Source organism: Cucumis sativus, chromosome 3 (assembly GCF_000004075.3).
Source record: "Cucumis sativus cultivar 9930 chromosome 3, Cucumber_9930_V3, whole genome shotgun sequence".
In the NCBI taxonomy this organism is placed as follows: Eukaryota; Viridiplantae; Streptophyta; class Magnoliopsida; order Cucurbitales; family Cucurbitaceae; genus Cucumis; species Cucumis sativus.
Window position 1 is genome coordinate 6,014,032 of NC_026657.2, and position 71,520 is coordinate 6,085,551.

General features: G+C 32.9%; 6 protein-coding genes and 1 long non-coding RNA gene across 22 annotated transcripts in view; 5 read left to right on the forward strand and 2 right to left on the reverse strand.

The window, feature by feature from the left end:
- The first annotated feature begins 3,019 nt into the window (after positions 1 to 3,019).
- Positions 3,020 to 5,271, forward strand: LOC101216775 (NAC domain-containing protein 35). Its single transcript, XM_011652286.2, has 3 exons — positions 3,020 to 3,426; positions 3,507 to 3,775; positions 4,113 to 5,271. Exons 1-3 carry the CDS (start codon positions 3,147 to 3,149, stop codon positions 4,860 to 4,862), a joined length of 1,299 nt encoding a protein of 432 aa, XP_011650588.1. The 5' UTR covers positions 3,020 to 3,146; the 3' UTR covers positions 4,863 to 5,271.
- An 8,087-nt stretch (positions 5,272 to 13,358) lies between these two features.
- Positions 13,359 to 16,353, forward strand: LOC101213078 (cinnamoyl-CoA reductase 1). The gene is made up of 3 exons (XM_004133695.3): positions 13,359 to 14,542; positions 15,073 to 15,419; positions 15,938 to 16,353. The coding sequence occupies exons 1-3, from the start codon at positions 14,057 to 14,059 to the stop codon at positions 16,083 to 16,085; spliced, it is 981 nt and encodes a 326-aa protein (XP_004133743.1). The 5' UTR covers positions 13,359 to 14,056; the 3' UTR covers positions 16,086 to 16,353.
- An 8,566-nt stretch (positions 16,354 to 24,919) lies between these two features.
- On the forward strand, positions 24,920 to 31,571 carry LOC101213325 (ferric reduction oxidase 7, chloroplastic). 2 transcript variants are annotated; one of them, XM_031883326.1, is made up of 9 exons: positions 24,920 to 25,195; positions 26,129 to 26,222; positions 26,332 to 26,532; positions 27,545 to 27,779; positions 27,926 to 28,253; positions 28,331 to 28,598; positions 29,435 to 29,690; positions 30,478 to 30,916; positions 31,204 to 31,571. In XM_031883326.1, the coding sequence occupies exons 1-9, from the start codon at positions 24,961 to 24,963 to the stop codon at positions 31,371 to 31,373; spliced, it is 2,226 nt and encodes a 741-aa protein (XP_031739186.1). In that variant the 5' UTR covers positions 24,920 to 24,960; the 3' UTR covers positions 31,374 to 31,571. The 2 variants fall into 2 exon arrangements, with proteins under 2 accessions (XP_031739186.1, XP_004133744.1); XM_004133696.3 differs by having other exon boundaries at positions 26,335 to 26,532.
- A 6,581-nt stretch (positions 31,572 to 38,152) lies between these two features.
- LOC101217008 lies at positions 38,153 to 53,890 on the reverse strand. Of its 14 annotated transcripts, none has more exons than XM_031882506.1 (17): positions 53,722 to 53,887; positions 53,514 to 53,617; positions 49,146 to 49,778; positions 48,848 to 49,054; positions 48,663 to 48,749; positions 44,457 to 45,089; positions 44,160 to 44,366; positions 43,983 to 44,072; positions 43,801 to 43,908; positions 40,743 to 41,351; positions 40,445 to 40,651; positions 40,260 to 40,349; positions 40,074 to 40,181; positions 39,391 to 39,418; positions 39,014 to 39,246; positions 38,836 to 38,922; positions 38,153 to 38,708 (listed from the first exon to the last, which is right to left on the reverse strand). In XM_031882506.1, exons 3-17 carry the CDS (start codon positions 49,773 to 49,775, stop codon positions 38,427 to 38,429), a joined length of 3,606 nt encoding a protein of 1,201 aa, XP_031738366.1. In that variant the 5' UTR covers positions 49,776 to 49,778; positions 53,514 to 53,617; positions 53,722 to 53,887; the 3' UTR covers positions 38,153 to 38,426. The 14 variants fall into 14 exon arrangements, with proteins under 14 accessions (XP_031738366.1, XP_031738365.1, XP_011650589.2 ...); XM_031882505.1 differs by having other exon boundaries at positions 39,014 to 39,261; XM_011652287.2 differs by having other exon boundaries at positions 38,153 to 38,346; positions 38,444 to 38,708; positions 39,014 to 39,418; positions 53,722 to 53,885.
- Positions 53,891 to 58,089: 4,199 nt separating this feature from the next.
- On the forward strand, positions 58,090 to 60,088 carry LOC116402631. The gene is made up of 4 exons (XR_004215082.1): positions 58,090 to 58,564; positions 58,663 to 58,740; positions 58,817 to 58,871; positions 59,891 to 60,088. It is a non-coding gene; the product is annotated as an uncharacterized LOC116402631 (long non-coding RNA).
- A 5,035-nt stretch (positions 60,089 to 65,123) lies between these two features.
- On the forward strand, positions 65,124 to 68,870 carry LOC101213564 (endoglucanase 25). Its single transcript, XM_004133697.3, has 6 exons — positions 65,124 to 65,711; positions 66,282 to 66,589; positions 66,831 to 67,292; positions 67,512 to 67,647; positions 67,780 to 67,952; positions 68,112 to 68,870. The coding sequence occupies exons 1-6, from the start codon at positions 65,333 to 65,335 to the stop codon at positions 68,520 to 68,522; spliced, it is 1,869 nt and encodes a 622-aa protein (XP_004133745.1). The 5' UTR covers positions 65,124 to 65,332; the 3' UTR covers positions 68,523 to 68,870.
- Positions 68,871 to 68,964: 94 nt separating this feature from the next.
- The window catches only part of LOC101213801, a 5,286-nt gene continuing 2,730 nt past the window's right edge, over positions 68,965 to 71,520 (reverse strand). For both annotated transcript variants that reach the window (XM_011652296.2, XM_004133698.3), the window contains exons 3-6: positions 71,503 to 71,520; positions 71,137 to 71,354; positions 70,347 to 70,574; positions 68,965 to 69,494 (exon numbers count right to left, since the gene is read on the reverse strand). The exon at positions 71,503 to 71,520 is cut by the window's right edge and continues 219 nt beyond it. In XM_011652296.2, coding sequence (XP_011650598.1) covers positions 69,359 to 69,494; positions 70,347 to 70,574; positions 71,137 to 71,354; positions 71,503 to 71,520 — 600 coding nt within the window. In that variant the 3' untranslated portion in view covers positions 68,965 to 69,358. The remainder of the gene's footprint in view (positions 69,495 to 70,346; positions 70,575 to 71,136; positions 71,355 to 71,502) is intronic.

Here is a 71,520-nt window from a genome sequence, read left to right on the forward strand (position 1 = left end):
TAGTAAAATGTTACTGATAAATCTTGATATAGACACTCATAGACTACTATCATCTATCATTGATAAATTATGAATTTTCGTTATATTTGTAAATAGTTTTAGCATTCTTTTCATTTAAAACAATTTTTCATAAACTTAATTGATATAATAAACTGTAATCAATCGACCAAAAGATCAGAAGTTCATATATTAAACTTATAACAATTTTCTTTAACCATGGTAGTAAAATCATAATTAAGTTTAAGGTTCAACTTGTAAAACCATAATTAAGTTTAAGGTTGAATTTGATATTTAATTTGGTTAAAATAAGAATGAAAAAAGTTAAAATGTATGATTGTATATTTTGGGCATCTTAATGTTATTTATGATTATGGCCATCGAGTTTAGAGAAATGCGTTATAAGTTTCTTAAACTCAGATGCTCTTTTATTATTAGTTATGTACTATTCTCTCAAATAAAATCATGAGAGAGTGTTTTCCTACTATCCCATGTGAATCTAACACATTACTAGTGAATTACATGAAAATTTGCATTGTAAATTTTCTATTTTTACAATTTTTTTCGTGTTCTTCGATTCTATAATCAAAATGTCAATTGATTATAGTTTAAATTAAAATCTTGCATTTTTTTTATCATCGTTTGGTCAAAATTTTGTGGGAAACTTATTAAGTTGATCTTAAATGTTCATAAGTTAGTCCATTATTAATATATTCTCAATTTTTCTTTTTAGATTTTGCAAATGTTAGGTTTAAGCAAATGGGTATGCACATTTTTCTAATAAAATTTGGCATAAAAAGAGTCTAGAAAATAGATTCAATCATAAAAGCTTACAACAATTATATGTTCATTGTGAGATATATATATTTTTTGAAAAGAAACATAATGAATAATGAATGGTATAAATTGATAGTTTAGAATTTAATTAGTCCCTAAAATTCAGGAATATAAATGGATATTTTTCTTAAAGAAGAATTTAATTAAGTTGAAATAAAAAGTTTTATAATTAACAATTTAAATTAGAAGTTTATAAATAATGAATTTTTAGAGAGAGAGAGAGAGAAAGAAAAAGAAAAAGAAAAATAGGGAAAGAAAAATGAATATATGTAGAGAGGGCGTGGAAGAAAGATCCAAGAGGGGCACCGCTAATGGGCTATGGCCACCCTGTCCTCACCTTGAAATGTCACTTTCTCATCTTAAACCCACACCCCCTCACCTCTATTCACTTTCACTCTTCTTTTCTTTTCTTTCTATTTCTATTTTCCCCACTTTTCTCCCCCATTCAAACAAACTCCATTTTATTTTTCCTCATTCAAATCTAATTCACAAAATGGTTCATTTCAAATTACTAACTAACTAACAAAACTAAAATCTCTTCTAAAATAAACTCCTCACTATAATCCACTCTAGATTTGAACTACAATATAATAATGGAATAGTGAATCTTTCCCTAGCTCTCCAAACAATTCTAAAGTTAGTTCATAATATGTTTAAATTCTTAGGAAAAAAAAAGAGAAAGAACAATAAGACTAATGTATTCTCAAAAAGGGCTACTTTGAATTGGATTGGAATGACTTTTAAAGTGTTTAATTGCATGTGTGTATGATTTAATTTCAAGTTCATACAATAGTTAAATTTCAAGCACTCACACCACATTCCTATCCTAAATTTATCTTTCACAATCTTATTACTCACACATTTGTTCAAAAAGGATAAACACTTTGCCTTCATGACCAAATTTGTTTAAAAACATATATGTAATTTTTTAATTTTTGTGTTGTGTGATTTGGAGGAAGATGGATGCATATGATCCAAATGCATTTACATGTTTCATATACAAAGAGCGCAACACCTGGATGCATCCAAAAATTCCCCTATCCAATATGTATACCACTCTAATTATATACAAAGAACTTCCAACAAAAACCAAGTTGATTAGAAGAAAATTTGTCACTAAACAAAGTATATAATTGGACCATTAAAGTGAGATAAACCTGTTTAGTTTGAAATGCATCTAACTATTTTTCTAAATTCACTCCTGTGTGTACATATATATACATTTAATAAGGATTCAAATAGCATTGTGATATTAAAGTTTGAAGTGGTTTAATATCAGTCTACGTTCTTTTAATTATTAAATTTTAGTTCATATACTTAAAATAAATTTTAAATTTAATCTCCACAACTAGTTTCCGGTTATTTTTTTAATTATGTATTATTTGAAAACGTATTCATATTATTTAATAATATTATATTTCATTTCAAAATCAATTAACTTAATTTATTATTCTATTATTTAACATTTTTTAAGGGCTTCAAATAAAATTTATTGAAAATATACAAACTAAAATTAAACAACAAGGAAAAGTATATATATAAACTAAAATTAAACACTTTTAAAGTACAAACACTAAAATAATATTTTTTTCTTTTTTTTTTAATAAATTAAAAAATAGACTCTAGATGATTCCATTTGTTGGTGTTTCGTAGTATTGTGTAATTCTAATAAAATGTGGAATCAAGAGTTAAATTCGTAATCAATGGAGTTGAATGAGATCAATCTAATTTCATTTGAAAATTAAGTGGAGCAAGCTAGTTTTTTTTCAAACAATTGTCCAACAATTTTTTTCTCGTTATTATTACAACACTATAATTACTGTTATAGTAAAATAATTACAAATCTCTTACAATTATTATCATTATGGACATGGTTACGGATGAACTCTAAATGTTAGTAGTAACTAACAATATCGATAAAAATTATTGGGTATTATGATTACAATAAATCTAATTACATATTAATTAAGCATGGCCTAAAATTTTGAATTTGGGTAGAAAACCACTAAAAATGAGAAGCCAATTGTTAGAGTTTTAGAGAGAGTTTTGAAATAGTACGAAATATGAAGACATATATACATTATACATCATATAAAATTTAACCATCTTCTTATCTTTTGTATTCACCCCCACTTGCTCCCATTCACCTTCACAAAAAAATTTATATATATAATAATTTACACCCACATAAAGCCATACCCAGAGAGAGAAAAAAAGAGATACAAAAGAGAGAGAGAGAGAGGAGAGAGAGAGAGAGAGGGAGAGAAAAGGAAAGAAAGAAAGAGAAAGTGATTTTTAAAATCAGGAATTTTATGGCAATTGCAGCTGCAGCAAGAAGCAGTTCAGCAAGGATGAGGCAAGAAGAAATTAGCAGCAACAAAACCAACAACAACAACAACAACTGCGAAGATCACGACGATATCGATCATGATCAACATGAACACGACGTCGTTATGCCTGGCTTCCGCTTCCACCCTACTGAAGAAGAACTCGTTGAATTCTACCTTCGCCGTAAGGTCGAGGGCAAACGCTTTAATGTCGAGCTCATCACTTTTCTTGATCTTTATCGCTACGACCCTTGGGAGCTTCCTGGTATTACTTTCTCCCCTTTTTTTTTCCTTTTCTCCTTATAACCCTATAATTACAATTCCTCAATTTCTTCATTTCCTTAGCTTTGGCTGCCATCGGAGAGAAGGAATGGTTCTTCTATGTCCCTCGCGATCGTAAATACCGTAACGGTGACCGTCCCAATCGTGTTACTACCTCCGGCTATTGGAAGGCCACCGGTGCCGATCGCATGATTCGTACCGAGGATTTTCGTTCTATTGGCCTTAAGAAAACCCTAGTTTTTTACTCCGGCAAGGCTCCTAAGGGTATTCGTACTAGTTGGATTATGAACGAGTATCGCTTGCCCCATCATGAGACCGAACGATATCAAAAGGTTTTTCCAGCAATGACCTTACTTTTCATTTCACTTTGAAAATTCTGGAGTTGGGTTAGTCTAATCATTAATTTCCAAGAGAGAATTTATGAATCTCGCGTTTGTTTTGTAGTCGTACACATACCCTTATAACTGATCAGTCTCTGACAGTACTTTTTTTTTTGGGTTTGTTTAAATGTTTTGTCATGAATTGCGTGATTTGCTTTAAATTCTCCCCCCAAGTTTTCAGAGGAAGAGAGAGAAGATAAAGAAAAACCTGCTCAGATTTTGCTTCTCAAGTTATGTTCGTCTGTGGTGGTTTTATTGAATAATTTTCTTTTTCAATTTTGATGTTCAGGCGGAGATTTCGTTGTGTCGGGTATACAAAAGAGCCGGAGTCGAAGATCACCCTTCACTCCCTCGCTCTCTCCCGTCAAGAGCATCGTCTTCCCGAATGACAAGCTCGAAGAATAATCTTCTTCCGGGTGGTGGCTCAGTTAATGTCGTCCAAACTTCATCCTCATCCACGGATAAATTTCCGACGAGCTTCGAGTCGCAATTCCACCCTCACCAACTTCAAATTGGCTCTGGAGTTGAAGCTACCGCAGCCGACGCCTCCGCCACCAGCTCTTGTGAAGAAGTTACAACTGTTCTTGGCCTCTCCAAACAAAACCCTTTTCCCACTTCTCCATTAATCAACATGGCTGCTACTTCTTCTCTTCAAATTCCAGCTTCAGCTTCTACTACTCCCAATTGCATGGAAGAAGATGATCACCAATCCATTATTCTTCATAAACAACAACAACAACAACAGCAACAATTATTACCTTCTTCTTCTTCACTTATTTTGCCAACTTACACCTCTTTCTTCTCTCCTTCTTCCAATAATTCCCTTGATGACCTACAGAAACTCATTCACTATCAACAACAACAACCACCGCTATCTGCTTCGCCCACCACCATCATAAACTCTTTACCTTCGCAATATTACCAACCGACACCACCACCTCCTCCGCAACAACTCGCCCTCAACACGCTACCAGTTGTATTCTCCGACAGACTTTGGGACTGGAATTCGATCCAAGACGCAGCCAATCCCTTCAAGTAAATTGTCAACAAATGAAAAACTCAAACCTTAACGTACGCAAATTTAGCTATATTCAGGTTGGCAATATCTTATGCTTAGTACTCATCATGACATATATGATTGAAGAATAACGTCCCCTTGTTACTACCTCAAAACTACTTCAATGTCCATTTTTTTCTTTTAATCTATTGAGCTGCATGATATCATGTGAACATATATATATAACTAATCTGAGAAATATTATATAATTATAGTTAGTTTATTGCATAGTATATGTAGGAGGATTTTCATTATATATTAAAATAATTAGTTTAGGGACGTTTTATATTTGCAAGAGATCCAAAGGGGATCTTGTTGGTTGTAACTTGTTGAAGTGTTATCATATCTCGATATCAATGATAATAGAATGTTTCTTCTTCCCAAGTTTTTCTAATTTGTGGTCAAAGTTCGTATATATTATATGTGTGTATCACATTCAAATTTTTTTCATAAGCTTGCCATATCAATAGCATTTAAGTTTAAATGGGTCCATAAAATAAAATAATATACCAATCAATGATATATATATAATCTAAGTGTAATTAGAAGAGATGTGGGATGTATATACTACATTATAATACTATAATTTTTTTCTCACTTGGACCAATAATTATTGGTTACAAGACTTTCTATAAGCTTCTCTTCTTTGATTTTCTTATATCTTTGCCCTCTCCTAAGATTTTGTAATTAAATGAAGTATTGAAAAAGAAAATAGATCTGTTAACTTCTTGTCTAAAAAGAATGTATATCTTTACTAGCATGAATTTAAACGAGTTATTAAAAATAATTTATATGATAAAAATTAATTAGGATAAAGTTGTAAAATACATTATAAATAATTGAATTGGTGTAGAAAGATAAGGATTTTTATTGGGATTTGAGCTCTACACATCGAGGAAGAGAGAGTGTGTGTGTGGATATATATATATATATTTGAGAGAAGGAATTTAAGTAAGTGTAATGTAGGAATTAGGATATAGGTGGTGTGAGTTGGGGGAAAACGTACGGTGATATTTAATAGGCTACCATGCAAAAATGCATTAAAAATTGTTCTCTCACATATTGAAATGTAATGAATTTTGAGAGAGCTAGAGGATTTTAGAGGCACAAAATAGCATAAATTATGAATATTGTATTTATGGTAAAGTGTAAAATATAATAATTATGAGTAGTATATATATATAATATATATATATATAGAGAGAGAGGTCCATATACTCTATCATCTATTAATTAATGCCCATTTTCTTCTTTTTTTCTTTTAAACAGGCAACCTTCTTCTTTCTGTTTTCAGTACTTTTGTTAAGCCATTTTCATTGCAACTGCAGCCTTGCAGCCCTACTTCAACACAGCCCCTATATGTATTTATAAATGTAAACATATATTTGTGCCTCCTCCTATATATTAATTATACTGCTGGTATCTTATCTTTCCAATTTTCAAATTATATATCTACAATAGTGCGATACTTTGTTTCCTTTAATTTTTAATTTGAAGGTATGTTTTCATGTCTTTGTTTTCTTTTCTTGTTTTACTCAACATATCTCATGCTATTCAAAGTAGTTGTCATTATTTATTATATTATCCATGATCGATTATTCCTCTTATCAAGTTAACGTGAGACTTTGATTTCAATTACAAATTGTGTTATTGATTTTTTTTCTAATTTATTTGTTTTCTATTAGTTGTTTTCTTAGAAAATGGATTTTCTATAATACGATTGAGTTAGAGGGATGACTCTAATACCACTAACTTAATTATCTCCACTAGACCATACATATAATCTTTTTGAAATAGTCGATCTCTTTATATTTCCTACTTTCAACCATCTTTCTAGTTCCATCTAATTCATTCATTTTGCTCACATGCCTTTCTTTTAATCTCATTCATATCTTTATATTGAATTATTTCATATACTATTTACTTCTATATTCTCCGTCCTATCGAGGTTAAAGATTCTACACTAGAAGAATCAAATAACATCAACATTATCTTTATTGAGATAGATGTGTTACTTATCTCATTATTAATTGGTTTTGAGATAAAACCATATACTATTTAATAATTTTATATACATTGTTGTGTTCTTTTAATTTTGGTAGTATTACTATCGTTTTGCAGGTAAGATCATACATTACTAATTAGTTTATAATCTCTAAGGCATACTATGGCTAGGGTTTTAAATATTTTACATCCAATCATAATAAAACTTTGTTACTATAAAGTATTATTCACAAGTGTTAGAACTTGGATATCACTTAGATGTGTGTGACTGAAGAATAATTATGTATATTTTGATACACATAAGATTTTTGTACTGACTCATCTGAAAAGTAGATTTATAGTGAATTATGCTTGAAGTAGACAATAGTATATAGTTTGCTGGACACCCATATGCTAAAAATTCTATACTAAAAAATGTGAATATAACTTAAATTAGAGGAGGCTTTAACTAGAATTAGAAACTCCATTAATTACAATTAAGAAATTGGATACTAGACTTTTATTAATGAACTTATAGGACTCTCAAAGAAAGTGGGCTAAAGCTAAAGGCCTTACTTTGAATCTATCATATATAAAGCCTTGATAAGAAAACTGAACTTGCCAAATTGTACTTTAGAAAGACTATATTATAATCTATCATCCAATTTCGAATATTTTGCTTACCCAATTTAAAAAAATTCTACTATCACTACCTTTTATTTATATACATTGTCTCTGCCTCCTGGTGATCGAATTTGCACGTGAAAAAGAGAAATTGTGGTTAAAATTCTTCAATGTCATATTTAAAATATATATTTTTTACGTGAGTATAAATTATAAATATATATTATTTTACACAAAATTTGAAAGAGATGAAAGATAATTATTGTACATATTTAAGAATTATAAATAAATCATGGAGCTAGCTAACTCATGAATAATATGTTTGATGTTTAATTTATTTGGTTTTGTTTCTTCCATGTTGAGATGGAGAAATAAAAGTGAAAATGCATCGTGATTCAAAAGGGATTATATTTACCTCCTACATAGAAAGCATAAGTGTTTTATTGAAGTTAAATTTGAGAATATAGATGCTAAATAAAAAAGTTAGATATATATCTTATATCATATAATCGATCAATTCCTTTGTTTAAGATCTTTTGGATCTCTATTAATTTTATTTCAATTAAAATGTTGCTCACAAAAAAAAGTTGTTCACCGTTGTCATTACCTTGAGGTTTTCTGAATTGATTAACTTTTTTTTTAATGATAGTATTTTGTTCCTTTTCGTTAAAGAAAATAAGTTTTTAGACTACCTTTGTTAAAGACTTGATCACATGTGTGTGCTCTGCCTTTGGACATTCCTCACCTTGCGGTTAAAGTAACGACTTCGGGCATGACCGACTTCCATAGTGTGATGGACGATGTGTACGTACAAGGCTCGAGAAAGAATTCACCGTCTTATGGCTAACCAACAATTACTAGCGATTCCAATTTTGTTCAGGCAAGCAGCTGTAGCCTACAATTTGAACCGATGATGAGTTTTTTGGAGCTAGCTCACCCTCACGAGGTCACGATCCTTTGTCCCAGCCGTTATAGCATGGTGTCGCCTAGGGCATAAGAGGCGCAATGACTTGATGTCATCCTCACCTTCCTTCAACCTTTCACCGACAGTCTACTAAAAGAAATATATAGTTCAAATCCTACTCTACTCTTTCATCCAAATTAAGATTAATACAATAATTATACCCACGTTGATTCACACCCCTTCAGATATGATTATGGAAAAATATTTAGATTTATTTCTCTATTTTTACTAAATATAATGATTTTGCCTAAACCAATATATGATTTTCTTATAGTGTTGGTATCATGTGTTATATATTAGGAAGTATATGGGAGTACTATTATTTAAAAACTCCATTTATTATGCTTTTTCATTACTTTATGGAACCTTATTGCTTGTTTATTTATTTGATTAGATGCCACTAGATCTCTCAATTAAATTAAAAGAAAAGAATGAGAAAACATTACACAAATCTTATAAGTTAACTGAAATTTTGATAAATGCAATTTAAAAACCATAGAAAATTAAATCTAATCGAAGATCTAAAAAAAACTAGTAAAACACTTTTTAGTTACAAGGACAAGAAAAAAAGTATATTGAACAAAAAAAAAAACTAGTAAAAAGTACTTCTCAAATTCTTTTTAAATATACAAATCTGATTTGTAGATGCGATGTAAACGTTCCTAGAGTGGAAGTATTAAAAATATTTTTATCTTTGAAGACTTTAAGAGAGTTAAAAAGTCATTTCGATTATCTCGAGAATTGATTGTTGAAATTTAAAAATGAATGAACCGTTTGAATGAAGTAAGTAAAGTAAGAAAGGCCCTTCCATCTGTATAGTTCTTAGGTAGAGTTGAAGAAAATGGGGTTAGGGAGACGAGCAGTGAGAAAGGAGGGGATAAGAAATGGGCTTACCAGTAGAGTACGTAGTGGACACAAAGCAAAGCAATTCATTATAGGTTCTGGGTTTGTGAGGGAAAGATATGAGAATCTATTTATATAAGTAAGTGGAATTTTGTTTTTCTGTTTAGACGAAGATATGGAGTTTTAAAAGATCTTTAGATTGAATTAAATGGAATGTTGGAGGTGCAAATGAAAGTTAGTCATGAGGTGCAAATGAGGTTGAAATTCTTCTAAAACTCACGAATGAACGTAAAATGATGTACTTCAATTTCCATTTTTGATATAACAGCTGCTAGACCTTTCTTAAAAACTACTATATTATTACACTTTGATTCATCATGATGGTTTGAAAATTGTCTAATGTTCAAATATTAGCTAATTACATGTGTTTGTGAAGAAAAATGGGTGAACAACCAAACAAAAAACCAAAAATAATGACCACCATCCCTATAGTTAATAAATTACTGTAAAAATAAGATATTGAAAGGAAAATTTAATTTTCTTAAATATAATGAAAACACACCAGTATTTACAGTTCAGTGTATAACAAAATAATTTTTTAAAAAAATATTTCAACTTTGTCCTTTCATTTTCATCTTATTTCTTCTCTTTTTTTTTTTTTTTTTTTTTTTTTTGTAATTTTTTTCATATTGTTATTTGGTATACGATCTTATTTGGTTTTAGATCGTGTATCAAATAGAGGTGTAAGAATAACTTGGGTACCCTAACAACTTGGACTACCCAATTCACATTGTATGGGTTGGGTTGGGTTGATTTTGTAACACCCAAAAAATTTAAGGAACTTATTATTGGTGTTACATTAATTGATATTGGAAGTTTAGGAATTTATTGGGTGTTAGATTAATGGAATTTATTTGGTGCAATGTGTTAGATTAATTAAATATATGTACATGGGTATGTATGTTTAATAAAGATTTTGAAATTTTGATGAAAAATGCTATCAATTATGTTGTAAAGCTTCAATGCAAAGGTATTGATGACAATATATTGGTGTAAGTTATAGATAACGATGACATATTATTGTAACAAGGTAAAGGTATTAATGAAACAATCTTGGTGTCATCTAAGAATATTTAACGACACATTTTTCAATGTGTCGTTAAATAGCCTTTCTTGGCAGGAGCTTCAATGACGTAAAAATTATGTCGTTGAAACTTTTTATGACGTAAATTTTGCGTCGTTAAAATCTAAATTTCTACTAGTGCAAAGAGATAACAACAATTGACCATTAGAGGCCAAGAATGAACCATATCACTAGACAACTCTATAGTCAACTGTTCAGGAGAAGGAAGAATAGGAGAATAACCACCAGGTACGAAAACACCAAGAAAATCATTATCAAGTCGAGGAGAGATAGAGAAGCAATGGCCACACACATGAACATTTTGGTAGTCATTAACACTTAAATCATTAAAATTAGCAGGCAGGTCCATAGTTAATTAATTCCTTAATCAGACAAAGATAAAAGGGACTAATATCAACAAATGTGCGCAAAAGACCATCACTTTTGATTAACACAATCGCAAGAGTTCATGAGTGATGCTTATGAGAGATGTTCAACTCATCAGCAATTGAACGTTGAACCACGTACTTCCACTTATGCACACTATCTTCTGAATGAAATGAGACTACATCAATTGACACAACAAGAATATTAAAAGAGAGCTTACGTTGTCCTGCCTTAGTAGTGATCACCTTTTGCCTTTTGACAGAAGGATGATGGAGAATTTTTGAAACAGAAGTGGGTACATATGGAGGAGCAAACGATGAGACAGGCTGAGAACTTAAGTAGTATTAGATGTTAGGGCAACATCATGGTGAAAACCTCATTGACTAGAAGCGGTGGTAGAAGTGCCAGACGTTGTACCAACAGGAGCAACATTAGAAGCAGGTGTAGGAACACCAGATGCAATGTAGGGACATCATAGGAAAAACCAAGTACAAAAATTGTAGCAAGTGGGGAGGAAGAAGAAGAACCAACAAGATCATAAACATTAGAAGTAGATGAGGCATGACAAAAATTAGTCCCAAAAAAAGACTCAGAGGCATAAAAAAATCGTCAACAGTTGCATCAACTGGATGGTCAACTGTAGGAGACTCAATATTTGAAGAACAAGAAGGAGAACTCAAAGCACCATAAGCATTAGACACATGAGCCTTGGGAGGGGCAGTAGATGCAATAGGAGTAGCAACATTTGAAGTAGGAGGAACTGCATCAGAAAATGAAACAAACAACATTGAGGATACCGTAACAACTCAAACAAAACCACACGATCATCATTGTCAGAGGAATAAAAGGCACAATCAGTAGAAACCCAATTTTGGGCAAGAACCCTAGAAAAACTCATCGTAGGCCGTTGAGACGAGATGGAAGGTTTGTGAGAAGAGACAAACGTAGAAGCAGTAGGAACATGAACAATCTTGCCAACACGAGGAACAAGTTGCTCTTTAGACCTAGAATCAGAAGGAGTCATAAAGGCACTAACAGACAAACCGACATCAGCATGCAATGAACTAGACGACTATGAATCTTGCCAGAAAATAACTTAGCTACAACGACGCTTCAATAGACTTTGAATCAGAACTAGAGTTGAAGTTGGAGGGAGTTGACATTACAAGAGGTGAGACGAAGGCAACAAAACGATAATGACCTTTTTGTGTGGAAACCATTGGGCCAGGTAACTAAGGGAATGTTAAAAAATGATAGGGTCTTTAACTAAGATAGCCTATATTGCTATATGATATTACATGATAGACCTAAATTTCTAATAAATTTCACAAATGTCCTAAATTGGCCTATATATTACATAAATAGAGCACAAATTACATATATACTCATTCCTAATATTAAATTGATTATAAATAAAAATATAAATGGCAAAAAGCATAGGTTATAGTTTAGGAAAGAAATCAACCACACTTTCCTTCTTCGAATACCGTGGTATACTCCTTCCATTATAATTGCAGAAGCCACCATTTATAATGAGAAATTTGAGAAATTTCGACGGTGAAGAAGAAAAAGTTCGATGACTGGTAAGTGCAGTATTTTTCGACAAAATTTGGATCTAAAATTCGAGGTTACTACTGTATATTTCGAAAAATATGAAGATTAGGGTATATTGAATATATTTTAGATATTCCATTAATTGGTAAACTAAATAGGCAAACAAAAGACATTGTTGCATCGTATATTTATTGTAAATAATATGTGGTATATTAAATTATATATTGTTAATTTAAAAAATATATAATGTGATAATAAGTATGTAAGAAATTTTCAATACTATTTCAATAATATTTACTATATAAACATATATTTTAAAATAAATTTTGGAAGGAATGATATAGTTTAAGGAATAAGAATGAAAATTAAAAAATAATATTTTATACAATTATACAATTGTAATTAATTAGTATATTATTCCATATTAGACACGATCTTATTTTATACTTAATTAAAAAATTATTTCTAATTTATTTCTATAATAAAGATGCACATTTATATAAGGAAGTTATCAAAATCATGATAAATTGGAGGGTAATTATAATTGATAGTCATTTAACAATAATAATTAAGGATATAGCAATCTTTTAAAAAAATTGTAACTATAGCAAAACTATCACGATAAACTTGTATCGTTGATAGACTCAATGATAGACCATTATTTGTAGCATGGTGATAGACTCTTATCATTGATAGAATTTGACAAATTTAGCTATATTTGCAAATTTTTTAAAGTATTGCTATATACTTAATTATTTTGAATTTAATTGCTAAATTTGCAACCACTCCCATAGTTTAATCGCTAAATGTGCAACTATTTTGTCCAAATATTTCAAAATGATATGTATTCCCATGGGATAGTCTAGAAAAACGAAAGCCCACAAGAAACCTTTAATTGTTATGGGCTGTATTTATAGACACCAAGCCCAGCATGTAAGTCTTCAAAGACAATGACATCCAAATGTTTAGTAAGGGTATTGGCAAGCTGAGTAGGGCTTCTAACATACTCCAAAATAATCACTTCCTTTTCAACCAATTAATATCGATATGTTCGTGCAAATGTGCTGAACAGGATTCTTGGGGATGTCAATCGCGCTCATGTTATCACAACACAGAAACATAAAATCTTGAGAAATTCCATACTCATAAACCATTTGTTTCATTCATAACAGTTGAGTACAACTACTCTCAGCTCCAATATATTTCGTCTCTACTGTAGAGAAAGACACATAATTTTGTTTATTGTTGAACCAAACTATTAAATTATTCCCCAGAAAAAAGAACATTCATTGTGTGTTCTTGGTCCAAATCCCGACTTGTATGTAATTTTTCTTTTAAATTTAGTGTAACTAAACAAATTATATACACACACATATATAACCGTGTTGTTGGTTGAAAACCTGATCAACTACTCTCTTTTATACCTTAGTTTATTTAATTTATAAATAAATACATAATCTTTTCCTTTTCTCAAATGGATTCTGCGTTCAAACTTGGAATTCAAATTAGAGATATTTCCTGTTTTCAAGTTGGAATAAAATCTGCTACAAAGAGAATCCTCAATGCATAAACCCAACGAAAATCTCTCGATTCTCTTCTATAGATCAATTAATTAAGTTTTCAATCCTTACAATCTTCTCCTTTTTGTTGGTCCCTTCCCTTCTCTGATCACTTTCCACTCAACACTTTTGGAATTGCATGGCAACTAGCAAGGAGAAAGAGCCAGTTTGTGTGACCGGAGCCAATGGATTCATCGGATCCTGGGTCGTCCGTGCGCTCTTGGAGTCTGGCTACACTACAATCCATACCTCCATCTTCCCGGGCTCCGATTCTTCCCATTTGTTAAATCTCCTGCCCTCTACCAACCCTAATGCTAACCTTAGGATTTTCGAAGCGGATTTAATGGACGGTGAGGCGGTGGCCAGAGCTGTGGAAGGCTGCAAGGGAGTATTCCATATCGCATCCCCCTGTACATTGGAGGATCCGGTTGATCCACAGAAAGAATTGGTGGAGCCGGCGGTTCAAGGCACTGTGAATGTTCTTAATGCGGCGAAGAAGTTCGGAGTGAGGCGTGTTGTTCTTACTTCTTCTATTTCGGCTCTTGTCCCTAATCCTGGTTGGCCGTCCCACATGCCTTTTGATGAATCTTCATGGACGGACCTGGAGTACTGCATATCCCGCAAGGTTCTTTTTTCCTTCCTTTTGGTTGTTTTCATGTTTGGCAACTTCCAGTTGGTTGATGGACTGTAACCACTTGTTCTTAAACATCCCATTTTGAAAATTACAAGTCATGACTTGGAAAGGGGAGGCTCACAAAATAAGCCTCGAAAAAGGCTTTGGGGCTTTTTCATTTTATTTTTTAAAATAGTTATAGTAAAAAGGGTTATTAACTAGAAGAGTCAAGTTTATTGAATCTAAATGCGAAAATTCTTATGTTTGAGATCCTTTTTTCCCATATGTAGTGCGCCTCACAAGGCGTATGTTTTTGTGCCTTTGGCATTGACAAACAACGGTTGTATTATCCGTGCTTAGGCTCCCATTAATCAATAGCTGGTTTTCTATTAGTGTAGGTTAATGTTTTACATCCATATTGGCAGAGAATTATTTATTTAGACAATCCATGTTCATGTTTTGTCCTTTTACTTCCATCAACTCCTGAAGTAAAATGCCCTTGTTTTAATATTGTTCTGTTTTTTCTTTGAATATTTTTGCAGAAATGGTATCCAGTTTCAAAAACATTGGCAGAGAAATCAGCATGGGAGTTTGCAGAGAATCATGGACTGGATGTTGTTTCCATCTTGCCAGCCACATGTCTTGGTCCTCTTTTACAACCCACTTTGAATGCAAGTTGTGCTGTATTGCAGCAGTTGCTCCATGGATCCCAGGATACTCAGGAATATCATTGGTTGGGTGCTGTACATGTCAAAGATGTTGCAAAAGCACAAATTTTATTGTTCGAGTCTCCTACTTCTGGTAGATATCTTTGCACCAATGGTATCTATCAATTTTCCGAGTTTGCAGACAAAGTTGCGAAAATCTGCCCTCAATTTCCAGTTCACAGGTTAGAACATAAGTTGAACAAAACTGAGCAACTGAATTATACAATATGCGTTTCTAATTTTGTACCATTTCATTGATAAATTGCATTCTCACACGGTAAATGCATTATTCGTTTCTGTTCTCTACATCTACACCTTCAAGCAAATTATCATTTGGCTAATGTTTGAATTTGGCTTGTTAATCACTTGGTGGTCAAATGTAATGAAAGGAACTTTTTTTTATGGGATGTTTGAGGCAAATAGTGAAGTCTAAACTCCTTGGAGTTAAGAAATATAGGAAATTGTGAACTCTTGTGGCCCACCTTGGTAGGACTAATCTGTTTTTTTAGTTGTGGCACCCATCCACAAACTCCTTGGACTTAAACAAGGCATAGAGTTCCTACTCAAACTTTTTTAGATCTAGACACCCCTTGAATGTCGAGTATTACAATGTGGAAGTTGAAGGATGAGGATTTGATTTAACCAATATTCTTTTGATATTAAAAGAAAATGATGTTTTGAATTCGGAATTGTGATGCAGATTTGTTGGAGAAACACAACCCGGGTTGGTTGCCTGCAAAGATGCAGCGAAGAAGTTAATTGATCTGGGACTTGTTTTCACTCCTCTTGAAGTTGCCATTCAAGATACGGTTGAGAGTCTTAGAAGCAAAGGCTTTTTGAATCAGTGAGTAATTAAAACTAATCAGAATAACTTTTCTTATTCCTTTTGAATGCAAATTGATGCATCTCTATCTATATTTATGAATAAGTAGTAGATCTATTGCTTGTGGAATTGCTATACTTTAAGACTTGTTTAAACGTAAACAAGAATACAGTCTCAGAGGCTCATATCTTTCCACTGGTCTTCATTTTAGAATCGTGGGAGAAATTGAGATGGAACTGATAAATAATTGACATTGATTAACTGAAGCATAGAATGAATTATTTTTAAGCTAATCTTTTCAATGAACTTTAAAATTTGCACCACTTGAAACCTCAAAAGTAATTTGGACACCAAAAGTCATAATTAATCTAGAAATTCAAATTCATTCACATATTATGAGTTGTAGTTTTCACATTTTCTACCCAAATTAAATTTGAATGAAATTTTTCATAGAGTGTTATCAGTCAAGTTTTATACTTTTCTTTGTATTTTTGTATTAGAATGCATATTTAGGAATTTCAATATAGTTCAAACAATTACATTGTGGAGAGCTTGAAATCTTAAAGTTGGAAACGAGTTCTCTTTTATTCTTGATCTTTGATCAATCTTTTCAAGTAAAAATTTGTTTAGCTTTTTTGAGGTTATTTAACTATTTTTTTAATCAGAGTTATTCTTATTTTTGGTGTGAGAGTTAATTGTATAAAGAAAGTTTTGAAATGTGATTGAGGTAGTTGTGTTTATCACAAATGGAAAAGAATGAAGGTTTTTTTTTTTTTTTGTAAGTATATGGCATATGGAGAGAGATCCCAAGTTCTCTTTCTCTTTGCTTATGCACTCACTTTTTCCCACTGTTCTTTCTTTCTCTAATTTGTATAAATGGGGAAAATTCCTTTCTATGAGATTTTAGGAATAAATATGTTAGATATTTATGTGAAATTATCAGTATCTAAAGGTTTAATGAAATCCCTTACGACTTCAAAAGATATTCTTTTAACCTTTTGCTTTTGGAATCATTTACATTTTTTTTAGTATTTGACTTCTTGCCCAAATTCCAAAAATAAAAAAAAAAAATTACAAATATAATAAAGTCTATCGGTAATAGACTTCTTGACCGATAGACTTTTATGGTTTATTAATGATATAATAATATATTTGCAACATAGTATATCTATTTTGTTATGTTTGCAATTTTTTAAAAATGTTGTAATATATTTAATTATTTTGAATTTAATTGCTATATTTGCAACTATTCCTAAACATTTTTAGATAATTTTAAAGAATGTAAATAAATATCTCAAAAGAAATGTTTCAAAGCATTTTCGATTCTTTTTTATCTATCTTTAAGATTCTTTAGAAATGTCTAAGTTATTTAGGTAGATATCTAAATTTTACAAAAGAAAAAAAAAATAGTGGTCTTATTCAAGTTATTGATAAAGATACTTAATAGAAGTTTACTAGTTAGCGTTGTTTTCTACTTTTAACGCGAGAATCATTTTCTTTTCTTTCTACAACCATCGTGAAGCTTGAGTTACTATTCATTGGCTAAGAAACCCAATTATGTTAGTTTGTCTAATGTATTCATTTCAGTTCATGTTGACAGACGTTGTTGAATGCATTGAACAAAAGTCAATATGGGTCCTATTCTTACACACATACATATATATATACACATATTTCAATTATTTATGGGTTTGAACATTTATTAGATATATACCAAGCAATTGTGAAACGTCTTAAATTTTGACACAACAAAATCATATTTCATCTCTAACCTTTTATCCCAAACCAATTCAAAGTTTGTTCAAGTTTAGATTATAATTTAAAAAATTGTAGTAGTTTTAGGTTATGTTTGATAACTATTTAGATTTTAGTTTTTGTATGTAAAGCGCTTGTTTTGATGTGTATTTTCAAAAAAAATTGTTTGTAAAGTTTTCAAAACTGGCCCCTCTGTGTAGCAACCGTTTTGGATGAGACAAATTTCTGGGTTCTACCCATGGAAATTACCCGCAACAATTAGCATACTTACTCATTAGTAGTGTCCAAGAAGAAACGAAAGGACAACAATTCAAGTGTTTTATTTCTACCCAAATCCAAATGTGTGTTTTCTAATCTATTGCTTTAAAGTTGTAATAATGAGCGTTTTGTGGTAGTTTAACCCTGGGTCCTTGTGAAGATGAATGCACACTGCACTCATGCCCCCAATCTCCATCTCTCTCAAGGCTCAAACCCCATCATTTTACATTCCTTTCAATAAATATAATTTTCTTTTCTTAAAAGTACAAGTAGTGGAGTTGGGATTTCAATAGCAGATTTCTTAGTTCTTCTTGGTTTGGTTGTTAAGTACATGCATGCATACAAATGTTGTTAGAGGTAAGCTCTTTAATTATGTAAAGCCTAGTGGCTTATTATCTTCTTTTCCTTAGATCTCTTCATTTTCTCATGGTTTCGAGAGATGTAGAAGAGAGCTTTGAAAATTGTAGTCATATATGATGACAAATCCATACCTCCCAAAACTCTTAAAATTGTTCAAGAAGAAACAAAACCAAACTTACGTACGTAACCTGAAAATGACATAAAAACTAAGGTTAAAAGGTAAAAAAATCTTGACATTTATGGTTCCATTTGAAACAAAACTCAAATCTTAAACATAAAGTTGTAACATTTGATACTAACTAGGAACTATGAAATCAAAATCGAAACTTATAAACTAAATATAATAAATGGAAAGTACATACACTAAATCATTACAAAACAAAGTTTTTCGGATTAAATTGTTACTCTTATTAACATTTAATAAATACTAAACAAATAGAGATGTTCATTTAACGGTAGAACCGTTTTGTTTCAATTGAAACGTATTAAAAAAATATGATGTTTATAAACATTTTGTACAACGATAACAATGCAAAATGTTTACAGGCAGTTTATTGTTCGATGATATGTATAAAACAAATTATATTTTTGCTTCTTTATTATTAAATGTGTAAAATATGATCTATATAATCTCATGTTTTTTAATTTAGTAGTTGGAGAGTAAAAAAATATTTATTTTTCCTTTGTGTCAAAAAGTTTTTTTAAAAGAAGTATACAGAAAATCTCTCTAATCTTGTGGGATTATCTTTATACAGTTTTTGTATAGGAAAAAGAAAAGGAATTCATTATATGGCCTTCATTGTGTTTCCTTTGTGTTCCACACAAGTCAGTTCTCTCTTTCTTTGTCAATTTATTTAAATTATTTAACTTTGTAAAGGATCATCACATCACAATCACAATCACAAATAAATGTTTGAGGTTCATAGACAAATACACCTTTCTTCAAGTTCACTACACATCATCTCCCCACCCCTACTTTTTGTGGCCCAAAAACAAATCGAAATAACCATCACCCCATCTCCTCGACAATTATCTTTTATCTTCACTCCATTTACCCTTTTCTAAAGCATCCAACTCTCTCACCTTCTTACTTTGTTGGGCTAATATTAACAAATAAGTACTTGTGGTAGAAGCGAATCCACGTGAAGGCAAGGACATCAGACGCATTATTTCCCTTTCTATTAATTGTTTCTATGCTTACCATGTCCCTTTCTCTAAAACGATTAAATGACTCGTATGACTTGTTAGATTTTGATACACAAATGTTCTTCAGGACGTTTCCATACATATATAGTATGTACAATCATGTTTTTGTTTCTTTTGTAGGTACGTATGGAAGAGAGAATTTACTAATCCTTCAATTTCAATAAATGTTTATATTAGTATAAATCAATGTCATTCTCATTTTCAAAATGACTATTAGAGGAGTGGAATGTTTTAACCTCGTTAGTTACTCTAAGATTGAAAACGTAATTTGTTTAAATTAGTTTAACCATTTAATGTTTTCAATGGTAAATATGTTGAAAAAATTTACTATTATAATAGAATTTCACTATCTACTATGATAGACGTCGACCAATGATACATGATAACAATTTATTAGTTTTTATCAATGATAGATGATAATAGTCTATGGATGTGTACCACCATTACACACTGACATTTTTTTATATTTATGAATATTTTTGTATATTTGTAAACATTTCTATTATTAACTCTAAAATGATTTTTTTTTTTACTTATGATACATGTATATATCTTATATTTATTTCAATTTTATTTAGTTTCATTTTTTAAATAATTATTCATCAAGCACTCATAAAAATAGTTTTTTAGTCGTGTGAAAATGGAGTTTTTACAAAAGTATAACAAACCGGTAAAATATTTACCCTGTATAGAATAATTTTGAAAACGAAAAAAATTGATAGGCCCTAAAACAGTACAAAAATATTGGAACATAGTTTTATTTATACAATGTTGGAAGTTATTAGATAGTTTTATTTATACAATGTCGGAAGTTATTTATTCCTAATGTCAATATTTTTGCATCAAGGTTATATTCGTACTGTGGACCCTGATCTTTATAACATTGGGGGATTGTCTCCCTACGATGATATCACGACTTCTATGTCAATAGTATCTACGACAAATTAGGAAAGCATTTCCCAACGCTCTTTTAGTGATTACCCAATGGTTTTGAGTGTTGGCAAATACCGATACTCATGTAGTGAATTTTCATTACGACAGTAAATGTGACCCTAGACTTATTGAACAGAGTTGGGTAGAAAGCTTTCACTCATTTTATTCATTGATAAAGAGTGATATTTATAGTAGTATTTACAAAGGTGGTTGTAACAGGAAAAGAAATTGATTTGTAACTAATTAAGAACATAAACTAACATACAATTTTACTTCTAATACGCCCCCTCAAGATGGAGAGAATATAACTTTAACTCTCATCTAGCACAAATGGAGACATAAAGTGGCGGCATTAAGAGGCTTGATGAGTGCATCAACAAGTTGATTTGAAGAGCATATAGGAAGCAGTTTAATAGATCCATCTATGACTCTGTCTCGAACAAAATGACATTCAAGTTCAATGTGTTTGGTTCTCTCATGGAATATGGAATTGTTAGCTATGTAGATGGTGGCTTGGTTGTCACAAAAAAAAGTAGCCAGTGTGAGTGTTGGGATTTGAAGTTCTTGAAGGAGGTTTTTAAGTCATATAACTTCACAAGAAACTGTGGCTAGTGCTCGGTATTCTGCTTCAGTTGATGAACATGAAATAATTTGATGTTTCTTTGATTTCCATGAGATTAATGACATTCCAAGGAAAAACATAGAATCCAGTAATTGAAGAACGAGTGTTCATACATGATCCCCAATTTGCATCTACAAATGCTTTTATTAATAGATTGTCTATTTTAGATAGAAAGATCATTTGCCTGGCGAGCCTTTGATGTATCTCAAGAGATGGTTTGTTGCACTCATTGTGTTTTGTCTGGTTGTGCCATTGGCTAAGCTTGTGAATTGCAAACGTATAGTCAAGTCTTGAGATAGTTAAGTACAGTAGCTTTCCAACTAGTCTTATATATGCAATTGGGTCTTCAAGGAGATTTTTCTCTGAATTTTTCAGTTTGACAGTGGGATCCATTGGGATTGTTGCTGGTTTGGCACCAAGTAATCCATCATCTTCAAGTAGGCGTAAGGCATAGTGTCTTTGTAATAAAAAGATACTAGTTGAAGATCGGGCTAGTTCAACTACCATTCCTATCTTGTATTGAGCTTTCCTCGCATAATGACATGGTTCCTCGTCGGGAGGTGTTAGTCGCTAGGTGAGTTCCCATCGTGTGACCTATGCACGAGGTGTCCTTTATGATACATGCTCCAACAACTAGATTCCTTTTGTTGATTATAAATTTGGTTGTGGGCTCCATATTTCCTTATGATTATGATTATGGAACAAATGTGAACATAGTCAAAATGAGACTCATTGTTTAGATTACCATTGATGAATTATGTTTTCTGAAAAGTAAACACGACGTTAGGGAGGCAAGGCAAGTATATCAACACTAGTGTAAATTGAATCCTTCCTTTGCATACTAACACTACAAAAAAAAAAAAAGAGATTTTTCTGATGCACAAAATCGTCGGGAGATATATAAGAAGCATCGAAAAAGCCTTTTCCGACGCATATTTATGCATCGGGACATGCGTTGGAAAAAATGTGTCGGGAATTCCTAGATATCTCCCGACATTGTATGAACGTCAAAGATGCTGTTAATATAGTGTTGGGAGTTCCTCTATGTTTTTTTTTTAAAAAAATACCTTCCACTATTCAATAGAAGGTATATACATCCCCCTTAGACTTGTATACAAATAGTACAAAACGTTTATTAAACCGCTCTCATCATTACATTTCTAAAATAAATAAATTAAATGAGATGACTATAATACCCAACAACCATCTATATATCTAAGTAAGCAAGCGTGTATCTTTCATATTGTATAAAAATTCTATATCTCTAGAGATCTTTAATCATAACAAACACAACGGTTTGCAAGTACAAGCTATATATTCACGTTTTTCTCATTTGATAAGGAAATAAAAGAGCAAATACAACTAAAAGGTCTTTCATTATTACAATCAAGTTCACATCAATTGATGACAAAAGAATTACCTTATCGGAATCTTGTAATTCCTTGATGTCGTATGGATCAATATCACTTGAATTCTCTTGACATGCAATTCAACACACAAATTACAAAATTTAAGAAGCTTTCGATCTAAACTTATAAGAAAATTTTCAAGAAAATTCAATTTATCGTAAAACTTACTTTAAAACAATCTAGTGTCCTAATAAAAATTCTAATACATCATAGTAAAATGGTACCTACTTAAATATCATAAGAAAAAGAATCAAATTAGTTTCATTAATTTAATTTTTCAATTAAAAAAACTAACGAGTGAACTATATTGAAATTTTGGATAAATTAAAAACCAAACTAAACATAACATTTTAAAATTTAAAAATCAAACTAAAAAACTAAATTCAAAACCTAATAACTAAAAATTTAACCCTAAGTTTTAAAACTATATTCTAGCTCGAAACTATTGTTCTTCTTTTTTTTTTTAGTAATTTAAACAATGGTTTGACTAAAAATATGCATGTCACTATATTAAACCACCAAATCAACCAATTTAGAAAGAGGTAGGTAAAACAAATACTCAAAATTCAATCACCACGTGCAATAGAAACACTGTATAAAACCCACCAAAGAATATCATTATTAATCAAAATCTAAAAGGAAAAATCAAAACCAAATCATATTTCACTAAATCAAAGACCTATGCTAAGCCATCATCTTGTAATTAGATGAAAATGTTGTTGGTTGATGTATAACATTTTTCATAAAATGTTTTTGCATCAACCCATATGCATTTAAACATTCAAACAATCTCAGTATATCGAATACGTTGTAGCAAAATCAATCTCATCAATATCAATTATTAATTTCAAATCAAATCAAGTATCTATGACCTAGCTACAATGGAACGTGGATGTAGCCACATATGGGTACCGCCACATGCACCTAATTATTTATGTTCTTGTATTGTTACTACATATAGAAGAAAGAAGATACAAAACTAATAACTTATCAAGTACTTCAACTAACTAGTAGTCTTAGTAGCAAGTTGAACGTCAAATATCAATACAACAACATCCCACACCAATAATAACATTCATCCATAAACTAACTCTAATTCAACCGCTCCTACAAAATCAAATATAAATCCAATTCAATCACAAACTAACTATAAATTATAAAAGCAACACTTTTCAACCAAAAACCTTAACTAAAGTGTACACACCAATATTCATCCACATGCACCAATAATATTCCAACGTCTACAATCCACAATATATATAACCCCCTCCCCCATTCAATATAACCCTACTCGAATTCATATAATTCCTAAATTCAAATTGGAATTCAAATTGAAATTTTGAAATTCAATCTCAACTTCAATTTTAAATCCTAACAATACTTCAAATTCAAATTCAATACTAAAAGCTAAAACTAATTTGAAATCTAAATACTAAAACAAAGCAATAACTAAACTAAACCACTTACGTAATGGAGAGCAATAGCGGCAAATGACGACGAACGACGGGATAGGGACAGCGGCAATCGACAAGCGGCTGAGTGGATTTCTCTTTTCTTGGTCTCTCTCGGTCTCTCTCGGCCTTCTCCTTTTAAGTTCTGTGAATTATAAAACTAAAGTGAGTTTTTATAAGAGAATTTCCAACACACATCAGGAGACACCTCTATTTCCAACGTCATAAGTAAAACATCGAAAACAGTTTTCACCTCTCTCGAAGTTTTACTTACGACATCAGGAATTATTAAACTTTCTCCGAAGTTGTGCAAAGAGACGTTGGAGAAAATGCGAGAATTAAATATTTATTTATCTTCTTCCGACGTCTTGAACCACGACGTCGTAAATACTTGTCTCGGGCAGCGTGAATTTTTATGCGTTGGGAGGCTTTTGTTCCGAAGTTGCTTTTGCCGACGCCTTTTTCTGTGTCGGAAGAGCCCCGATTTTTTTTGTAGTGTAAAACTAATAACTAAATTTGTAAATTCTTACCAAATAAGTGTATATATATATATATATAAAAGCATGTTATAGAAAGGAATTATTGAACTTTGTAGATTTAAGATTTTCATTCTTTTACCAATCGCACACTAAATAGGTCATGAGTTAGCCTCTCAAACCGACAAAACCCTAAACACCAAGTCTAAATTAATTGATTTCTTTTACAAACCAAAAAAATTGAATCTATATATCTCCAATGAATAGATGAATAGATGAATAGATGAATAGATGAATAGATGAATAGATGAATAAATGAATAATGATAATGGGTCCCACCCAAGTCCGTCCATTTGACATCCATTCATCTTTCTATAAAGTATACTAAGCATTTACCCCCTTCCCTTAACCAATAATCCTTCCAAGTTCCATGGACAACCAACACTCTCCTCACCATCCACTTCTTCCGCCCACTCACGAGCAGTATCCGGACACAGCAAAACCGTCGGCGATCGTCTCCTTAGCAAAATGGGTTTTGAAATTGGCGATGTGGGTTATATTCTTAGTATGGATGTCCGTCATATTTCTGTACCCATCTTCCTTAGCCACTCAACTCTTTGAAAATTGGGTTCAAGCCACCCAACAATCCCCTTTCGGAATCACTGGTACCTTCTCTAACACTCATCTTCTTTTTCCTTTTTATTTTTTTAAAAACTTTTTAAGCGATATTGTTGTTCTAGTTTTAGGAATTTTTGTATCCACACAATAATAATTGAGTGATTGAGTGAACGACCATAAACTAAAGGGATTCAGATGAGCTAATGTTTGCAGAAAAGTGAAATGTTCTCTTCTATTTTAAATAATTGAAGGGTTTTATTTGTTTTTTTATTATCATATTTTAGTAAAATAATGAAAATAAAATGTGGAGGAGAGGGGAAAATGAAGGTAAAAAGAAATTAGAGGTGGAAATGATGGATGAGGAAGAATAAAAAAAAGAAGAAAATTTGTGGTTTTGCAATTTTCTTAAATAAAAAGCCAAACACTTTGGTGACGGAATGGCCTTTTTCTTTCCATTTGGCTAAACTACGTAAACAAATTCTAAACTGAAGCATATTTACAATTATACCTTAAACACTTTTAATACTATAATTGAGTCCACAAGACCAAACCAGGATGCAATTAATTTTGAATAAATTTGAGAACGAAGTTGTTTTTTTAATTTTAAATGTCTAAAGATTTAATTACAATTTATTATCCTTAGTTTTCACCATTTTTTTCAAACATCCAAAATCACTTCTTAATCCTTAGCTTATTGGGGCTTTTATACTTTATTATTAAACTAAAACTATTACTTTTTTTTTCAATATTAAATCATGTGTTGAACAAAGGTCAAATCTAATTTAAAAAGAAAAGCTTTAGTTCAGCAATGAAATTGAAACATTAATATTATATATATTTTTCAACGAGGAGAATTATTTATTGTAAATGATAGAAGTATTTAAAGAATTATTTCAAATTTTGGGTTGATTTTGTTATATTTGGAATGATCTATTTTACTTATCTTTTCATTCATTTTCTTGAATTGAATCAACTTGTAGGCGCCATCTTCCTAACTTTCAGTGCTCCACTTCTCGCCATCGCCATCATCGCGGCCGTGTATCTCATCGTTTCTCATGACGAGGAGCCTTACAAGTTAGTAAACTTCAAACAAATTTTGGTGGTGTTATTAAACATTGGTATTATTATAGGCTAGAATAATAATAATGAAAAATGAGAAAATAAAAAATGTGATTATAACTAGCAGGAAGAAGATTAAGGAGAAGCCGAGATGGCGGTTGTGGACTATGCCGGTGTTGGTGGAGGGGCCGTTGGAAGTAGTTACGGCGGGGGAGTTGGTTGGGATTTTGGTGGTTTTGGGTTACGTTTTTTGGGCTCTTTACTGCTACACCTTGCGAATGCTGGCCGCCGATTACTTTACACATTCAACTTTCAAAGAACTAAGGTATTTAAACTAATAACCCCATTTTACCCTTTTGCTTTACCCTATACTTCCTTTTTAGACTCACTCCCAACAATGTTGTGTGAATCCTTCTAAGTAATCATTTTAGGTATTTATTAAAATAACGGAATTAAATTGTTGTAGATCGAGAAAAAAATGAAACTCTTATAGAATTTTTTTTTTAATGAAGTACATTAAAAGTTTGATGGACTCGTGTATTTAGTGTTTTATTTCGGTGTTATAGAACAAAATCACAATCTATTTACTATTCATAGCAACAAAATCATTCAAAGACAAAACTATTAAGAAATATTTGGCTAGACAAAACTGCTAGTAAATAGTAAATATGTGGTCAAATATTTGTATAAATTTTTTTTAAAGAAGTATTTTATTGGGACATTTTTAAAAATAATAAAATAAATTAAAATATTTACTAGTTATAACAAAATTTAAGATTTTATCAACTCTTCGATAGATAATTTGCTATATGTTGTAAATATTTTGTAAAATCTATCCTTGATAACCACTAATATGCTTCTATAGTGACATTGATATACAAGGATAGAAGTCGGCTACCATTAATAAAATCTAAAATCTTGTTATAATCTATAAATATTTTAATTAATTTTGCTATTTTAAAAAATATTAGTGAATTTGTATGAAAATAAAATAAATATAGAAATGGTACGAGGAGATTTGTTTTGTGTCATTTGTGGAATATCTTTTTTATTTTCAAGTGATCGATACTTCCGAATCATATAATGCATTGTTAAGTAAAAGAATACATAAACCTCCAATAAAAACAAGAAAGACTCTAATTTTTCTTTTTTCCATTTCTCATTTCCCATATCTTTATTGGTTCCTCTTTTTTTAATTAGAAATAAAAGAAAAAACATAACAAATTGTCTTAACATTTTTTAAAAAAAACGAACCAAATTAAATCTATTTTCAAATTACTTAAATAATAAAAAAAATCAATGATTAAATTTAAGTTTATTTATGTGATATGTTGCAGTGTTGTGGTGCTAGAAGTGATTGGAGTGAGGCTTGGCTCAATAGGACTATTTTGTTTAGGGTTTTTGTTTCTCCCAATTTCAAGAGGATCAATCCTTCTTCGGCTTATAGATATTCCATTCGAGCATGCCACTCGATATCATGTTTGGTTGGGCCATCTCACTATGATCATATTTACTCTTCACTCTTTAGCTTTTGTTATTGGATGGTCTATCCAAGGTCGACTCCTACAACAAGTAAGCCCTTCCTCATCTTATTTAAACACCATTTTAGTTCAATTTAGTCACTGTATTTTATATTAAATAAAGGTTGTTTAGAAAATTAGTTTTGGAAAAACGTAGGCAAAATAATAAAATAGTTGGTTTAATTTGGCAATACGTAGTTGATGGAGTGGAAAGACGTCGGCATCGCGAATCTTCCCGGAGTAATAAGCATTTTGGCCGGACTGTTAATGTGGATTACCTCTCTCCCAAAACTCAGAACCAAGAACTTCGAATTGTTCTTCTACACTCATCAATTGTACATCATCTTCGTCGTCTTCCTAGCCCTACACGTCGGCGATTTCGTCTTCAGCATCGCCGCCGGTGGAATCTTCATATTCATGCTCGACCGCTTCCTCCGATTCGTTCAATCAAGAACGACTGTGGATGTAATTTCGGCCAAGGCGCTCCCCTGCGGCACCGTCGAATTGGTCCTCTCCAAACCTAAAAGTACGGTTGAATCCATTTATTGAGTAATTTCTTCAATTGATTTCGGCGCTTCATTTAGGATGTGATGATTTGTGTAGGTCTGCGCTACAATGCACTGAGCTTCATCTTCCTGCAAGTTCGAGAGCTTTCGTTGCTGGAATGGCATCCTTTCAGTGTGTCGTCGAGTCCACTGGAAGGGGAAAACCGATTGGCGATTCTGATAAAAGTGCTTGGGAAATGGACGGAGAGATTACGAGGGAAGATCTTGAATGATAAAGCTAAACAGATCTCTTCTGATAAGCATTCCCCTGTAATGACGGTTTCTGTTGAAGGACCTTACGGCCATGAATCTCCATATCATTTGATGTGAGTGCTACTGCTTTTCTCCCCTTTTCTCTCACATAATACAACTGAATCCAAATCATTTAGAAGAATTTTCATATAGTCTGAAGGTCATCTAAAAAAGGAATGGATCGATATAGTTCTAAGTCATTGCCAAAAATTGCCTTTCGTTTCATGGTATACAGTTTTAATTTTTGTTTTACTACAAGAGATAGGGGATTGAACCTTCAAGCAGGGTTGACTTAAACTCAATTGTTAGCTTCAACATTTGAATGAATATGAACATTTTTAAAACAAAGAGCCTAAGTTCACAAGTTATTAGTCTTAACTCTTACATACAAAGAAAAAAAAAAAAGCCTTTATTCAAAATAAATTAATCCCTATTGTCATTTTAAGGAAGGATCTAAACTTTAAACACATGTTTTGAATTGATTTTCAACCTAAAAAAATGACTTTTGAGATTACTGATTATTTAGATTTTAAAATTTAATTCTTAAATATTTGGTGTATTTAGAATTTTAAGTGTTTAATTTAAATGGTAAGATTTTTGGCTACCACTAAAAATTAATTTCAAGGTATATTTAAAACTATTTTTATTAAAAGAGTAACAAAAATTATTTTTTGAAAATTATTTTTTTCTTTAAACAAATCGTGTGAACAATTTAATCTCTAAATTTTATTAAAAAATATTGACCGTTCATGTATTTAACTATTTGTAAGGAGTATTATATCTAATCAAAATTAGAAGTCAGTTTTTGTGAAGGTAATGACGTAGTTACAAACTTGAATGATATTTCACCCAATATGAAGTTGTTGATGTGTTTTAGGGATGAAATGACAACTCTAGTTTATTATGTTAGGTATGAAAACTTAATTTTGGTAGCTGGAGGAATTGGAATTTCACCTTTCCTAGCCATCTTGAGTGACGTTCTCCATCGCATTAGAGATGGAAAAACATGTTTACCAAAGAAGATTTTAGTTGTTTGGGCAATTAAAACCTCAGATGAGCTTCCTCTTCTCTCAACTCTCAATGTGGACTCAATCTGTCCATTTTTTGCTGATAAACTCAACATTGACATCTCAATCTACGTTACTCGACAATCACAACCACCATCGGTATGTCCTTTACTATTGTATGTTCATCTTTCGTTGTTTCAAAATGTTCTGTCGATTCCAAGGACCCATCGTTAACTTTGAATCTTTTTCACAATATTGCTTTGGATATAAACACATATACTTAAACAGTTGCGAATATATGAATTATATAATATATAACACAATGCAAAAGAATTTACAAATATGACAAAATTGAGATTGGCTCTCAAGATTTATTGGTAATAGACCATATCGTTAATAAGAGTCTACTAGAAATAGAGTTCATCACTAGTGATATACACTTTATTGTTAAACTTAATAGTGCTATCCACGGCACTTACTCTATAAATTATGTGTTTGAAAATAAAATTCTAATAGAATGTTCCAAATTGTTTGTTTACTAAAAACGTCATTTTCGTGTTTGTATTTTAGATTTGTTTAATTTTGCTCTCTATGGTTTGGATTGTTTAATTTTATTTTTGTATTTTCGATAAATCTGAAATTGAGTCTGTTAGTTTTTTATTAACATTTTTTACAAAAAAAAAAAAAAAATCCATGTGAGCCTTCATTTGTAAATTGTGAAAGTATATTTGTCTAGTGTGTTTTCTTGCATGCAGACAGACGAGTATTATTATTTAATCAAGGTTGAAAGAGAATAATTTTTGAAAGATTAAATTTTAAATTTACTGAAATTACATTAACTAAAATTAAAATTTGATAGTAAAACAAAACTCATAGTATAGAACCAAATTAGTATTTCAATCTTGATTCTCAATGAATTAACATTATCTTTGTTATGAATGAACAGGAAGGTGAAATCCAAGGGTCCAAGGTGAGTTCAATTTGTCCACTATCAAAGGGATCCAACATGTCTGTTTTGGTTGGAACTGGTGACAATGTATGGTCAGGGCTCTATGTTATCTTCTCAACTTTGGGGCTTGTCTTCTTAGTGGGCTTCATGGATTTGTTTTACATTAACCCTTTTCACATCATAAAGTGGTGGTACAAAGGCCTTCTCTTTTTGCTTTGCATGGTAGCAAGTGTTGTTCTCTTTGGAGGCCTTGTGGTTGCTTTGTGGAGTCTTTGGGAACAATACATTTCAAGTAAAGGGACTAGTGACCACAACAATGACATAGAAAATGTTGATGAAGAGAGCCCCAAACACTCTTTTGCTCAAAAGGATTTGAATTCCAACGCCCTTGCAACCTCAACCACAATAGAGTATGGATTGAGACCAAATTTTGAAGGTATGTTGATCCCTTTTTCACATTTATCTCCTTTTCCCTTATAAACGTATACATTGTTAGTAATTTGAATGGAATGCATGACAAATGTGACAAGAGTACAAGAACAAGGGCTCTCTAACTCTTTGTGCAAATAACAAGTGAAATTCATATGCAGAGATATTCTTGAGCCAAGCATGGTACTTGGTGAAATTTTGATACATCATGCATTATTTTATTTTATTTTTTATTTTTTTAGCTTTCATAGTTTCGTAAGGTTTGTAAGATGGTCTTATTCGTTTTATATGCAGAGATTCTTGGATCGGTATCGGAGAATTGGGGGAAAGTTGATATTGGTGTGTTAATTTGTGGTCCTTCAACGCTTCAATCAAGTGTAGCAAAAGCAATTAGGTCACACAACATGGGGAGACGCAGCCATCATCCGATCTTTCATTTTCACAGCCATAGTTTTGACCTTTAATTTATTCATATGTAAAAACGAAAATCTGTATAGTTTTGTTATTTAGATTATCTACATTACAAAATATGTCCCCTATGTTTGTAGATGGGTATGATGTAATTTTAATAGTAAGTTCTGCACCTGTTGTGTAATTAAAGTTTACGAAATAAAGATTGATACTAGTTATATTATATGTACAATTCTCAAATTCTTGGTTGATATGTGATTAACTCATTCCTTCTAAATGCTCAATTCCTGCAAATTAGACAAATAATACACTGTTTATTAAAATCTAACCAAATTCTTAAGTCCAAGAAAACATTTTTTGAGTGCTTTTTTAGTGGTCACGCTTAGCCTAGAGGCTAGAAACTAGATACCAGATGCCCCAAGTTCACTATAATCTCCTAGCCATGCAAGGACTGTGATTTGGACCATCCAAATAGTAGCCAAAGTTGATCTACAACTTTCCTTGCTAGTCGAAGGTCGGCACTCTTGCTCCACCAACACAACTTGGGGAGATTGGTTCGTCCTCGATGATTTTTTAAAATCTATAACAAAATCGATAAAATATTTACATGGTATAGAACAAATGGAAAAAGTTCACATGCCTAAAATAAGAAATACAAAAAATGTCTTAATCAACACGCGATTAATCGATAACACGCGCGCGGGAGTAATTTTCTTGTGTAACCGTCTAAACAAATGATTTACTATCGTTTAGGTCATGGTAGACGATCATGTAGTTCTTTTTATATTGAGAAAAAATGCTTCAAATATAAACGATTTTGTTGATCATGACAAACGATCGTGTTGATTATGGTAAATGATCATATAGTTTAATGTAAATGATCATTAAAAACTTCAAATCAAATGATCGTGTTAATCATGCTAAATGATCGTGTTAACTATTGTAAGTGATCGTTTAGGTCATGCCAACACGATCGTGTAATTCATTTTAAACGATGAAAAAAAGACTTTAAATTTAAATGATCGTATTGACCATGGTAAGCAATCTTGTTGATATGATAAATGATTGTTTAGATCATGTCAAAATGATATTTAAACGTTCTTGATATTCTTGAATATGAGGAAGATGAAGTAGCTTTATAAAATCTTGCTGAAAATGATGAATATAAATAGGAGATTTAAACATAAGAATAAATCGTTTAAAAATAAAAGAAAGAAAATTTGGAAGAGGAGATGAAGAAATCTGAAAGAAGAGAATAAATCGCAAAGAAGAATGAAAGAAAAGTGATGAATAATCGTCCGCAATATTCAAGGACAAATGTGAAAATTATGAAAATATTTTACCGATTTCATGAGTTTTTGTTTTTTTGTTACCTTAACCATAAATATTTTTTAGTTTTGTTACAGTTATGTAAATTATCCAATTAAACGTGTTGACAATGCTAAGTGATTGTGTTGTTTATGTAAACAATCATTTTGATCATTTTGATCATGTCAAAATGATATTTAAACGATCTTGATATTCTTGAATATGTGAGAAACACGAAGTAAGTTCAAAGAATCTTGTCGAAAATGAAGATTAAGTAGAAGATTTAAACAAAAGAATAAATCGTTTCAAAATATAAGAAAGAAAATTTGGAAGAGAAGATAGACAAATTGCAAAGAATAAGAAGAAATAGAAGTCAGGAATTTCTGCAATTTTTAAGGACAAATTTGAAAATTATCAAAATCTTTTGCTGGCTTCATAAAATTTTATCTTTTTTTGTTACACGAACCATAAATATTTTTAAATTTTGTTACATTTATGTAAATTAACCTTTTATTTATCCATATTCATACAAGAAATGGTAGTGAAATGTTAATTGTTGTTCATAACAAAAAAACAAATAAAAGAAAACCTTTAAAATATTAAAAAGAAAGTAATCCATACTTTATTCAAACAAAGATAGGTAACGTTATTGAATAAAAAATTGAAAACAAAGAAAATCATTGTTGGATTTTTCTACTTTACTTAAACAATATGCGTACTCGTTGTATATTTATTATTTTGATTTGTAATATTTTTCTCTTATTCGATTGATGGTCTCTCTTACATAAGAAGACCTTAAATTGCATGAGAATGAGAAATACAATGACATTCTTCTTAAGATTTAAGTTGGTATCAAAGCTTGGTTTAAAACAACCCTAATTACTATCAACAATTTGTGACTTACGATATCCCTTTCAACCATCTTCCATCTCTAGCGAAATAGTCATCTAATGCTTCTTTGTTCGCCTATGCTACCGTCAAAATCTTAGTCGCTAACTTCGTTTGTGCGTCCAATTGAAATTTATGTCCTAAAGCCTAATAATTTAAAAGCTATTTAATATAATATTTAATTGTTTTAAATATGCAATAATCAATTATGGAAAAAAAATCCAAGATTATTTCATAAAACTTGAAATAGTATGCAGTGGCAAACATGTGGCTGATGTTTCAAGTAATAACCTTAAAGGACTATAGTATATGGATTAAAATTGGGTGTCCTATCCTTGTAATACTATAAATACGATCCATTTTGTAATTGTTACAATTATTGTAAGTGTTACAAACAATTTGATCCAAATCATTCATGTGAAGGTATGTTAGTGGAGGAATCCAATACAATGAGTTTATGTAATACCGGATCATGAAATACTTGATCTCTCATTGCTAAAGAGATAACTCTTGTCCTTTGATTTGTATGGGTGAGAGTGGTCTAAGACGTCGACTCAATATGCCTACCATTTTGGAGATATGTTTGAGTAGGGAGTTGAGAACATAACTTCACGAGATGGAATTCACAATTTCCTATCTTTAGATAAAGTAAAGAAATAGTTTCGTTAAGTGTTGATTTTGGGTCTTCAATAAAGAGTACTCGCCCTCTCATTGGTCCAAGAGGGACTTCGTTTATGGTAGCACCATAAACAAATTGCTCATAAGAGAAATTGATGAAACTTAAGGGATAAGATGTAACTGCAGGGGTAAAACGGTAATTTGACCCAACTGTAATTACAAACTATTTGTGACAAATCAACTTATTGTATTGGTTAATCCATGGACATATAAATACTTTATGAATAAGTGCAACTCTGAGTCTTTAGTGGAGTGATTGATAATGTGTAAACATATCCGTTATTATAACCTCTTATATAGAACAATGAGGCCAAAATGCATGAAGAATGTCAAAATGCATGGCTTGTATTGTAATTTCATAAGTATTTCTAGATATATTTTACATAAGTATTATGCCTGTTTTACACAGTTTGCAGTGTCTAAACGTAGGATAATAAACAAAAGAAGAAGCTAGTGAATCACAGAGGTGCTCACAAGAAGACCAGGTGAAAAGACCAAGTATTTACGTGAGAAGAACTCATCTGACAAGTACAATTTCTAGACGAGGATCTATGTCATCACGCGAAAAAGATTCGTGAGAAGACAAGAAGAATAGTTGGAGATGATGTGATGTACCACAGGCTACTTTCGGCATGGCAGAGCCAAAGGAATAGATGTTTCCTGTCCAAAAGTTGCCTATATAAACCCTCCTCCTTCATCAAGGAACACACGCACGTATGGGCCAAAGGCTTGAATAGGTCAATCCCTAGAGAGTGGCAGAAAGGAATATCTTTTCTTCTTCTGTAAATGTTTTCTACTTCTTCTCCAATTAGTTGTAAAAGTGAGAGTTTGACTCCTGAGTAGGGAAGAACCCATACTCCCATTGTCCCCTAACTTGTAATATTTTCCATTCTTTTTCTCTCCAATTTTATACTTCTTTGTAATATATGTTCATATTGTACAATGGCCTAAGACCTACATTCTTTACATATATCACATGTTTATACCTTTTCAATCCGTCATTTCTTGACTTCTCACTTGTCAATGTGTTATTAGTAGTTAGGTTTGTGATAAATTATCGATAAGATGTCTAGCTTATAATTCTTATCGCATTAGTTAAGTTATATTCATCACTTGTGGCCAACTACCAGAGATGACAAGTAGCAAGGATAAGACTAATGCGTTCAAGGAGGAGTTTGTCAACAAACTCCACTTTAGCGAGATAACTTCTAATACTTATATCCTGAAAGGCGAACAAGTGTTGACATTAGGCATTGAGAGTTGATGTCCTTTAACGAGAAGTTATGTAAGTATTATAAGTGAACTCTTCTAGATATATCTCGTCTAATTACGCTTAGTCACTTGGATCCCGAAAAGCGAGCAAGTGCAGCGTTCAAAGACTTTGAGAGAAGTTTGCCTTAATCGTGAGTTGGTTACGCAAGTTATATCGCATCGAAGCTCTCGCATTGCTTAATAATCGCCCTAATAATGTGTAGACCTTCCTTCTAGATACAAGTTAGTCCGCAATTCCATCTCACATCCATTTATTCCCTTTACAGATTCTCTAGATGTACATAAGTAGTTTTAATCCTGATTCTGATTCTTTTATACTTTATTTAATTTATTCTTTTATATCGCCTAGATGACAAGTAAATCCTAGAACTAATATCTTGAATCAATTCTCTATGTTCGACCCTGGATCATCCAGAAAAACCTACTGTTTCGCTTGCACTTGGGCAAGCAATAGGAAAACTTGTACTTAACAAGGACTTAGCTATTACACGATAAAGAGGTACATAATAAGCATCTTGCATGCTATGATCATGACCTATGACTTACTACATAAAATTAATGACGCAATACAGAAAGATATCACGAGCATCTTACGTGCGATGAACATGCTTCATGACGTATTGCCTAGATTAGAATTGCATCATATGAATGTAAAACTACTAAGTTCAAACGAAAAGAAACAATAACCAACCCACAATTAATAAAATGTTTGTTAAAATAATTAAAGAGTTTAATTAGTTTATGTCGAATCATTGGAACTTTTAATCTATGGGTTGATTAGGTATTGCTACCTCCTAATGAGTAAACAAGGATCATGAGTTTTTAAAGAATTTGAACCATAGATCTAGTAGGTTCATTAATATCTAATCATTGGAGCTTCTAATCCTTAGCTTCATTAATTGCCTTGGCTTGCAAATCAAGCATTTAGCCGTTAAAATAATTTTTATAATCGACATATACAAAAATGATTTTAAAAAGATTGTACATGGACAAAACACATTAATGAAACATTCCAATGGTAGTTTAAAGAATATATTTCGACCTCGAGAAGATAATGAAGAACTAATTGGTCCTGAAGTATCATACCTTAATGTAATAGGTGCACATTTTTCTAACAGAAGACTAGCTACATATAGCATTTTAGGTGAATTTATTAGCAAGATATAGTTCTTTTCCAACAAAAAGATATTGGAACAAAGTTAAGCATGTACTTTGTTATCTTTGAGAGGTGATTGATATGGATTTGTTTTATTCAAACAAATCAAACTTTGATCTAGTTGGTTCGGTAGATGCGAAATATTTATAGGACTAAAAAAAGCAAGATCTCAAATATAGGTTATTTATTTACATGTGGAGGAACTACTATATCTAAAGCAAGTCATTACAATCCATTCATCAAATCATGCAAAAATTCATGCAATTCATGAAGCTAGTAGAGAATGTATGTGGTTGAGATCAGTGACTCATCATACTCGAGACACATGTGGTTTATCTTCCGGTAAAAATTTACCAACAATATTATTTAAAGATAATCCTACATGTATACCACAAATCAAATGAGTGTATATAAAAGAAAATAAAACAAAAGATATCTCACAAAATTTTTCTACACACATGACTTTAAAACCTTAAAGAAAATGGCCATCCCAATGTTCAACAAATTTCTTAAGAAGACAACTTGACAAACTTATTTATAAAGACTATTATCTACAACATTTGAAACGTTGGACATAATATTAGAATGCAATGACTCAAAGAACTCAAGTGATATGCATTCATTAGAAGTAGAGATATTATTACATTATTTTTTCCTTGATTATGATTTTTTTCATTGCGTTTTCTAGTAAAGTTTTTAATAAGGCATTTATTAAAATATATAGAATGTTGTACTCATTTTTCTTATTGTAATTTTTTTAATCAAATTTTTCCAACTACGACTTTAACAAGACATTTATATTATATAATATGAATATCTAAAAGTGAATATCGTAAATATAATTAATTATAAATGTAAATATTTATAACCTACATAGGTTATTAGTTTTCATACAACTCTCGTTCAATTCCACGTAGTTACATTCCCTACTAAATTTCATATTGTAACCAATATCATGAAATATCCTACAAAGAAAGATGTATGGTGCCTTTGTAAAACACACCAAAATTGAGTTTATTGTTTTTCTACTCTCTCCACTCTATTTTTGTTTCTTGTTTTGTTTATTTGTTTTTATTTCGTAATAATGACAACCAAAACTTACTTTATAAAAGCTATTTTTTTTTTTTTTTTTGAGTTTTTAACAAGGTGTTTTTTTTAAAAAAAAAAAACTATTTACATTCTTTAACAAAAAAGAAATACCCTATTTTGCTATTTTTAACAACATTTTTTTTATTTTTATGGATGATCGTGTTTCATGAAAGCTATGATAAGGCCTTTTATAGCTAAAAGGTTGTTGCTTTTTTTGTAATGGCATTTATTAACAAATATAAATATTTTGGTAGACCTCTAAATAAAATATATACACAATCTTTTCATAGTATTATATTATTTCTTATAATTGTTTGGTAAATGTTATAAATGCAAAATTTACAACATCATCCAACATTATCATCTAAATCAAAAGTGTTATTGTTCATGTTTCATATATTGTTAATTAAGAAAAGTCGAACAAAAAATTATCCACAAAAATTAGGCCGTACAATCAACATGCATATTTATATGTACAAGTATTACCAATATAGTTAGTAATGTCAATTTAATATAAAGTTGATCAACATACCATCTATTGGTTACAAATTTTGATGTTACAAAAATTTGAATAACTAAAGCTTCTAGTGTTGTGACGATGACATTTCTTGGTAGTAAAGTAATTTTTTATCAACCTATAAAAAGTTAATGAACAAAATAAATGAATACATACATAAAAAAAATTAGTTGATGAAAGAATAGTTCTAGACAATGATTAAATAATGTACATACTCATAACAACTTTGTCAAGAGGCCATGCTACTGCACTACCAACAGCATCCTTGATGTAATGCATTTCTGAGTTAGGTCTCCATAAAAATGCATCCGACCTCTTTGGCAAGTCCACCCACACTTTTACGGCTTGTGGACCGAGGGGAACATGATGAACAATGACTTTAGGGTCATTTGAAGACCATCGACCTTCAGCAACTACCTCTCCTGTACCACACCAATCTAACATTTTGCACTTGGGAAGAGCATTGTTGTCATTAATACTCTTTACCAACAAAACAATATAAAATGCAGTATTTAGCATAATTAGCAAGTAATAAAAACTTATTTATGTCTCACATAGTTAAAAAAAAACTAAAATTAAAATAAGAAATGAGCAATGAATACTTTACCAAAGGTGAAGATCCAATTGGATTAGTAGCAACGTTGTTAACAATTTGTTCATTTGTAGCATTAGAAAGGTGCTCACTTCCATTACCCTGAAAACGAAGAATTAAAAAATGTATACAAGTTAAACAAATAGAAAACGTGAACATAGACCAATGTTAATTCTACTGAAGTACTCCATACTTGAGATTTGAGAATTTGAGACATCAAAGATCTCATTTCAGACATTTCTCCTTCCATCTTTTTATACTTTTCTTCCAGTTTGGTATAATGTTCTCGTTGAGAAAACTTTTTGACAGTGACTCCAAATCCAAGTGCTCCACCCTGATCAGGACCAAGAACTTTGCTTATTGCATCATTGATCACATTATTTGAACCAGTGATTATCCCTTCATTGTCATTTGTTTCTTCAAGTTCTGCATAATGACCATCTAGTTGAGACAGTAAAGAAAACTTTTTTACAGTGACTCCAAATCCAAGTGCTCCAGTATCACCCCGGTCAGAACCAAGAACTTTACTTATTGCTTCATTGCCAACATTATTTGAGGTAGTCTTTATACCTTCATTGTCAATTTGTTCAATACGCTCCTAAAATTACATAAATACCCAAACAAAAAGTGTCAACTATCTTCCAATTGGTAACTACCCCCATCTTCCCAAATCATCATAAGCTTTACACATATCGATATATAGTTTTCATTGTTCCAACTTAAAACCTCAACAGTACAATAAGATGCATTTATAGAACCAACAACAATTAACAAGTATTTTAAATTGGATAACCTCTACACCCCATCTCCCTAAATCATAAACTAACATGCATAAATTCATTTTGTTTCAAGAACCTCAACTATATAATCGAACAAGTCAAATATTTGATAGTCCACTCCACAATCATAAACTAACAAATAAACAAATAGTCTTTGTTGTTTCAAGAACCTCAAGACCCTCTGAACCCACACATTCAAAGCTAGTTAAAATAGGATTATCCTTCTCTAAGATTCATTCCCAAGGAAAAAGAGAGACCACAAAAATTAACAAGCATTTCAAATTTGATAACCACCCCCCCCCCCCCAAGGAAAAAAAAAATCATAAACTATAAACTAACACATCAACAGTCAATAGTTTTTAAGGCATTGTCAATCGAACGTACACGTGAAAAGTGATAAAAGGCTCCATACAATATGCCAAACACATTAATTACTTGTCTGTTTAATTAATAATAGAGCTTTTGTAACTTTACCAATGCTTCTGCAACTTGTGAGTTAACAGGATTTCCGTCTTTTTTCCTGTGTGCTTTTGCCCATACTGCAACCCTAGACACTGATGATGAATCTGGACAACCTTTTTTCTTAGAAACAAAATAACCACATTCAATTAGTAATAAATTTAACTCATGAATATAGTTCTAATTTAGAATAGCCAATACCATTTCTTCTGCCAATCGAGCATAACCCTTGCGACTACATGTATGTGGAAGTTGCTTCTTCTTCATTGATTTGAACTTTTCACTTTTAGCCTAATGATAAACATATACACACACATAAAAATTGATCATCAGAGGCATAATTGTACTCATATGATACATAACACAAATATATGACAATGAATTACCTTGAACATTGCGCTTTTCTTTTCTTTCACAAAGTTCATCCAATCGTGCATTGATTTTATATTGGATGGCTTCATTTTAACAAGTTCTTCACTAGTGGAAGTTGATTGAATTTGTGACACAATTCGTGATTTTCCTGCTCTCCACAATCTACCCATCTTTTGAAAGATATATTTTCTTTGCCAATCTTCTTTCATATTATATCTTAACTATAATATTTTAAATAATTTTGAGTGTATACAAATATAAACATACTATATTCAATCAAAATATGTAAATATAAAATTACAAGACACTTACTTGAACTGATTTCCATAAAACTTCCTTAGATCTTGTTGACAATTTTCTCCAATCGTTTAAAGTCACAGGCACTACCTCTCTCACGAGTGGACCTAGAAATGAAGACAACCCAATTGAAGCCTCGCCAATTGGTTGTCCAAACTCATTGAAGATTATATCCACTTTATTGCACTCCTCAATTGCATTGGCTCCCATTCTAGTAGGGTCTCTACAGTTGTTGGGGAGTTGTTGCATAGTTTGTTCAGAAACATTTATATGTTCTCCTGAATTTTGCGATCTATCTAATGATAAAGGTGAACTTGGAGTTCTGTCTGTACTGTCACTATCTAATGGTAATGGTGAACTTGGAATTGTGTGTGTACTGTCATGATTGTCTCCAATATTAGGTGCCTTATTTCCAGCTGCCATGGAATTTTGAGATTGGTCAATGAAGAACTTATTTGTGATGTTATCTCCTTCCTTGTTCATTTTTCCATCGTTGTCATCCTCCGTAGTTGCTGGGCCTATTGAAAAAGATTCCAAGCGCTTAGAACGTCTCTTTTGTAGTGTCTTTGGATCAAAATAAATACATCTTTTGGCAACCATATCACTTAGTTTCTTCTCCATTCCCTAGAAAAAAAAAATATTATAATAAGCTAGTTTACGATTATCAACATCAATCATATGATAGGTAATGTAAGGAACATATAAATAAAAAGAAGATTCCTGAGCTCAGTTCCTAAAGAAAATATATTCTATCAATGTACACCATTACAAGGAAAATGAATCAAATAATGTTAGTCAAATATGCTTCAGTGCATTATCGAAATGTGGCTCAACAAATTTCAAGGTCTAATGCAGCCAGCAGGTTGGCTACAAACAATGCATTGGTAGGATTAAATCTTAAAAAATAAAGAAAAACAAATGGGAAAATAGAGGCAAGTTGATAAAATAGAGAAGAAAACAAACAAAACAAAACTTAATCAAAAGGCAAGTGGCTCACCATGGGAGCAAGACACTAAGACAAGCTATTGGACTTTGAAATTTTATTATTTTCTTGCAACCAAATGCAACACATGAAAACACTTTGGCATGCATTTTACAACTCTTCCTCCCAGAAATTCTATTGATTAAATATATTTGTATATCTCATGCCCACGATCTAGCTTACCCCACCACACATGTGTGTGTATACTTTATATAAATCATTATTATTTTCATTAATATTAGTGCATTTATAGGACCAACAACTAATAAGTATTTTAAACTGGATAACCTCCACCCCCAATCATAAACTAACGCATAATAGTTTTTGTTATTTCAAGAACCTCAGCAATACAATTAAACCTCTCTGAATTTCAAGAACCCAAAGCTTACTCCACACACACGTGTATTATATCATTAATTATTTTCATTGATATTAGTGCCTTTATAGGACCAACAACTAACAACAAAAGAACCTCAACAAAATAGTTTTCTCGATGACCCATCTTGATTTCCTCCAAATCACTCACTCACTGTTCATGAATTGATTCTGTTTTCCTTGAAGCCCCCTCGAGAAATGGCTGGTCTGCTTCAATTTTTACCAGTTCTTGCCATGGGGGATGAGTTAACTTATATTCAAACTAACCCATCTTGGGTTTCATTTGATTTTTCTTCTCTCTCTTTATCTATACCTTTTTTTCTTATTTTTTGGTGGACTCAATTTCTTGAAACATGTGATTTAGTGGTTGAGTAAGCCCTGAGGGAAAAACCAACACCTGTTCCTAACCTTGTTTCTGGATTTCCTCATAAACTAACCTGTTCCTAACCTTCTCTTGACAAAGTTATTATGAGTATGTACATTATCAGATACAGAGTTCAGGGCTCGTTTAGACAAAGGGCTTTAGATGCAATGGAAAGAGAAGGAATTATTGTGTGATATAGATAAGTGGGGCAGAAACCATTGGGTTAAATGCAGGGGAACTCGAGGCTTAGTTGATGAGCATTCATCTTGTGGAAGAAAGAAATCAGGTTCAGAAGTCCAAGCTGAATTGGTCAAGAGTCGGATGAAAATTCAGGGTTTTTCCATCGATTCTTAACAGCAAAAGAAAAAAAAAAAAAAACTTCATCACTGAACTAGTAACCGATTAAGGGGTGGCAACTAAATTCTTCCACGAAATTGAATGCCTTATATTGGTATTTTATGAGAGTCTATACAATAGAATCCCTGGAAATAGATATATTTCACTCATTTTCAATTGGCCATGCGTTTCCACAGCTCAAAATGCTACATTTATGGCCCACTTTTCAGAAACATAAATTTTTTCAGCAATAAAAGCCCTAGAGAAGAATAAAGCCCCTGGTCAGGATGGATACACGGCTGAGTTTCTTGTAAAACATTGGAATTTGGTGAAAGACAGTTTTCAAACCCTTTTCACAGAATTTCATGAGAATGGAAAACGTAATGCTTGTGTTCAGGAGAATTTTATATGTTTGATTCAAAGAAAGGAGGATGCGGTGCTAGTTCAAGATTTTAGGTCAAACAGTCTTACAACACTCTTATAAGGTCATAGCCAAAGTTCTTGCGGAAAGGTTAAAGATGTTTGGTACCTTGTTTGTTTTTATGATTCCCTTTCGGCTTCAGTTTCGAAGGATTTTTTAAATTATCATGTAGTCATGTTGTTGCATAGTTGGAGAGCCTTCTCATGGAGTGCTTCCCCCTTCTTTGTAGGCTTAGTTTTTCTAATGTCGTGTATTCTTGCATTTTTTCTCAATCAAAGTTGTGGTTTTCATCCAAGAAAATATAAAAATTAAAACTCTCCATATGAAACAAGTCAAATATTCGATAACTCCAACCACGAACCATAAACTAACAAATATAAATAGCTTTTGTTATTTCAAGAACCTCAAGACCATCTAAATCAAACTTACACATACTCATAGCTAGCTAAAGTAGGATTCCCCCTCTCTAAAATTCATTTCCAAGGAATAGAAGAAAAACCTAACAAGTATTTTACACATCCCCCCCCCCCCCCCCCCCCCTGAACACATTAGTTACTTGTATGTTTAACTAATGATAGAGCTTGTGAAACTTTACCAACGTTTCTGTAACTTGTGAGTTAACAGGATTTTCATCTTTCTTCCTGTGTGCTTTTGCCAGCAATGCAATCCTTGTCACAGATGATGAATCCAAACAACTTTTTCTCTTGAAAAAAAATAAGCATCAATTAGGAATAAATTCAAATTATGAATATAGTTCTCATTTAGAATAACCAATACCATTTCTTCTGCCAATCGAGCATAACCCTTTCGACTACATGTGTGTGGAAGTTGCATCTTCTTCATTGATTTGAACTTTTCACTTTTAGCCTAATTATATATATGTGCATAAAAATTGATCATCAGAGGTATTAATTTGACTTGTACGTATATTTAACACAAATGACAATGAATTACCTTGAACGTTGCACTCTTCTTTTCTTTCACAAAGTCCATCCAATCGTGCATAGATTGTACATTGGATGGCTTCATTTTAACAAGTTCTTCATTAGTGGAAGTTGATTGAATTTGTGAAACAATTCGTGATTTTCCTGCTCTCCATAATCTACCCATCTTTCGAAAAATACATTTTCTTTGCCAAACTTCTTTCACATTATATCTTAACTACAATATTTCAAATAATTTAGAGTGTACATGAATATAAACATACTATAATCAATCAAAACATGTAATATGGAAATATGAGATACTTACTTGAATTGATGTCCATAAAATTTCTTTGGATGTTGTAGACAATTTTCTCCAATTGCTTAAAGTCACAGGCACTACCTCTCTCACGAGTGCACCTAAAAATGAAGACAACCCAATTGAAGCCTCCCCAATTGGTTGTCCAAACTGGTCGAAGGTTATATCCACTTTATTGCACTCCTCAATTGCGATGGGTTTCATTTTTGTAGGGCCTCTACGTTTCTTGGGGTGTTGTTGCATGGTTGGTTCAGAATCATTGATATGCTCTCCTACATTTTGTGACCTATCTAAAATTGGTGAAACTTGTCCCCTAGAAGCTAACTTCAAAAGGGTAAGAGATGCTAGCGAATCTGATGGTAAAGGTGATTCTGGAGTGGTGTGTGTACTATCAAGATTGTCTCCAATATTAGGTCGCTCATTCCCAGCTACTGGCAAAGAATCTTGAGATTGGTCGACAAACAACTTATTTGTGATGTTAACTCCTTCCATGGAATTTATTTCTCCATCGTTGACATCCTCAGTAGTTGCTAGGTCTATTGAAAGAAATTTTAATCGCTTGGAACGTCTCTTTCGTGGTGCCTTTGAATCAAAATCAATACATCTTTTGGCCACATTATCGCTTAATTTATTCTGCATTGCCTAGAAAAGATATGATATTATGTGGTAGTTTACAATTATCAAGCACATTAATGTAGATCAATCATATGATACGCAATGTAAGGAACATATAAATGAAAAGAAGCTTCCTAAGCTCAATTTATAAAGAAATTGAATTTTATCTATGCACTGGAAATGTGGCTCAAGAAGTTTCTAGGTCTACAATGAAGGTTGGTTACAACCAATGCATTGGCTGGGATAAAATCTTGAAAAATAGAGAAGAAAAAAAAGGGAAATAGAAATAAATTAATAAAATATAGAAGAAAACAAGCAGAAATAACTTAATCAAAAGGCAAGTGGTTCACTATGGGATCACGACATTATAACCAGCTATTGAACTTCGAACATTTACTATTTTCCTACAACCAAATGCAACATATGAAAACACTTGACAATCATTCTACAAATCTTCCTTCCTAGAAATTATATTTATTATCTTTATATATCTCATGCACACGCCAAAGCTTATCCTACACACGTGTGTGTGTCATTAATTATTTTCATTGATATTAGTGCATTTATAGGACCAACAACAACTAACAACAAGCATTTTAAATTGGTTTATCTCCAAACCCCGCCCCCCAAATCATGCTAAACATATCAATAGTTTTTGTCATTCCAAGAACCACAGCAATACAATTAAAACTCTCCAAATAAACAAATCAAATGTTTCATAGCCCCCTTCCGAACAATAACCAAACAAATATAAATAGCTTTCGTTGTTTCAAGAACCTTAAGATCCTTTAAATTAAAGTTACACATATTCATAGCTAGTTAAAATAGGATTTCTCCAATGGCTAAAGATATGCTCTCCCCTCTCTCCTCCCTCCTCCCTCCTCCCTCTCACCACACTTCCCATAACCATCCGTCGGTTGGCCACCACCATTGAACCACTACCAAGCCCTATCGCATCGGTTATATTCACATTGATCGAAAGTTGTTCACACTACAGATGGAAGTCTCTAAAAATGGGAACTCAATTAAAATAATTGAAAAGGAAGAACTTCATCACAATCCCTTGGCTTCTTATGGAAAGCTCTTCTGGCTGGCTACCTCGTTCAATTCTCTTCATTGAGACCCCTGCAACTACAAATTCTTCCAAAAAAAAAAAAATCAATGATGTAGGAACCACTTTATGGCAGGAAAACCAAATATAAAAAATGGTTATTATCTTGAGCTCACTTATCTCTTTCATATAGAGTAACGAAACAAGCTCTTCATACCATAGGAGGATAACATACAAGAATGGTTCTCTTTGCACTCTTTGTTAGCGGATTACAAGGTTGGTTCATCTCCTCTTCCAACAAGAATCACATATACAAGGATGCTGCTCAAACCAAACAACTGGTTTTGATAAACCATGCCCCAACAACGTAAATTTACATCCTTGTCCCCTCCCTCTACTGATGGTGTACTCTGTCACCCACTATTTGATTGGACTACCATGGTGAAGATACAACAACAGAAGCTTCATGATACATAGCAAGAAATTTTGTCCTTTCCCTCTGACCATCAACCCCATTGGAAATTATTTGATAGTATGGGGTTTCATCTCAAAACCAATTGGCAATGAGGAGTGATCCATCTAAATTATAAGGAGTGAGAGTCCCCTTGGTTTTTCCAATGTGCAATTCTCAAAATCTCTCAACAAGCTCCCTCAAGATGGTGCCTCTTTGGGTTTACCAATCTTGGACTGAATACATGTTTGAGCTTAATGGCTTTGATACTATATTTGATAGTATAGGGTTTCATCTCAAAACCAATTGACATTGAGAGGAGTACCCCATCTATATAAGAAGTGTGAGTCCCCTTGGTTTTTCTAATGTGGGATTCTCAACATCTTTCAACAAAAATGACGATAAAGCATTGCTTCATGTATATAATCCTAATCTCTCAGCTACAATTTGAAGACACACGGAATGGGTTTGTTGGGAAGTATCATCTGATGATCTTGGATGCCACAATCTCCTCCATTCAACAAAATTATGCTTCATCATATGGTGGCTGGATAGATGTTCTTAACCTTCGACCAATCCTATGGACGAAAAAGATCTTCAAGTATACTGGGGATGATGTGGTGGCTTTGTCCGTGCAACTAGTCAAATGGAAAGGGGCATTGATTTGAAGGCTGCAAGGCTGAAACTCCACCTGAATACTTTCCAACGTGGTGGCTTTTACAACAAAATGACAAACTGACTCGAAAGGAACAAAGATGAACATCTGAGGCATATCCACTAGGCACTAGTTGGACAAATCATCATCTCCCACAGCGTTGCCAGCAAAAAATTTGGAAGTTTCTAATAAAATATCTATAGAGATTACAGCATTAATGGCATCATCGGTTGAAAAAGGTAAATCCCCAATTGTAGTCAATGAATTTATGGCAGATTCTCTTTCTTTTCAGCAGCTATAGAACTCAAAAAATCTCCCTAATTTGGTACTGGAGAATATTTCCCAGAAGGAATCACTTCATTATCCAACCGGTGTGTTGACACTTCCCATAATTATTCATAAACCTACAAAATCTTCTCCCCCTTCATCTAACCATCCTCATCCCTTGGTTGGTCTCACAAATATATCCTGTCCTTCAATAATCCATCCCAAACCTTTGATGGACCCCACAAAATCACCTAGAAAACACCTTCTCTCCCCATTGTTCACCTATCCCTCTCGACCTGTCCCACAATTTCACCTCTCTCTCATTTAATCAACTATCATCTTGGATGTGACTTTCCATGAGGGCACATCTAATCTTATTATGGGCTGTAAACAATACACCACATTAGAAACACCAGCCTGTTTTTAATGATACACTGAAAGCATATATCTCAAGCCCAACAGCTATCGTAGTTAGAGTGAAATATGAAATAACTCCTTACTTCATTCTATACAATAGAATTTAATATATATATATATAGACATACATGGAAACCCTAAATAAAGACTAGTAAATTACAACAAAAGCCAAAAGATTAATAAGCTCCTATAATTACATACATACAATAATACTCCCCTCAAGCTAGAGCATATATATTAATCATGACCAGCTTGTTACATAGTCACATAGGTATTCTATTCAACTCAACTTAGCTTTTGTAAAGATATTGTTAGATACCTAGATTAATATAGGGTAGGGGTATGAAGGTAATTAGATTTGTTGGTAGTTAGTTGGTTATAAATAGGAAGTTGGGGAGGGAAGAAGGGCATGAAGAATTTGGTGAAGAAATAGGGCTGCAACATTCCTTGGAAGAGAGGAAGGGCAAAGGGTTAGAGTTCTTTTACTTCTTTTATATTGTAATTATGTTGAAGGTATCAATAAAATAGAAACACTATATCAATGTTCTATCAAATTGGTATCAGAGCACTCATTCCCTGGGAAATCGAATGAAAATGGCAATCTCAAAAACTATGGACTCCATAGCAAAGACTATTGCGGATAAAGGTTCAAGCCGATAATGAATCTAAACAACTTTTTTTCTTAAAAACAAAATAAGCATATTCAATTAGTAATAAATTTAAATTGTGTATATAGTTCTAATTTAGAGTAATCAATACCATTTCTTCTGCCAATCTAGTATAACTCTTACGACGTGTACTTGGAAGTTGCATCTCCTTCATTGATTTGAACTTTTCACTTTTAGCCTAACCATATGTAATACACACACACATACATACAAATTGATCAACAAAGGCATTAATTGTACTAGTATATATATTTAACACAAATGACAATGAATCACCTTGAACCTTGTGCTCTTCTTTTCTTTCACAAATTCCATCCAATCGTGCACAGATTGTATATTGGATGGCTTCATTTTAACAAGCTCTTCATTAGTGGAAGTTGATTGAATTTGTGACAAAATTCGTGATTTTTCTGCTCTCCACAGTCTACCCATCTTTTGAAAGATACATTTTCTTTGCCAATCTTCTTTCACATTATACCTAAACTACAATATTTCAAAAAAATATGAGCATACATGAATGTGTGTGTATACTATAATCAATCAAACATGTAATATGGAAATATGAGATACTTACTTGAATTGATGTCCATAAAATTTCTTTGGATCTTGTTGACAATTTTCTCCAATCACTTAAAGTCACAGGCACTACCTCTCTCACGAGTGGACCTAAAAATGAAGACAACCCAATCGAAGCCTCCTCAATTGGTTGTCCAAACTGGTCGAATGTTACACCCACTTTATTGCACTCCTCAATTGCAATGGGTTTCGTTTTTGTAGGGCCTCTACGTTTCTTAGGAAGTTGTTGCCTACTTGGCTCACAAACATTGACAAGTTCTCCTACATTTTGTGATCTATCTAAAATTGGTGAAACTTGTCCCCTAGAAGCTAACTTCAAAAGGGCAAGAGATGCTAGCGAATCTGATGGTAATGGTGATCTTGGAGTCATGTGCGTACTATCAAGATTGTCTCTAATATTAGGTGGCTTTTTTCCAACTACTGGCAAAAAATCTTGAGATTGGTCAACAAACAACTTATTTGTAATGTTATCTCCTTCCCTCTCATTCATTTCTCCATCGTTGCCATCCTCTGTAGTTGCTAGGCCAACTGAAAGAGATTTCAAGCGCTTAGAACGCCTCTTTCGTGATTCCCTTGAATCAAAATCAACACATCTTTTGGCAACAATATCTCTTAGTTTCTTCTTCATTCCCTAGAAAAAATACTATAATAAGCTAGTTTACAATTATCAAGCACATTAATGTAGATTAATCATATGATACATGGTGTAAGGAACATATAAATTAAAAGAAGCTTCCTAAGCTCAATTCATAAAGATATTGTATTTTATCCACAATTCATAAAGATATTGTATTTTATCCATGTACTGGAGAGCACCTGCCCACCAATGCAAGGAATATGAATCAGATAATGTTAGTCAAATATGCTTCAATGCATTATGGAAATGTGGCTCAACAATTTTCTAGGTCTAATGATGGTTGGTTACAACCAATGCATTGGTGGGATAAAATCTTAATGTTGAAAATAATTGTACTAAGGATATTTGTGTAATCTTTATACCATTGTTTATTTCCTTTTTTGTCAACGCCCGTTATGGCCTATATATATTCCGTCCCTTGTATTTTTTTGAGATAGAGAAATATACAAAGACTCATACCGTGGTTTTTTCTCCATAATCTAGGGTTTTCCACGTGCACAAGTATTATTCTTTCTTCTTTTCCTTTTAATATTAACTTTTATATAGTATCAGAGTCATGGATAACAACACCCTAGCCGTCATTGACAAAAGTCAACCAATGAAAAACCCTACCACGAAAACCTTGACAACTGGCCCATGCACAAGGTATTACTGATTCTAAAAACAATAATTTGTGTGTTGAGGATAATATTGTTGATGTGGTTGAATAAGACAAGGATAATGTAACAGTTCAAGACGAAGGGAAGGCTACCAGATGTGATGAAAATAGAGCCAAAATACAACTACGTGAGACTAGTTCAAATGACTCGGATAAACCAAGGAGTTACGATCCCTCTCTTGACATACCCATTGCCTTGAGAAAGGGCACGAGGTTGTGCATGAAGCATTTTATGTGTAACTATATCTCTTATGGCAGTCTATCACCGAAGCTCGAGGCTTTCACTACAAGTTTTGATGCTGCAATAATACCAAAGAACATATATGAAGCTGTGGAAAATCCTAAGTGGAAGGTGCTTGTCATGGAAGAAATGGGAGCTCTTGAGAAAAACAAGACATGGGATCTGTGTAATCTTCCCAAAGGACACAAAACAGTAGGGTGCAAATGGGTACTCACTCTAAAATATAAATTAGATGGGACATTAGACCAGTACAAGGCTAGGCTAGTTGCAAAAGGGTTCACTAAGACGTATGTAATAAACTACTCAGAGACGTTTTCACCTCTGGCAAAGTTAAACACAGTCAAGGTCTTGTCCGTTGCTGTCAATAAGGAGTAGCCTCTTCACCAACTTGATGTAAAAAATGTCTTCCTAAATGGTGATTTTGAAGAAGTATACATGAGTTCTCCTCGAAAATTTGAGGTCCAATTTAACCATCAAGTGTGTAAACTTTGAAAATCTCTCTATGGCTTGAAACAATCTCCCAAGGCTTGGTTCGATAGATTCACCACATTTGTTAAGTCTCAAGGTTACACTCAAGGAGACTTTGATCATACGCTGTTTACGAAGAGATCTGAATCTAAAATAATTGTTGTGTTGATTGCTTACGTTAATGATATTGTCTTATCAGGGGATGATACTGCAAAGATTATCAGGTTAAAAAGGAAGATGGGTGACGAGTTTGAGATCAAAGACCTCGGAAATCTATAGTACTTCCTTGGGATGGAGGTTGCACAATCAAGGGAAGGAATATCAATTTCACAAAGGAAATATACACTTGACCTGTTGAAAGAAACAGGTATAACTAATGTCGTTCGATCAATACCCCTATGGAGCATTGTAAAATTGAGAAGTTCTGTTGACAAAATTCCTGTTGATAAAGAAAAGTATCAACACACAAACATAGGTGATTTTGATCTCTTCGTACCCCTATGGAGTTCAATGTAAAACTGGCGAGTGCTAGAAATTTTATTTATTAACAACTATCTCTATATATCTCAAGCACACGCCAAAGCTTACCCCATACACACAAACATATGTATGTCTGCATATATATCATTAATTATTTTCATTGATATTAGTGCAATAACTACAGAAGACCATTGAAAACTATGCTTAAATAGTGAGATTATATAATAAACATAAGCCGAGAGTTCGAGGAAGAGGTCAAGAAGTTAGAGATTTGGTGTTGGTGGTGATCAATTAATATGGGGAAAATAAACACACCACTCAATCAGTAACCGCTCACACCATTTCAACACTTTCTTTAATAATATAGAAAAAAAACCCTTCTTCTCTCTCTAACGCTCAAATAAACAGACAAGAAAATGGCAACAAACAAAATTGAATGAATAACTGGGGGTTGAAGAACTCAGAGCAGCAACATAATTACTGACAAAGAAAACTTTGTAATTGATGTTTAAAAAAGAGAGAAAAATAGGAAAAAAGCATCTTAAAGGTTGTATCTATTTTTCTTTTACAGTAATACAATTCACAACTTTAATTTGTTTTTCGTTAGTCTTAGAACTTGTAGCACTTTTCTAAATTTGTTCTAAATAATCTTGTGTCCCATATGAATACTATTGAGAGTTTCAGTTGATTAAATCAAACAAAAGTAATACAAGGGGACATTCTTTCCACAACAAGCATGCACATGAAAATTTTAAAACAAATTACAATGGCTTAAATAAAAAATGCTAATAAGACGTGCAGAATCTTTGATTTTTTATCCAATTATATGCACCTTATAACATAATGTAATCACAACTATATGGATAATAAATTATAACATGAAGCAATCATTTTATTGATAAAAACAAAAAATGAAACTAACAACCAATACCACAAACTATCTACTTCACAAACAGATATATGTATATCTATTTCACAAAACCTTGAAAGCTAATTTATAAATATTTTTTGTTGCTTAATTTCATAGTTTAGCTTCCCTTTTTAAGTCAGGTTGGTGAAAAACTTGACCACCACCTTGGAACTATAGAAAACTCACTAAACAAGTTTGGAAAAGATATTGGAATCTCTTCATAGTGATATCCTGCAACTAAACAAAGGAATGAAGTAAGTTTCTTTGAATGGTGAGCTATGGAATCCCTTAAGCTGGAAAGTAAATTGGAAGAGAAACTATGTATTACTTCTTGAAAAACATTTTCTGCACCAAATTCGGGATAATGTTTTTCTGCACTAAGTTTGCATATGAACAGTTACTCCAAAGAAACTGAAAAATGTTAGCTTTATTTCAAATTTTGAGAACTTTTCGCAAGGATACAGGAAAAACATAGGGAAGATTACAACGTTATTCCAAGAAAAAACTTAGTTAACAAGAAACTCCTCTGCTGAAACACCAACCGTAGCAGTAGAGTTGATAGAAAACCAGGGAATTCCACTAAAAAGAAAAAGAGAAAGGGCAAAAAAAAAAATACATCGTTGTCTCAGATGGCGCACACTTAGTTGTTCTGTAGGAAGTTATTCTTCTCTTTTCTTTAATCAATAATGGGCGTATAGAATTTTCTGTAATACTTTCTTCTAATCTTTTTTCCATTCTCTGTTTTCCAAATTTCAGTGGAAGACATATAGGCGAAGGTGCTTGTTAACAGTGTAGACCAAAAGAAATAAAAATACACAACCCAATCCAAGGTCATCTTTAAATTACGAATTGCACATATGCAACCACGAAATGCAACATAGGTACAAGAAAAATCTTACAACATCAAAATCGTGCAAATAAATGATTAGGAAAAACAACTTACCAAAGAATATAAAGTTAAAATACACACACCTCTTCACCTAGGGCTGAGCCACTTTAAAAATGGGTTGAGAGAAGAGAACGATTTGGATCAACACCTCCAATACCCAACTCCAACACCACCAAATTCGAAAACCCTACAAAATGGCAGAAAAATGAAAAGATAAATAGAAAGAAATCAGTGAAGTAGCAGCCCATAAACGATTTTTAAAAGAACAAAGAACATTTAACACAAAGAAACCTTGAATAGGAGGATCGACCGATAAAATTGAAATTCGGAGAGGAGAAATTCTTTGGGGATATGGAACGGAGAGTGTGAAGAAGAGTTGAGAGTGGAGAGTGGGTAAATAATTAATTACTATTTTTCACAACAAAGAAGCACCACATTTTTGCCGCTAAAAATTTAGGTTTCTTCTATAGCATTTTGCTTTAAAAGCTATGTTATCAAACTTTTGTTATACAGGGAGAATACACTGAGATAGTATACTTATTCTACGTCCTCATTTTGGTTCTATTGCATACAAGTTCATACAAAATTAAATTCTCAATTTAAAGACCTTTTATAAAGTGAATAAGTCAATTTGTTAGATGGTTTTCTAATAAATTTTTTATGAAGTGAATATATTAAAGACTTTTTAGCTACCCAATTAAAATTGTGAGACAATTTAATACAAAATTAAAATTTTAGGTCTCATTTGCTAAACCTTTACTTTTTACTTTTTGGTTTTCTAAAATCTTTTTCTAGACTTTTGTTTTCAAAAAAAACCAAGATTTTGTAACTGTAGTTACTTATAGAATATAAGACGTGATTCATATAAAATAATATTTTATATAAGTAACTACATGTTTATTATATTCATTATAAAATAATGTTTTGTATAAGTAACAATGCAAACATTCCACGACACTCTCGTTATTCATAATATTTAATGAGAAATTGCATAGGATAGTATTTTGAGAATAAGATATAACAACTATAGCTCATTGTTTTAGAATTTTGCAAATATGGCCAAATTTCTCACTTCTCCATCTTACATTTGTTATTATTGAATAACTTATTTCTCTCCCTCTTTTTAATATCTCATTATTTATTTATTCTCCCACTTTTAAGGTCCTAATTATTTGTTTATTCTTATTCTAGAAAAAAAAAATTTGTTTTAATCTTAATTTTAAAATATCAAAAGTACAATAATTGCAATATGAAATATAATATAATGGTTGTTGATCGAAGTAATTTAACTTCATTTGTGATTTTCTTTTTACTTTCTTCGATGTGTATTTTGAGTTGAATCGGATTCCAAATGGTTTTGTTTTATTTTTTATATTAACTTTTTTTGTTTTACTTTGTCTCAGTTTCGTATATCAGTGTTGTGATATACTTATATTATATGTATTAGTTGGTTAATATACTTAATACGTGATTTTTGTTTTTTCAAATTTTATGCAGTTCATTAGAGTATTATTAAGTATATAAATGATGTAACTCATTATATCATTATCAAGTATATCAACAAGATATTGTTAAAGCATATCAGTAAAGTGAATCATTATCAAGTATATGAATCAAGTTTACAAGTGTATATCAATAGTATATAAAGTGTATAAGTAGGACTTCAAGCATATCAAGTACATTTAATCAATCAATTGTATAAGTGAAGAATACTAAATGTATCTGCAGTGTATCAGGTGTATCAAACATATATTAGTAATGTTTCAGGTGTGTATCAAAAGGTATCTAGTGTATTAAAGAGTATCAGGTGCATTGAGTGTATCAATCAAATTTATCGGGTATATCAAGAGGTGAATTAGGTGTATCAAACGTATATTAGTAACGAGCGCATTTGTGACATTTTACCTCTTGATGTGTGGTTGGGCTTCGTTTTTGCCATTTTCGAAAATAATAAAATGTGTGTGCTATGAACTTAATTATTATAACTTATTTTGTCATTTTTGCAAGTGCCTCATATTTAATTCTATCGTTTTGTTGATTTTAAATAACCAAAAGAATGTTTAATTTCAAACTCATCCTCCATCTTTTCATTTAATTGGATGATCTCAACGGCATCATCCCCAAATAGCACACGGTCATCAACATAGATGATTAATTTTCCTAATCTTAAAGATTTTTGTGAACAAAGGGTGATCTAAGTGTCCTTGATTGTACCCTTGAAACTTGACAAAAGTGGTAAACATGTCAAACCAAGCTCTCGATAACTGTTTCAAGTTGTAAAAAAACTTCCAAAGCTTGCAAACTTGATTATCAAACTAAGCTTCAAATCTTGGAAGATGACTCATATACAATTCCTTTTCTAAATCATCATTCAAGAATGCATTCTTAACATCAAGTTAATATAGGGCTAGTCTTTATTCTTAGCAACTAACAACAAGACTAACAATATTCAACTTTGCAACATGGAAAAAAGTCTTAGAATAGTCAACCCTATAAGTTTGAGTGGACTCTTTGCAACTAACCTAGCCTTATGTCTATCAAGGGTACCATCTACACTATACTTGAGTGTGAACACTCATTTGCATCACACAATCTTGTGCCCTTAGGAGGTGTGTAGAGATCTGAGGTTTTCTTCTTTTCCAGGACTCTCATTTCTTCCATGACAATAGTCTTCCACTCAGGGCACTCTATAGCAAGATGGATATTATTGGGTATCGTAGTAGGGTCAAGGCTGACAGTGAAGGCTCTAAAATGGGGTGAAAGGTTCTCGTACGAAACATAGTTAGAACTGAAGTGCTTTTTACAAGACCATGTACCTTTCCTCAGCACAATAGGAAGTTCAAGTGGATTATAATACCTACTTATGTTTCTTGGATGGTTCTGCTTGGTTTTGTTTTTAGTAGGTTTTGCAACGACTTTATTCTCATCAACTCTATCATATCTATCTATAATGATCTCATCAACACTGTCCTTCTCAACCATATCTTCAAGGATAGTTGTCTCATATTCGTTATTCTCAAACCCATCATTCTCACCCACCTTACTGTCGGTATGTGTGTTGGTGGAATTCATCTCGGACCTGTCATTTTGACTCATTTTGTTATTAATATATGAGTCAATGGAATCAGCCATACTTTGATTTCATAAAGGTTCAAAATTCTAGATCGGAGCCAGCTAAACAGCAGAAGACCCAACTTCCTTTATGAGATTCCTCCTATAGTAGGTTTTCTAGGAAACTTGGTTTGTAGGTAGCACTATACTATGAGGATGTAGGACTATACTGTGAGGATTTGGGTCAGGTAAGGTAACTAAAGTAGGATAGGTAGACTTTAAGGGAACCACATAGTTAGATTATTCACTCATACTCTCCCCATGAAGTAGACTAATGGGAAAGAAAGGATGATCCTCAAGAAAGTTGACATCCATAGAGACAAAGTGTTTGTGTGAGGATGGATGGAAGCATTTATAGCCTCATTGGTGCAAAGGGTACTAAAAAAACATGCATGCCTGTGTCCAAGGGGTGAATTTAGTTTGGTTAGGATCATAACTATAACATAGGTTGTGCACCTAAACACCCAAAGAAGGACATCAAACGGGGTCTGAAGGTGTAGGGCACAAGAAGGCATCTGATTGATGAGATAAGTTACAGTAAGAACAATATCATTCTGCGAGTAGAAAGGAAGAGAAGTAAACAACGTAAGTGACAAACAACTTCCAAAAGGTGACGGTTCTTTCTTTCGACAACCCCATTTTGTCGGAAGGTATAAGCATAGGAACTTTGGTAGACAATTCATTTAGAGGACAAAAACTCGTTACGGGTGTGGTTTTGAAACTCACGAAAATGATTACTCTATAGGATTGCAATTTTTACATTAAATTGTGTTCTATGTCGTGATAAAAGTCTTGAAATGTAGAGGTGATCTCGAACTTGTCAGAGATGAGGAAAAGCCAAGTAAGACGAGTGTGGTCATCAATGAAGGCAACAAAACCACAATTTTCCAAGAGAGGTAGTGACCTTGGACGGTCCCTAATGTGTGCTTAGTGTTTTGGCACTAGACGAGGCGCTATCAAATGTACTTGTAAAATAAGTTTATGCATGATCTTATATTCCCTAAAGATTTTTCTAAAATTTTCACTCACTAAGCATTCAACTTATGGTTTAAGTTTTCCTCCTTTCCCAGGTAAGCAATGTAACGCCCAAAAATTAAGATAATTTTAAATTTATTTAATTTTATTGAAATTATTTGGATGTTATTTTAGAAATTTGTTGAAGATTATATGTTTGCGTGGAAATCAGGATTAATTAAATATTTTTGGAAGAATATTTAATTAATTATTGAATTTGATAAAATTCAATTCATAAGGTTTAAGGATTTTGATTAATTAATTAAATAAATTATGGAAGATAAGAATAATTATATTATTGAAAATAATATAATTATTTAGGATGATATATTATTAAGATATTATATTTTTTATTTTGGAAAAATAAAAAGAGTTTATTTGATGGAATCGAGTTAATGAGGAGAGAAGAATTTGGGTTTTTTTTTTTTTTTGAAAAGGTAAAAAGGAAAAGGAAATTAATTAAAGGAAAGATATAATAATAAAATTTGTATTTATATTTATATTTATATTTATTAATCTTATTATATTAAGTCTCTCTTGGTTTACGTGCACTTCCATCTTCACCATCTCTTTCGCACACAAAAAAGCCTAGTCGTGTCGCCCTTACACCATCCCCGATCATCTTTCGTCCACCATAATCGTCCGACGAACAACTCGTTGTCAGCCCCGTCGTCAGCTTTCGACCATGCCCAGACGTCTCTCTCTATCGTTTGAAGCCCAACCAAGTCGCATGTCATTTTTGTCGCGTCCATGTTTCATCATATCTGAACCGTCATCATCTGCCGGCTAGCCACGTTTCATCATATCTGAGCTGACAGTCTCCTCTTTTAGTCGCGCGCTAGTTTCCCTCTTTTTCCCGAGCCGATTTGTCCTCACGAAGCTGCACGCGCACCAGAGTTCCCTGGTTGTCGAGCCGTCCGAGCCGTGTCCCAAATCTGAGCCAAGCATCTTTAGTTTTAGCCCTTCTTGCAACCTATTTGAGCTAATTTTCTATTCTTTTTACTTTTTGGTGAGTATTGGACTGGATTTTGGTTTACCCATCAAATAAAACTTTATTTGGTATAAGTAACTTAATTTTGGGTTAAGTTGAATTTTTGTTCTTTGAAGGTTGTTGGTTAAATTCTTTGGAGTAATTGTTTGTGAAACTCTACCTGAAGGGTTAAATTGGTTTCACCCTCTTTATTGGTAAGTTGGAAACCTAAGTAATTAATTGTTTGATGATGGTTATCAAACTATTAATTTAACTCTTATTTATGTTTAGGGTTTGTCTATTTGGAAGCTTTGAACAAAATAATTTTTGTTAAGCTAATTTTAAGGTAAGAGATTCTGTTATTAGACCTTCGACAATAGATTAAAGAGCTTGCATGTATGTTTTCTTTAGTATGCATTAATGTAGCTAGGATGCATAATGTGACTTTTAGAGATGACTGGTATTCGTGGCTACATAGATAACAGTTATGTATGACTGAAATATGTGATGACCGAGATATGTTACGAATAAGACATATTATAACTGAGATATGAATGATTGAGATACGTTATGATTGAAATATGATATTTATGATATGCTACATGTATAGGCTATGATGTTATGTTAGCTTTGTCTATTAGAGTCGTACCCACATGGATATCCCTCGAGATCACCACTAGTATATGTTTTAGGTGTGGTTCAATAGAGTCACTTACAACACGATTATCTTAGGTGTTCCTTCGAGTCATCAAAGACCATTTTCTCTTAGATGTTCCTTTGGGTCACCGAAGACCAATTTCTCTTAGGTGTTCCTTCGGGATCACCAAAGATCATATGTGTTTCCTTTAGGATCACTAGATAGCATTTGTTCGGAAGCACGATAGTTATGGGGTACTTCCTTACAGAACCCTAGTGTGAAGTTAACAGACATCTAGCGGGACTAATAGTGGATCCCTTACTAAGTATATATTTATACTAACTTTTTCTATGTTTAATTTTTTAGGCAAAGGTAGAAGTAGAGGAAAGCTGGTGAATGACAAGAAGTGATTGTGGTTCGCCATAGGAGAAAGTTTATAATTGCTTTCGCCTTTAAGTTTTCAACATTTTGATTTATAGTATTTTATTTAAAATAAATTCAGAACTCATGAATACTCTTATGATATCTGTTTATGATTTTAAAAGGGTCCAAACTAGTATTTGACCTTTACTTTTATTTTTGTAATCTATTTATGATTTATAAATAAGTATTTGAGGTTTTTATTGAAAAATTTAGTATCTTCTTTTTTTTTTTTTTATTTATTTTAAATCTTTATTTAATTTAATAGTAATGACCTCAACTTAGTATAAAGAGTTTGATCGTTACAGGCAAGGCATTGAGGCCTCCTTGTGAAGGTTAAGGCGAGCTGTCAAGCGATGAGGCGTTAAGAGCTATGCTAGGCATTGAGAGCCTAAAGTTTTATATTTAGTATTTATTAAAGTATAAGCTTGTATTTGTATTAATTTTTGTTTAAGATTGAATAAAAGTTGTTAAGTTTCCTCAAGTTTAAGTGTTATCAAAGTTTATCGCCTTGCATGCTTTTAAGTTGTTAAAGTTCAAGTTAAGTTTAAGTTTTAAGGCACGAACATTTTGGTGTTTCACTTAGAGGCGTCAAGGTTGTCCAAGTTGTGTCCACATCCGTAACGCAAGAGAGTGGTATTTTGGATGGGGGTGACAATATCAAACTTAGGGTTGAGACCAACAAGAAAAACATATATTTTGTCAACCTCCTCGATCAGGGAGTACTGTATTCCATCGTTAGGGCAATTTCAGACAATTATTTCTCTACATAAGTCAATTTCCTGTCAAATAACCCAGTAGGAGGTGGCGCAACCAAAACAATAACAGAAAACTAAACAAAAGTCGACAACTGGGCAAGTCTTGATGATGGGGCATGCGATGGTGCACACAACAGTGCGTCAACCGACTGGGTGAAGACAGAAGATGGTGCATACAAATGAAGGTGTAGGCACAAACAATAATGTGTTATAGCTTGGTTGGAGAAGGAACGATGATCTATATGGAGAACTCTAAACCAGAGACACATGTAAAACCTGTGCAGTTGTAGAGTTTTGGTTGTTGGAGAGTTGGGGTTGGCTAACGGGTGAGTTCTAATGAGGCTGGAACCACTCATCCATGGTGGCACTAATTCAACAGCGACAACGACGGTAAATATCGACGGTTGTCCCTTTTACTAGGGTTCCATCAAGTGCTTAATCGTCTAAGGTTTCTTTGATATCTTGCTTTGATACCATACTGAAAGCAGAGACGTAAAATAAACACAAATTTATGTGGAAACCATAGTACAAGTAGAAAAACCATGATACTGATATTTCTTATTATTTTCTTATGATAATAATTAAAGGTACAAGGGGTGAAGTATTTAAAGGCAACACGACCTTATTAAAATAATATAAAATTGGGACAAAGTAAATCTTAAGTACCCTTGGGCTTTCAACATGACGTAAGCCCACTATTTCTAACAATGTTATTACTTGAAACATGATTCACTTGTATGATCATTACGTATTGTTTCAAGTATCATGAAATAATCTTGGTTTTTTCACATAATGGATCTATTGCATGTAAAATAATTAAATATTATAGATCAATGAATAATTAACTACACAAGGCTTTAGGGCATAAATCACAACACAAATAATCTAAACAAAATAGTAAAACCATTTCAAGTAGATATAGGTGAAATAAAGAAATTTAAATTATGTTCTAGTTGTATCATGAATTAAATAAACATAAACAAGATGCAACCTAAACTTATTCATGCCAATTTAAACATTTTAGGTTGTATTTGGGGTTGCCGTCTTATTTTCACAATAGCAAAAGTGTCTCTTTTCGTAGGTTAATGGACCTTGCAAGACTGTTCAAGAACAAAAGCATTTTTTTCAATAGGGGAATGGAAGTGTTGACCAAAAGTGTTGCTCATATGTCATACTTACCTACTCTATGAATTGCTTTCGATTTTCTAAAGATTTTTGTGATGAAGTCTCACAGGTGATTAGTTAGTTTTGGGGTTTTATGTGTCAACGTAAGGAATTGAGAGGGGGGGGGGGGGGGGGGGGGGGGGGGGTTAAATTTTCATGACTTGGAGGGATTCAACTAGGATTTAGTAGTAAAACAAGTCTGGCGTGTTTCAACTAATCCATCTATGTTGGTTTGCAAGTTTTAAAAAAGGTGTTACTTTATTCTGAGACATTGGTCTTGAAGTTGGTTGATTCTTCATCCTCTTCATATTTTTGGAAGAGTTTTATTTTTATGAGGGAAATCTTTGCTTATGAGGGGGTTGTGACATGAATTGGCAATGGGGAGACGACTTTTGTCTTCTTCGATCCTTAGATTCCACATCCTTACTCCTTCAAGCCCATTTATCATGCTAACCCAGATTGTATGCCTCAAGCATTTCTGATGATTCATTTTATCACGACAGACCGATGTTGAAAATCTGCGATGATGTAACCTTATCTTACCAAGGAAAAGGTGCTACTATGCTTTTGGATGCCTATTAGGGGTCAGCTGGATAAAGATTCATGAATGTGGCACTTCGATAAAAATGGGCCCTATAGTGTAAATAGTGGGTATAAGTTGTTCATGTCTTTAAAAAGTAGTGTTGGAAGTTTAAATTCCTCGCATATGGTTGGTTAGTGGAAGGCTTTATGGAAACTTGCTATTCCCTCAAAGGTAAAAACTATGTATGTAGAGAGCCTTTCATCAATGCATTCCTTCAATCACGACTTTGGTGGATAGAGGTTTTAAGGCTTCTTCCTAGTTTGTGGTGTGTCACAAGCACCTTGGGTCTGCTTTACATCTTTTTTGTGATTGTATTTGTCAGCAGGCGCGGGAGCTCTACCTTTAGTTGGTTCCATGAGTTTTTCATGTAGGGGTTCATATGTCACATTTTCAAAATTTATGTGTTGTTTTTTTACATAAGCTTAGTGTCTTTGATTTTGCCATGTAGGGGTTCATATGTCACATTCTCATCAATCAAGATTTATGGCACTTAGGGGGCTTTTGAATGATCTAAATACCTATAAGATTAAGGGTGTTGTTCCAGTGGCAGATGATAAATGTTGTTGGTTATTGAATTATGCTTCAAAGTTTGGTCGATTGCGGGAAATGATTAAACGTTTATCTGTGCTTGATTTCAATATGCTTGTACTGCTCTGAGAGGGTAGTTCTGTGTTTTGGTTGATGCATCTATAAGGGTGTGCAGGTTTCAGGAGTGGGGATTGTTGTTTTTTATGAGTTTGGTTCGATGGTGATGACCTCGATTGGTCATGTGTTGGTGCTCTATTCTCCTTTATTTTGCTCATCAGTTGCATCTTTGATTGATATCTTTTGATTCAAATTGTCTTTCTCTCGTTTGGTTGGTTCAGTCCTCTTCTTCACCTTTGGGTAAAGTAGGGATGTGAATGCATGATATTTGTTCTGGTATGTCCTCTCTTGCACTTTCTAAGCTTATACACGTTCCTTGTGATGGTGACACATGCACTCATTTACTAGCTAAGCGATGTTCTCGGTTGGAGTTTACTTTATAGTTTTCTTCGTTTCCTAGATGCCTTTGTAATGCTATTAGTCTAGACGTGTCTCATTTTTGTAGTCCTTGAAGCATGATTTCTTCTTCTATTGATTGAACGAATATATGGTTTCAAGAAAAAAAAAATACATTTTTTTTATACATACATTAAATAATCATAGGAGACAATTGTATTGATCTGGAATTTGAAGTGGATGCATATAGAAAAGCACAATATTTAGTTAAAAGGTTAATGATAAGTATATTATTCAACCAAGAAAATAGGTATGAATTTAAAATGGTAAGAAGAAGATAGAAAATGAAATAGTGTGAGACAAAGACAAGTGGATGGTTTATTTGTTTGGAAATAGAAAAATAGAAAAATAGAAAAAGAAAGAGAGAGAGAAAGAGAGAAAAAAAAGAAAAAGAAAAAAGAGTTTCTTTGAGTGTCGGCAAAGGGGTGAGTGTGTAATTGGAGGCTTTGGTTAAACCTAACGTTAGTTGGACTTTGGAGACAAATGCTTCCAAACACAGAAAAAGAATTAGATTCCTTCTTCAATATATCTTCATCTTTTAATATATAATATATATAACCATAATAAAAGTGTAAACCAAGCAAAGCCACCACCTCAATAACCCATCTTTTCACTTCTCTTTTTCTTTTCTTTTCTTTTCTTTTTTTCTTTTTAATTGAACATTGTAATCTTCTAGGAAAAACCATTCCATTGGATATTGGCACTTCCATGTTTACTTCATTTTGATTATAATACTCATCCTTTTTCATTACATGAAGGTCAGAGGAAAGAAGGATGGTAGGCTTATCAGAGCTCTCTTCCAACCTTTTGTTATCACATATGGAATGAGATAAGAAAATCATATAACTTCAACATCCATGACACAAATTTTATGTATGGAACAATGCTCCTTTTGTCATGCTTACGTATAAATAGTTTCAAATGAAATAGAAAAACTACGACCTTACTCACTTACGTTTAAAGCAACACAAATTTGATCATGATTTAAAACGTTGTTTTCAAATATAATAAAATAAATAAAAATATTTATAAGATATAATAAAAATTAATTAAAACGTTCAAAATTTATAAATAATAGACGCTAATAGAATATTACCCTATTGTAAATATTTTTAATTATTTTATTGCTTATAATAATTTTTTTATTTTAAAAACAAATAATTTATATTTAAGGTACGAAAAATTCTTGTAGTAAAATCCAACCATTATCTTTTCATTTTCAATTTCAAAAATAAAAATAAGAAGAGGAAATTAAACGTATTTTGATGTCCGATTAAAGTTTGAAGAGGAAAATAAATGAATAAAGAAGAGGAAATTAATAATGTAATTGAGATGAAACTGAAATGGAGAAAAGAAGGGGGAAATGTGATTGAATTATAAGATCAGAAAATGACAGAAAAAAATAATAGGGGTTTGTAATAAATTAATAATAAAGAAATGGTAGACAGGTTGTCGCCGTCGATTAGTGGTTCCGTCACAATCTCTCTCCCTCTCTATACCAAATCATAATGCTCCTTTTTCTTTTTCTTTTTTATTTTCCTAAATTTGTTCACTCATTTATTTAATTCCAACGTCCACGTTATGAGTTTATTATTTTAATTTTCTTTTCTTTTGATAATAAATTATTAAAATTTTGAAATTACTATTTCAGCCTCATAGTTTCATTCTCGAGACTGAAGAGAGAGAGAGGGTTTGGTTTAGGTGGGGAGAGGAGGGAGTAAATTGACGAAAATCCAAGAGAAAGTAGAGGAAAAAAGAGGTAAGAGGGCAATTTAGTAAAATTGATGAAACTATTGATTAGTATTAATATAATTATAGTTTAGTACTAATTATACAATAATTTGGACTCATTTTGAGCACCGTCACTTCCCTTTCCTAAAATCAAATTAATTTAATTAAAATGAGAAAAACAAATCCGAAAAAGTGTTTGAGCAAACAGAACACAGACAGCTATTGCTCTGCTTTCCTTTCTTCTTCATATACTCCTTCTCTGCTTCACTGCCATTAATTCTATTCTCTCTCTCTCTCTCTCTCTCTCTCTCTCTCTCTCTTCATTTCCCCATTCTCCATTTCCCTGCTTTCCCAGATCTGGCTTTCTTCTCTCTGCTTGTCGGTGCCCAATCCCCATCTCTCTCCTCTTACTTTCTCACTCTTTCATCTGAATTTCTTCCCATTCACAGTGTTCAAGAGGAGAAAGATTGAGGATGAGTATGTACGGGCGAGATCCGTGGGGGGGTCCGCTTGAGATTAACGCGGCCGATTCCGCCACCGACGATGATCGGAGTCGGAATTTGCAGGATTTGGACAGGGCTGCTCTCTCTCGGCCTCTTGATGAGACTCAACAGAGCTGGTTGCTTGGACCTGGTGAGCAGAAGAAGAAGAAGTATGTGGATCTTGGCTGCATTATTGTCAGTCGCAAGATCTTCGTCTGGACTGTTGGAACCCTACTTGTTTCTGGGTTTCTTGCCGGTCTTATTACTTTAATCGTTAAAACAGTGCCGCGACATCATCACCCCCATCCGCCGCCGGACAATTACACCCTTGCTCTCCATAAAGCTCTCATGTTCTTCAACGCTCAGCGATGTATGTATATTGTGCATTCCTAACTACCGTTGCCCTGGTTTTTTATCGTTGTGGATTAAGAATGGTTTTTTTTTTTTACTCCTCTTCTTTGCTTATCCAACTAGATCTGGTTTTTTTCGCCATATTTTTTCCAACTGGGTTTGGAATCAGAACACGAGATCTCATTTTTTTTAACTCGTTCTCTGAAGTTCTTGTTTATAATTAATTGGTTTTTGTTGAAAATTTGTATCCTTTTATTTGATTTGTCTGTTGAAAATTTGAGATTCATTGTTAAGGAAATTAGTTGGTAATGGAAATGTTTATAATGTCATCTTAAGATCTACATGTGAATTGATGATCCCCTCGGTGAATAAATAGATATAGCATTCTGTCAATTTCCAAATTTATTAATTGCTAACCCCTTAAAAAACTTGAAATCTGACTTGCCACGGATAAGTTCTGATCAAATCGGACTTGATAAACTTGTAGATTTAGGCATTAAAGAATTAGCTTTATGTTTGTTATTGTTTAATAGTTAAGAGAGCACATGATTTGGTATGGTGTTATTTACTTTGCTTTGTTCGAACGTAGCTGGTAAGCTCCCGAAGCATAATAATGTGTCCTGGAGGGGCAATTCCTGCACGCGGGATGGCGACGGTTCATCGTCTCTATTTAAAGATCTTTCTGGTGGCTACTATGATGCTGGAGATGCAATTAAGTTCAACTTTCCTGCCTCTTTTGCCATGACCATGTTAAGCTGGAGTGTCATTGAATACAGTGCAAAATATGAAGCTGCTGGAGAACTCAACCATGTTAAAGATATTATTAAGTGGGGAAGTGATTACTTCCTCAAGACTTTTAACCATACTGCTGATTCTATCAGTACAATTGTTATGCAGGTATGACAAAATTCTCACTCGGGCTCAATGCTTATTTCCAACGTTGTGGATGACTTGGGTCTATATCCGACAAAATTCCTATAGAAATAAGTCCAAGTGAATTCTGAATGTCAAATTAGTGCCCCAACAAATACTTTCCTTTCCCATCACGTGGATGTTGTTGATACCTTTTTGTTTGATTTTTTTTTTTTTTTTTTGCTGTTCACGGATGATTGATATGTTTCAATTCATAATGTGACAGGTCGGAGTGGGAGACACCTCTGGAGGAAATACAAGTCCAAATGATCATTATTGCTGGATGCGCCCAGAGGACATTGATTATGTACGACCTGTGCTAACATGCAGTAGTTGCTCGGATCTTGCTGCCGAAATGGCTGCTGCTTTAGCTTCAGCGTCCATTGTTTTCAAAGACAACAAGGCATACTCACAGAAACTAGTCCATGGTGCCAGAACGCTTTTCGACTTTGCCAGAAAGCAGAGAGGCAGATACAGTGCAGGTAATGCAGAAGCTGCAATCTTCTACAACTCAACAAGTTATTGGGATGAGTTTGTGTGGGGTGGAGCTTGGTTGTATTATGCTACTGGAAATTCTAGTTATCTTCAACTTTCTACCACTCCTGGCATTGCCAAACATGCGGGTGCTTTCTGGGGTGGACCTGATTACGGAGTGTTGAGCTGGGACAACAAGCTTGCCGGTGCTCAGGTTAGTTTTACAGTTTTGGTTTCTTCTTATAAGTTATGTAGCATTTCTGTTAGACTTATGATGAATTAATATTCGCTATTGTCACAATATTGAAGGGCACTCATTAGTTTCTTGCTATGCATTATGTCTATCTGTTGGAAATCTTACTTTAATAACTATGGAAGGTCATAAAATGGTGTGGAATTCATTGCTTGAACTAATCTTCTACCTTTCTTGTAGGTTCTTCTAAGTCGTTTGCGACTTTTCTTGAGCCCTGGATATCCGTATGAGGAAATCCTGAGGACTTTCCACAATCAAACTAGCATAGTCATGTGTTCCTACCTGCCATTTTTCTCAAAATTTAATCATACCAGAGGTATCCAACCATTCATTGGAAATTGAACACCTCAAAGCTTAACTTTAGTACCTTGCACACCATCATTATTAGTTTTCATAATGTACTAATATAGTTTACATTTTTTGCTATTTTGTTGGGGTGATCTTCTAGGAGGCCTAATTCAGCTAAACCATGGAAGGCCACAGCCTCTTCAGTACATCGTCAATGCAGCCTTTTTAGCTACCCTTTACAGTGATTACTTGGAAGCGGCAGATACTCCTGGTTGGTACTGTGGACCCAATTTCTATTCAACTGAGGTTTTGCGTGACTTTGCCAAGACCCAGGTATTGTTACATTCTTCTTTACACATTATGAACACTAATGATTTATCTAGCTGAATCAACTCAATATGGATTGGTTCAGTTTGGTTCATCAATCTAGTTCAGTTTCTTACCCTCCAATTACAGACATCCAATTCACTACTTTTCTTGGGTTTTCTGCAGATTGATTATATCCTTGGCAAAAACCCCCGTAAGATGAGCTACGTTGTTGGTTTTGGCAATCATTATCCAAAACACGTGCATCATAGAGGTGCATCAATCCCAAAGAATAAGGTCAAATATAACTGCAAAGGAGGATGGAAATGGAGGGACACCACAAAGCCTAACCCAAATACACTTGTTGGTGCCATGGTTGCTGGTCCTGACAAACGTGATGGGTTTCACGATGTTCGCACCAATTATAACTACACTGAGCCAACTCTAGCTGGAAATGCAGGCTTGGTTGCGGCGCTCGTTGCTCTGTCTGGTGAAAATAGTGAAAAGGCAACTGGAATTGACAAGAACACCATATTCTCTGCTGTGCCTCCCATGTTTCCAACTCCACCACCACCTCCAGCACCTTGGAAACCTTGATCGTATAACTCATTCTTCTGGAAGCATGTCACGTAAGTTGCAGAAATGCTGTTGGTTGTGGTCGGATTTTGAAACGTCTGTCGAAGTGAAACTGAGGACTTTAGTGCAAGAATGTAAAACAATATTGCTTGGCAGAGAAACCACAAGCCAAATGATTGAGATAACTATAAGGATTTTGGCTTTAGGGAGGAGATGGTGTTTTTGATACCTGTTTTAATCCATTAATTCTGCAACTCTTGTTTTGGAGTTTGTGATATAGTTAGTACATAATGTATTCTTTAAACACAAAAAAAGTTGTAGAGGTGAAAATGTTTGACAATAAGTTGACATGGTTTCTTTGCAGGTTAAGTGTTTTCTTCTCTTATAATTTCCTTGTTCTGATCAAATTTCTGAATATTTTACATGAATGTGTCACAATTTCCCTTGTATCACTCATAACAAGGTGAAGAAACTAGAGCAGCCTTCATTCTGAGCCACACGTAGGCTTAAAAAGAGAACATTTGGAAATTGAGGCAAGGGAAAATGAAGTTTGATAGTATAGTTAAGGGCGATTGTAGGTTATAGTACATTCCGTGGTCATTCACTTACAATAAGTGAAGATGCCCAAAGTGAGAAGGCGCTCAAAAATTATATTCAAACTAAAAGTTAATTAAATTGCATCATGACACGAGGGAGGGCGCCTTGAGCTTGAGCTTGAGCTTGCAGCCGAAGGTGGGTAAACAATGTACTATAGACAAGCATAGCCACAATATCCACCCTAGTTAGTTGAAATCCTCGTTGATTGATGCAAGAAATAGATCAATATTCTGACTAAAAAGCCTCCACGCTTTCCTTCATCACCCTCTAAACTGATCGCTTGGTTTAGGAGCCCTTTCCACTTTATCAAGTATTCCAGCAACTCTTATTTTGTGGGTAATCTCAGCTACAACCTCTTCTACCGCTCTATCTTCCTTCATCACATTGATTGGAGATCTGCACACCCCATCTTCTAAGTCAGGATGGTAAGGTTTCATATAAACGAACATAGACAACCAACGTATCCTCCCATTGTCATTTGGCTAGACTTAATGAAAATATTGTAAATCTTCCCTAGTTTCTCGATGAATTCTATATCAAACTGCACATGGTTCTAATAATGAATATTTTTCTCCTAAATTTGCAGGTTGCTAAGAATACACGGTATAACTGTATGTCTGTAGTTGTTCTTAGACTTAGAACCCTGTACGATTTATTTTTAACTCACTTAATTTGTCATCAAGATTCACTGTGTAGTAACAGTTAATTGAAGGTGGTTCTATTTCTCTTTACAAGAATTTTACTCTGTTTCTTTGTTCTTTGCAGAGAAAGAACGTGGGTTCTTATAGGGTCCAATGACAACCCCCAAGCCCATACTTTATATTTTGAAAAAGTTCACACCCCTTAAAGAAATGGTCTCGGTGCTGATAGTACAAATTCATGAATTAAATACACAATTTCAAAGTCAGCTGACAGCTACCGTATGTAGTACTTTAGAAATAAATCATCCCAAAATTCCTTTTCCCCCCTCTTCCTCTCAAATCAACCAGACTCACAAACCCATTTCCATTACATGAACCCTATTCTTCAACATTCTAAAGATTCGTTGGGGATGGAAAAAGGAAAGGAATAGGGGAAACAGTTTGTAGGGTAAGTAAATTTAAGCCTAAGAGCCTGAAAACCTTTACATACAACTAAATTCAGTAGAAGTGTTCAGAATACTTTGGGTTAATTGTTAATTTTGGAGAAACTAACCTACATCTAATCCAAGTGAGTCCACCAACAGATAGTAAACCAAACTACTTGTACCTTTCATGTGAAAGATTCTCCACCTCAAAACAGCCAGGGTGGGAGACCGAATACTTTCTATCATCTTCTGCCATTTGAAGGCTGTTCAGCATCCTTTTTGCATAAACAGTGAAAATAACAATAGTGATGATGGCGATGATAAAGGAGATGACGTTATACACAATCTCAACAGTTGTCAGATGCTGTTTTCCATATTGTACATCTGCTAGTGTCCTCATTAGCCGACCACTGCATAAAAGTAAAGCCTATTTAGCATATGTTAACGAGTGCAAAGAACACTGCAGAAATAAGCATCCGATTATGCAAAACAAGATTACATTTATTTGCCCAGATTCACACAAGTATATGACATTGAGAAATTGGGAATATTAACACTAAAACAAAAGTTGACATTGTTCACAGTTATTTTTTACTTTAATAATGAAAACATCCTGTGATAAAAAAAATGTACAAGATCAACTGCATCACTCATGTCTGAGATAACTGAGGATTAAAGAAGATCCTTTGACATAAATGATGAGAATGGAATAGATAGCTTACGCATATTATCACCTTAAACATTCTAACTATAGCAATATATAAATAATCTCAATAGATTATTCCTGTTTCATATGAATAATCTAAGCAATTTGAGATGCTTTCTAGTTTTGTATGGTAAAACAGATCCACAATTCTTGAAAGAACGTGTAAATATAAACATGATGGCTTATTTTCTATATGAATATGCATGCAAACAAATTAACTTCTTCTCCATTCTCGGGTAAGTCATCCAAGGAATTAAGAAAGAAACCTGTAAATGTAAATGAAAGCCTCAGGTATCATTCCTGCAATTGACCCGCACAAGTAGGGCCAAAACCTCATACTTGTTACGACAATTGCATAATTGAAAATAGTGTAGGGAAATGGTGAAACCCTAAAGAGTGCAACAACTTGAAACTGACGAAACCAGCTCCCTTCCCCAGCAAGCCGGAGCATTTCAGCTTTCTTAGGCCATCTCATTAACCATTGCTGCACAATAACGAATTAACAAAGATCAGGAAACCAAATGAAAGATTATAGAAATAAAGCATGGCTCCAGTTGAAAGATTACAAAGTATGGCTCCAGTTGTCCACCAGGATAATTTGAAAAAAAAAAAAAAACTGATAGAAGTCTTACATGAATTCGATCACGGAA

Bases quoted from the DNA above. Each gene is read 5' to 3' on its own strand.
- LOC101216775 (XM_011652286.2), top strand. From the start codon at position 3,147: ATGGCAATTGCAGCTGCAGCAAGAAGCAGTTCAGCAAGGATGAGGCAA. The intron at 3,427-3,506 runs GTATTACTTTCT...TCATTTCCTTAG, and splicing joins CGACCCTTGGGAGCTTCCTG to CTTTGGCTGCCATCGGAGAG. The intron at 3,776-4,112 runs GTTTTTCCAGCA...TTTGATGTTCAG, and splicing joins AGACCGAACGATATCAAAAG to GCGGAGATTTCGTTGTGTCG.
- LOC101213078 (XM_004133695.3), top strand. From the start codon at position 14,057: ATGGCAACTAGCAAGGAGAAAGAGCCAGTTTGTGTGACCGGAGCCAAT. The intron at 14,543-15,072 runs GTTCTTTTTTCC...ATATTTTTGCAG, and splicing joins AGTACTGCATATCCCGCAAG to AAATGGTATCCAGTTTCAAA. The intron at 15,420-15,937 runs GTTAGAACATAA...ATTGTGATGCAG, and splicing joins CCTCAATTTCCAGTTCACAG to ATTTGTTGGAGAAACACAAC.
- LOC101213325 (XM_031883326.1), top strand. From the start codon at position 24,961: ATGGACAACCAACACTCTCCTCACCATCCACTTCTTCCGCCCACTCAC. The intron at 27,780-27,925 runs GTAAGCCCTTCC...GGCAATACGTAG, and splicing joins AAGGTCGACTCCTACAACAA to TTGATGGAGTGGAAAGACGT. The intron at 28,599-29,434 runs GTGAGTGCTACT...TTATTATGTTAG, and splicing joins GAATCTCCATATCATTTGAT to GTATGAAAACTTAATTTTGG.
- LOC101217008 (XM_031882499.1), bottom strand. From the start codon at position 49,775: ATGAAGAAGAAACTAAGAGATATTGTTGCCAAAAGATGTGTTGATTTT. The intron at 44,073-44,159 runs GTAATTCATTGT...ATATATAATTAG, and splicing joins AGAAGAGTGCAACGTTCAAG to GCTAAAAGTGAAAAGTTCAA. The intron at 43,909-43,982 runs GTATTGGTTATT...TTTTTTTTCAAG, and splicing joins CTCGATTGGCAGAAGAAATG to AGAAAAAGTTGTTTGGATTC.
- LOC101213564 (XM_004133697.3), top strand. From the start codon at position 65,333: ATGAGTATGTACGGGCGAGATCCGTGGGGGGGTCCGCTTGAGATTAAC. The intron at 67,293-67,511 runs GTTAGTTTTACA...CCTTTCTTGTAG, and splicing joins ACAAGCTTGCCGGTGCTCAG to GTTCTTCTAAGTCGTTTGCG. The intron at 67,953-68,111 runs GTATTGTTACAT...GGTTTTCTGCAG, and splicing joins GTGACTTTGCCAAGACCCAG to ATTGATTATATCCTTGGCAA.